Genomic DNA, 70955 nt, shown 5'->3' with positions numbered 1-70955 from the left:
TTGAGCCCCATGGGGCTGCGCCCCATGAGGCTGGGCCCCCCGCGCCCCCTTCGGGGCTTCACGGGGCTGCGCCCCTTGTGGCGCCCCCTTTTGAGCCCCATGGGGCTGCGCCCCATGAGGCTAGGCCCCCCGGGCCCCCACGGGGCTGCGCCCCTTGTGGCGCCCCCTTTTGAGCCCCATGGGGCTGCGCCCCATGAGGCTGGGCCCCCCGGGCCCCCTTCGGGGCCCCACGGGGCTGCGCCCCTTGTGGCGCCCCCTTTTGAGCCCCATGGGGCTGCGCCCCATGAGGCTGGGCCCCCCGGGCCCCCTTCGGGGCCCCACGGGGCTGCGCCCCTTGTGGCGCCCCCTTTTGAGCCTCATGGGGCTGCGCCCCATGAGGCTGGGCCCCCCGGGCCCCCTTCGGGGTCCCACGGGGCTGCGCCCCTTGTGGCGCCCCCTTTTGAGCCCCATGGGGCTGCGCCCCATGAGGCTCGGCCCCCCGGGCCCCCTTCGGGGCTCCACGGGGCTGTGCCCCTGTTGGCGCCCCATGAGGCTGGGGCCCCACGGGGCTGTGCCCCTTGTGGCGCCCCCTTTTGAGCCCCATGGGGCTGCGCCCCATGAGGCTGGGCCTCCCGGGCCCCCTTCGGGGCCCCACGGGGCTGCGCCCCTTGTGGCGCCCCCTTTTGAGCCCCATGGGGCTGCGCCCCATGAGGCTGGGGCCCCACGGGGCTGCGCCCCCCGGGCCCCCTTCGGGGCTGCGCCCCTTGTGGCGCCCCTGGCGGGGCCCCATGAAGCTACTCGCCTTGCGCCCCCGCGGGGGTGAATCCATTGAAACGAAAAAAAAAATCGGCGCCCATGGATCGAAAAAAAAAAAAAATCGAATCACGTGTTCGATGACGTCACCGATCTACGGACGACGAAGACGACGACGAAGACGACGACGACGACCAAGGATATTTACATACATACAAAGTCTCTTTCCAAATTATAGATTAGATAATACATTATATTTTTTTCAGAGCCGGGACTAGACATTTTGATATCTGATTCAAAAGGAAAAATTTACGCCAACATGTAAATATAATTTCAATAAGTATTTCTTAAGAAAAAATAAGATATTACACATATAATACTTAAAGCTTAGTCTTGGTATGGTCCACTGGCCAGGTATGTTCTCATTCAGTAAAATATTTCACTATATTTATTTTTGAAAGTTGAAAATTTTAAATTACATATATGTATCTATCTTCTTGATATTTTATGTTTCTAATATTTATGGTATTATAAAGTAATAAAAAAACTTTGAACACAATCCGAAAGCCGGAAATAGAACTTTTGTTTTGTGTAAGTTTCCTTACATTTTCACTCGATTTGTTTGGAAAATGCTTTCATAGCCGGTATGTGTGAACGTGTATGTTTCATTATCGAATTTTGTTTTTTATACATATAATGTTCTTCAAATATGTACATATGTTACGGTGAAAGCATATTTCAAGTGAAAATATATTTTCACCAATTCCAGCAGTGAAAATGTATCAAACAATGAATTTACAACGTTTAACTCTTTAAATTTAACCCTAACAATCCAATCTTAAATGAATAGGGCCAACCCTTACTTAATCTTAATCCTTAAATAATACCAACCCTAAAAATCTAATCTAATGAATAAAACCAACCCTTAAAATGTAACTGGTTATGATTTCACTGAAACGTCAGTGAAAATATATTTTCACTAGAAATATAATTTCACTGTGACACATACATACATACATGGGTTCGTCTCATCTAAATTTTTTACTATAATTTTCATAATTCAATTTATTTGCTAGAATTCATGCGTTTATTTATTCATTTTAATTTATGATATGTATGGTATAAAATTTGTGAAAATATTATGTAAAAAAAATTGAAATAAACGGAAATATACACTTATTACTGCCATCTAGTAATATTTAAAATAGTTAAATTTTATCCAAGACCTATACCTCAAAATAGTACAATTTTAATATCATAGATGGCACTTTTCTGAAATGAAAGTAAGTATTTTTTTATGGATGTCGTTAATTAGTAAAAGAAGAATCCTAAACAAAATAAATCATTTATTTAAAAAAAAAAAAAGATACGAGAAAATTTTTTGTTTAATTAAACAAATATTTAGTACAATCATGGCCGTATAAAATATTGTTATGAATTTTATCTGTCAGGCTGCTTGCTTTGACATTTCATCTTGAAGTGAATTGCTGTATTTTCGCTGACTGTGCATTGGCTAGCAATCAGGTTACTGTCTTTGTTTATTTACATAAAAATCTATAATACATGTACCTATTTTGTTGACACTTATCTTGCATTTTTATTTTTGCCTTTGCAAATGAATCTTTCATTCAATTTTGAGGTTAAGTTTTCAAATCGAATATCCAAACAGCACCTTATATGAATGAACTTGTTATATGCAGATAAATCGGACTAAATTAATATGACAATTGTTTTAGATTTCCAAAACACTCGGATTACAAAATGGCTGACACTATTGAAGACCAGTCGGAATATGTGAAAACTTTGATAAACAGAGGCGCTCCTTTAAAGCAGACATCCAAATTAAAAATCAAATACACAAATTCCATCTTTCAAACTTATGCATTCTGTGCCGAACTGAAAGATGCCAACATCGGCATACACACATTGAAAATGAAAGATTCCCTTTTGCTGTGGATAGGAAAAGCGACCCAACCAGAATTTTCCGACTTGTCTTTGGCAATGACATCAAGTTTTGAGCAAAATACGACGGCGGCTAAAATACTGGGACCTTCACTGGATTCAACGTCTGTTAATTTGTCAAATAGACTTACAAAGAAACTCGGCAAACAGGTGTATGTTAGCTGCAACATTCAATTGGATATGATCTCACTGCCGTATATTGAAAAATGTATTATTGAAGAATTTAATAGAAATCAAGATGCATTTTAATTCAAATGGAATAAATTAAGTTTATTTTAAATTGAAAAAATTAATAGTTTTCTGAAACTTTTTTTTTCTATTTTTCTTGTCATTTAGTAGTAAATTATTTAATAAAATGCATTATTTTAAATTATACGTGTTTGTATTACTTCCTCTTATTTTAAATTAGTTGAATCAGTTTCGTGATGTGTCACATTTTGTTTTGAAGCAAAATTGATAAAGTAGCTATTTCTTAAGGTAACGGGGCAAAAATTTAGTTTTTATTCATTTATACCGTTTGACCACAATTTGTAATGATTTCGCGGATTATGCAAACGCAAAAACAAATATTTTTACAAGCTATTCAAGTATAGTTGGTTTGGTTTTTTAATTTAAGTTAATTTTGTAACTCAATAATTATTATATGTATGTGCATATTACATTATATTATGTATTATATTATTTATTTATTTTAAAAAGCACAAACAAACAGTATTACAATATTTAGTATCAAGTCAATGTATTTATATGTACATAACAATGACACTAAATAAGCAGAAATAATATTTAACGACAATATAATTCAAAAACAAAGAAGAAAAGATTGGAATACTGGAATATATGGAATACTTAGAATTACAAAAAAAATATTTAAAACAAGACAGGGTACAATAAAACCAATATGAGAGGGGAATAGTGTTAAAATTAGAGCAGGATCTACATATATAAAAAGGAATTACAGGAATAGTTGATAGAACAAGGATTAATGTGAAATAGTGAAGGTTTGCGGAGGGATCTGATTGGATCTTGCTTAATGAATAAGGACTATCAATTATATAATTCAAAAGCTTAAACAAAAACATTATAAGACATATGTAATAATGTTAATTTCATTCGATTATAGTAAATATATAGTTAAATAATATGATACATAGGAAATGACGATGAAAGTCACAAATTGATTTTCCGACATATCTTTTTACCACTTGTAAAATATGTGCACGTATAGACGAGAACGTTAAAAGTGAAATTTAAACTAGTTGTTTCACTTTCGTATAAAACGCCCGTTATTATTGTGTAAGTGCATTGCGTGGTTGCAATGCAGCAAGATCAAGTTTAAATCAGCGATTCTCAATTTCAAACGTATGTACGATTAAGTATAATATATTAAATTATAAATTTTTGAAATTGATTATAGCTATTTTATTATTTTATAATTTCTACTTTATTTATTTAAAATTAAATTTAGATCCAGTGGCGTCGCCTCGGGTGGTGTTACCTAACAAATATTTTTTATTAATTATTTATATTTTTTAATTGTTATGACTATGTTATGATTGCGTCTCCATCTGACTGAATCAGTTCTTCTTACCTTTAGGAACATACACTGATTTCTCAGGAATTCGAACAAAAGCCAATTATGGCTCATATTTGATGCTATATAGAGCTGCACCAGACAGATTTCACGGTGGCTGTATATATACAGAAAGCTGTATATATACAGAAATTGCAATGAGGCGTGTAGTCGCTCGAGGACCGTCATACACCGAATATGTCGAATTAGCGTTTTTCAATTTGAACAAATTGGTGTCACCCGGCGTAGACCGCCCTCCCCGCACGGGTCTAGCGACGCTTCTGTTAGACCATAGTGTATTTGCCCCAAAGCACCACTATGGCCGGAAACATGTAAACAAAAATCATTTAAAAAATAAAAGTAATACAATGATATTAATAAGAAAAATGAAACCCAGTACATTTATCCAATTACATGTAGATGGAGTATTGTTTTAATTTCAGTAATTTTAGCCTTGTGTTTATTTTATTTTATGTTAAATTATTTTTCTACATCGACAAAATATCATGATTCACACGATATTTTTAAATTAGACTTTTTATATGATCTTATTTATGAACTTGAGAAACTGTGTAAATGTAAAACTATCAGCAGCGAGAGGAGATTTACAGTTGCGGAAAACTTTCAACTAGTTTCTTTAACCAATACATATCTGACCCGACAGTTACTTACGTATATTAATTCCCTTTACCTAATTATATTTTAACAAATTTGTTGAATAAACATAGTATTAGAGTGGGAATCACTTCGAAAATTTGTAGATCTATTTAAACAGTGCCGGTTTTAGGGGGGGGGAGGGGCTGCGTAGGGCGGCGCCCAAGGGCGCTGAGTATGTTAGGACGCCACTCCATGCAACGATGGCGCTTTCAAATTTAAAATTAGAGCGCCAAAGACCCTAATTTTTTTTAGATTAGAGTGCCAAAGGCGAAACTTAAATTGAAATCTCAAAATAATTTGTCACAATTTTCTAGGGGCGCTTAGAAAAAATTACCCGAGGGCGCCATAGGGTGTAAGGCCGGGCACTGTATTTGAAGTTCTATGGTATGATTGAATTCCTTTTATTTATTTTTTAGATGCATTTTTTCTAAAGGTCACGATTCGTAGTTAATAAGAAATATTCACACGACGCGTTCGCAATATTTAGAACATATAAACGTTAACATGCTAACTTACACGCTCAATTAGCAATTCGCAAGCGATATATAATACATATATGTATAAAATTAAAATGAATTATAGCAGTAGGTACCAGCTGGATTTTTTATAGCAAAAAATAAAATATATTAGACGGTAATGTAGCTATTTATGATAAATTGTGTAATGTCACGGCATTGCATTGGAGTTCAACACTCAAAACATGTTGGAAAACTGTCCCAATGAATGATATTTTTTTAACGGGATTTTTTCTCCGATTCTGTGATCAAACGTGTGGCAAATAGGAAATTGGAGAACGTTTACGAAAGAGAAAGGTAATTTTTTTCATTAAAAAAATGCTGAAAAGTGTCTTTCTTTATATTGTACATAGGTATACCTTTTTACTATTGGATTTAATAGAATTCATAGCTGTGTTTATTTGTATGATCAATTATATTGTATTACATTAGGTTTTTGGATATAAATTTAAATTAAATTTGTATAATGGAATATGTATATTTTGAATTTATTTTTTTAGTTGAAAAACATTCACGTACGACAATAAAACGATTAATTTACAATTTGTTAGTTCAGAGTATAGTATTTCGATGCGTTCACGGAAATTGCCCACTACCTTGGAAGAGTCTGTGTAATTTTACACTATTATTCGTGTTATAGATATAGGAAAATCCTTGGTTTTAACGAGCACGTACTCTAAAACAGCATCACCAGTGGTATTTTTTTTTCTTCATTATTATCATCTCCATATACGCTTTTTTCAATATTCAAATTGGCATTTGTGAACGATCACGTTTTGGCGTCTTTTAAAAGGTAAGTCGACGTTTCGCAGTTGTTTGGAATATTTTTGCGAGAAAATTAAAATGAAAATGATTATTTGCGACGCATTATTTGCGTGTCTCGTACAACGAATCATTACAGTTACAACATTTGTTTGCGGTTGTTTTGGTTTTGCTCTTTCGGACTACATAATTGCAATGGGCTAACGCCCATCGAATCCGATTCGAAATACTGGAATTTGCGGCTAATTTTTGTGTCAGATTTGTATGAAATCCGAGCGTAAGTAACGATTCTGTGTTACAAAACAAGTCCAAAAAAACTGACGGAAGTCGGACGAATTTTTAAAATTATAATGAGCAATTTTAACTCGAATTTGGATATCGATGAGCTCTGAAAGGGCTTCACAATTTTTTTAATCAATATCCAACGCACCCATCGAAATATTGTATTATTTTTTTTAATAAAACAAGAAAAGTTGCATTTTTACGGTTCTATTGTTCCTGACGTGCCGTTCACGCCTCAATTCTCAAAATTAATGGTTAATTGCATTGTTACGAAATAGTTCCGATTTCTTCGGATTATTAGACGTATTTTTGGGTCGTGGGTATATCTCGGACAAAAACGTGCACTCTCATTTCCCCGCTGCCACACTTTTTCGCAGACATTCTATTATATTATCCCATTGTCGGTTTTCCGCCCTCACAAAAACATATAACGACTTCCGATCCGATTGCACAAACTTTGTCGCGGCATTCATAGGGTTAGAACTAGCTTTTTGTCACGAAACCGTGAATGATGACCGGCTGAACCTCTGTCGGCTATCCATCATCATCATCACAACGAGCTCGTGACGCTGCTGGACACGATCTTGCGCTTCCTATGTACAAAGCTCATAATATCCAAACGAGATCTCTAAGTATACGTACATACATACATACATGGTGCGATCAATGAATTTTTCAAGTGTAACGGTCATTTTTTTCCATATTGCGACAGACGATGATTGTCCTCTAAAATTTTCACACGTATATGTACATACATATGTATATGCATGTGAAAGGCGCACAGATTAATCACTTTTTACAATACACATTGAAAGAACCAATGTTGTTTGGATGAAGTAAGTGGTCTTGTATTCAATAAGGGTGAAACTGTGTGTTTCACCAATCTTATATACATACATAGTATAATAATGATTTTTAATGGATTTCCTTGGCAAGGCATTCGCAACAGATACAATTATGATAATATGCGTCATGGATGGTTACATCTTTACCCATTAAGCAATAAATCTTCAATGATCGTTGAATGACGTACTCATCAGATATTTACATTTTTATTGACTCACATTATATTATATAATAATCGTAGCGCACGATTGTGTTCTTGTGTCGTTTTTTCTTTCATATGAACAGCAGGAACAATTCAAATTATTTATTGATTTTCCTTGGTTTTTTTTCGCGATATAATTATAAGTTCATTAAATTGTGTGCATTGCGCAATTATTCGTAAACAAGTTACCGTAATTTGTGTGACATATGACAATTTCACAGGTTTATGTAAGACGTCAACGGTGTTTTTTTAACGGAAAAGTATCATTACTCTGATTTTCAATTGGGTGCCGACATCGTAATGCGTGTTTTTTTTATATTTTTTACTCTTTGTTTTATTTCATACACGGTAAATTTTTTTCACGTATAAAATAGCAGGTAGCATAGGTTCTAAAATTTGAAAAGCGTGACGAATATTATGTATTATCACGAAATAAACAACGGCTTGTTAACATTTGTACGATCTCTTTTTTTTAGTTTGTTTTTAATCATGAAATCAATGGACTTTCAGAAGTTTTTTGAAATTTTCAATTGTGGTTATGTGAGACGCACTTACGATGATACATTTCATATTATGTTGTGCTCTTATGTACATACTTATGTACATATGTATATATATTTTTGAGCTTTTTTTTAGATTATGTTTACACTAAAATTTAAATAAAATAATACTACAAATACCAAAAAAAAAAGTAAAATAGAAAATGATCAATAGATCAGTAATTATTATAATAAACCTAAGATGTATTATGATTTGTGAACGTAAAAATTTATAAACAATAACTACATATACATGTTAACTACTAAGTATGTAAATATTTCCTAATGATTTTAGAAGTAAATGAATAAGCCTTTTTATGTGTTTTACTTAGTTTTTTACGGTAAGAGAAAATAGGTATTTACCATCTAACTTACTGTCAAATTCATACGATTATTTCAAAATGAATCAGTGGTTTCAAAATGTCTGTCAAATCAACTGATAGCGGGCGAAACATTCAAATTAGTGTCGGAAAATGTTTTTTTATGATCAGTAGCAAAATAAAATGTCGCAAAATTTCCGTGCGATTTTCCTCGCCCGGGAAAAACTCGCGTTCAGCCACTGTGGATTTGAGTAATTACGAAACGCTGGAAAATTATGCAATTGTCTCTTATTTTTTTCAATATTTAGATTGGCCTCGATGACTTTTATCGGTGAACTTCCAGCGACAAGCGATATATATATATATATATATATATATATATATATATATATATATATATATATATATATATATATATATATATATAATATATATATATATATATATATATATATATATATATATATATATATATATATATATATATATATATATATATATATATATATATATATATATATATATATATATATATTTATATGTATATTATATAATATCGTATAATATGTATCCATATATGTATTTTTAATTTAACTTAATGAGATTTATAAATTTGATCAAAAGTTTTTGTATTCTCGGTACGTTTTTTGGGGCGCCTCTGTGCTAATTTATGATCTTCTACGTATACAAACATGTTTAATGAAGTGACTGCATCGGGGCAATAAAAAATGGTAATAAATAGACACTAGAATAGAAGGAAAATTAATACATTGTTTTCAAATGTGTATTTTTATTTTTTTGGACATTCGCCATACATTGATTCATGATACTCGTACCACCGTGACTAAATTATATTTTATCCTGTTTCAATAAAATCATAAACACAAGTTAATGATTGAATTAAAAATATTTAATATTTTTATGTGATAATCTCACAATCAATTAAAATTTTTAAATTATTGGTTGGATGTGAGAAATTATGAAGCTTTCTTTTTAATTGCAAAGAAAAAAACGTCGCGTATTCCTTTCCTTTTTTCCTTTTTTCTTTAAATAAACAAAAGAAATTTGGTATTTTTTTTAATTGTTCATAAGTAGGTATATACTATATTTGAATTTTATTGTTCAATAGTGTTTTTTCATATTATGTAAACTTACATTTGATATTGATATATAATTATTTCAACTATTTAATTTCTTATTCAAGAATGATGTTTAAAGCTAATGTACTGTACTTATCATGCATCGTAATACATCAGCTAAACCTTGAGATGTACGTTGAAATTAATAAATGAAAAAACCATGGGAAAAAAACAGATAATTACAATTCGGTTATATCTTGAACAAACTGTCTCTTGAAACAATTGTTTAAAATTAACTAAACGTGTTAAGGTTATTAATTTGGCCATAGTATCTGCGTCGTAATTAAAATATTTATGCATATGTACATACATACATACATATATCCTTATAAGGTAAGAGAGGAGGGATTTTCCCTTATACATATGTTTGTTAGTAGCGAGTTTTTATTTTTTAATATACATATAAATGTGCATATGTCATAGATTTTTGGGATAATATTTTAGGTTAGGGTTAGGTTAGGCTAGGTTAAGTTAGGGTTGGCCCTATTCATTTAAGATTAGATTGTTAGGGTCGGTATTTATTTTTGTAAAATTTTATTTTTGTTATTGGCAACCCATTTGACGTTTGGTGAAAACCGAATCTGTCGTATGAGCTATTTTAGAAAGGGGCATTATTTTTATTTGCCGGGCCGATAAATGGTACCCTAGATTTTTAAGCTAATACACATCTTTAAAATATTTAAAAAAATCGTTTTAAAATCAAGTGTTACTATATTTTTTAATAGTTAATGTTTATCTCGTAAAATAAGTATTTCTAAAAACATTTTCGTATATGTACGTATATATACAAACTCGACGATGAAATACACCGAAACGGTTGGGAAAACGAGTCTTGAGATATTGCAAGTTGGTGGAACGAGGTAGAGCCGATTATTCATAAAAAAGAAAAATTTTAAAAATTCAAATTGATGTTTAAATTGTTGAATAAAGCTATGTACATAGTAAATACTTATCTCAACTACGTACATAACTATGACAGTAATTGAAGTTACTTGTTCCCTATGAACTTTGTTGAATGCAAATGTATTGATAACAAACAACTGGCAAGATTAAATTTCGAACTTGAATACCTCTTTGATATTGTATCACAATATTAGTTATTATTATTATCAAAATAGATCAAGGTAACTTACATATCAAATCAATTTACAGGTACAGGTCATTTTCATCACCGACACAAATATTAAAGAACCTTACAGGTATTTGATATTGAATGTGAATTTGAACCATTGTATGTACATATGTATGTATATTTGCTCGAGTCAATAACCACTTTGGTTGTTTTGACTTTTGAATCAATAATTAATGATATGGCTCGATCTTCTCCAGACTGAGTGACGCCTCTTCCGAGGACCATTCAACCTTCACCTGACCATTTGACGATCAGAGGTGAAGGTCTCAATTGTTTACGAAAACAACCCGACTATTCCCCCACCACCCACGCTCTACTGAGACTTTATAAATTGACCGGCTGCATCTGGGAGCCTTCATTGTCGAGTTGGAAAAGTGATCGCGACCAGGCAGCCAGGGGTGTCCAATCGTATCGCTCCGGGGCCCTCACTCTATTGTTTGTGTTCAGAAACAGAGGAGACCAATTGTTGTGACACGCATCATGGCTCTCTTAGGGAAATTGGTGAGTTATTCCGAAGAAAATCATTATGGTACATATATGGCCCATCAGCTATGTCACTTTCCCAACTAATTCCCAACTAATAAAATGTATATTCCTATCATAAAAATACGAATCATATTTTGCTGTTATTCAACTGTGATATAAAATAATTATTTGAATTTTTTTAGTAACTATCGTTTAAATTATTAAGTATCGTTTAAAGTTTAAAGCGATGGAAATTTTTCAAATATTATAATTTCATGAATATGTATATGGATTGAGTAATTATTTTTATTGAGAATACTACATATATTAATACAAATTATACATCGGATCCTCTAAATCACTAAACAATTAAAATGTGCATTTGTAGTTTTTATGTAGTAAAATTTGTGTCAGTTCTTATCTAGTGTTAGTTACAACATTATGTTATATTAGTTTAATAATGTTATAATGTTTAATAATATTTCTTGTGCGGGTGACAATATTGAAAAAAACTTTTTATGAATATAGTATTCTATAGTCAACGCTAAAGAACTGAAAACTATAAAACAATAATTTATCTATATTATAAATAACCTATTAACCTATAATATAAAATGTTAAAATTTTAGTAATTAATAAATAAAAATTCTCTTATAATAATTATAATCACAATTTATATATTTAATTAGTTTTCGTTGAAAATTAATAAAAAATATGCATATAAATATATAATATGCGCATATACATATGTATGTATGTAGTTATTATTGTAAAATTCAAGTTTTTTCGCATGTGTACATATGTATATGTATGTATGTATATACGAAAATTTACTTTATTTATTATTAAAACTAATATGAAGCCGGTAGAGAATCGGAAAAGCGAGCTAAATACACATTTACTTAACTGTTAAATTAAGTTTACGTAACCGTAGCAGCAAAAAGTTGTTAATCATATTTCAAATCGTGGTTGATATTTTCCGTAAACATGTTAGAATCCAAAAAAGCAAAACTAGAAACGAGTGCGCAATTGATCAGGAAAAGATTTCACTCGGGCGAATGTCCCGTTTGAGATGCTGCAACTACTCAGCTTCCGGTGCGAAACTGAATCAATATCAAGTTCTAGTTTAATCGATTCACTATGGGAAAACGATTATGATTTTTTTTTTCTAAGCTGGCACTCGAATGAAAGTTGATTCGGAAAATTCAGTCCGTTACGCGTCGCCACTGAGACGAATTACATCAAATTATTAAATTGAACTAAACATATTATCATTATTATCACTACGCACGAGCATAGATCAAATTAGAAATTACATTAGGTAGTGTAATACGTCGTAACGTTTAGAACGAGCGCATAACTGATACACGATCTAAACTTTTGTTCATTGTTATCTTGCATAATTGGTCAAATTTTCTGTAATTCAATAGTTAAATCACATAACATTCTATTGTTATCATTTTAAAATAAAATAAATTTTGATATTTACCTTTCTCTATCAACTCCTCTCAAATTGTCTTAATATTAAATGTCATTGTATGAATTTTATTTCAATAGATGTACACAGGGCCGCTAACAGGGGGGGGGAAGCTAGGGTTAAAATTCCAGGGCCCGGACTACTTGAGGGGCCCCGTATTGGGACGTTAAACTGATCGATATTGATATTTTATATTATTTTACATAAAAATACATATAATGCTTATTGTTTATCATTTTTAGATATGCGCATTCTTTGTGTCCATGTGAAATCGTACCTGTTATATCATATTTTCTTATTCGATTATTTAACATATTTTTTTAATAGTCTGACAGATTTTTCGCATATTAAAATATGTAGGTAAAAGCTGAGTTTACGGATGAGGCGGACCTTCTCGGCTCGCTTGCCGCTGGTAGTGGACCTTTGGCTTTTACCTAATAATACATTTATAAGATTTTTTTTTGGTTTGTCATAGGGTATGGAATTATTTTTCCAGGGCCCGGGATTCCTCTCGGCGGCTTTGTATTATTTAACAACGAAAGCAGATACCCGAAATTATTGACTTTCAATAAAATCAATGATAGTTTTGTAATAAAAGCTGTACTTTCTCCATTGTTGAGCAAAGCGAATGCCAATAAAAGAAACATAACAAGAGCGAAAATAAAAAAATACGGATTTCCTCTCAAAATAAATAAATGTTCGTTACGATCGTGACGTCCGGATGCAATTTATTGACGCTGCTTGTTAAGTTTATTTTTTATTTTCGAAAAAGAAAATAATGCAACTCTTGTTGTTCTGTCATCAAATAAGTTCAAAATAGCAAGCCGTGTCTGGGCTTTCAATTAAATTTCAATAATATAAAAGTGACGAAACGATAAAAAAATGATTGCATACGATATAATAAATAAATGGCATGTGTCACGCAATGTTACCGTATATATTGTGTGTATGTATTTTCCGAGAACTATAATACCATGACGGTGAAGCGGTTTTAAAGTTGGGTAACGGTTTTTTCTCTATTTATAGGTTACTAGCTGTATTACCCGGCTTCGCTCAGTGTTTATAATATAAACCGCTTAAACATGACTAAGCTAATTTAATTAAAAAAAAAAAAAAATTAAAAAAAAATTTAAAAATTAAAAAAAAAAAATAAAAAAAAAATCAAAAAAAAAAATTAAAAAAAAAAATAAAAAAAAAATAAAAAAAAAATTAAAAAAAAATTTTTTAAAAAATCAAAAAAAAAAATCAAAATTTTTTTTTGCCTTCTAGGGCTTCGCCCTCGGCGCCCCCCTGAGCCTTTGCCTTCTAGGGCTTCGCCCCTCCACGCCCCATGAGCAATTGCCGTTTAGGGCTTCGCCCCCCTTAGTTAATGCCTTTTAGGGCTTCGCCCCTCCGCACCCCCATGATTAAATGCCGTCTAGGGCTTCGCCCCCCTTAGTTAATGCCTTTTAGGGCTTCGCCCCCCGCGCCCCCAAGATTAATTGCCGTTTAGGGCTTCGCCCCCCTTAGTTAATGCCTTTTAGGGCTTCGCCCCTCCGCGCCCCCATGATTAAATGCCGTCTAAGGCTTCGCCCCCATGATCAGTTGCCTTTTAGGGCTTCGCCCCCCGCGCCCCCAAGATTAATTGCCGTTTAGGGCTTCGCCCCCTTTAGTTAATGCCTTTTAGGGCTTCGCCCCTCCGCACCCCCATGATTAAATGCCGTCTAGGGCTTCGCCCCCCTTAGTTAATGCCTTTTAGGGCTTCGCCCCCCGCGCCCCCAAGATTAATTGCCGTTTAGGGCTTCGCCCCCCTTAGTTAATGCCTTTTAGGGCTTCGCCCCTCCGCGCCCCCATGATTAAATGCCGTCTAAGGCTTCGCCCCCATGATCAGTTGCCTTTTAGGGCTTCGCCCCCCGCGCCCCCAAGATTAATTGCCGTTTAGGGCTTCGCCCCCCTTAGTTAATGCCTTTTAGGGCTTCGCCCCTCCGCACCCCCATGATTAAATGCCGTCTAGGGCTTCGCCCCCCTTAGTTAATGCCTTTTAGGGCTTCGCCCCCCGCGCCCCCAAGATTAATTGCCGTTTAGGGCTTCGCCCCCCTTAGTTAATGCCTTTTAGGGCTTCGCCCCTCCGCGCCCCCATGATTAAATGCCGTCTAAGGCTTCGCTCCCATGATCAGTTGCCTTTTAGGGCTTCGCCCCCCGCGCCCCCAAGATTAATTGCCGTTTAGGGCTTCGCCCCCCTTAGTTAATGCCTTTTAGGGCTTCGCCCCTCCGCGCCCCCATGATTAAATGCCGTCTAAGGCTTCGCTCCCATGATCAGTTGCCTTTTAGGGCTTCGCCCCCCGCGCCCCCAAGATTAATTGCCGTTTAGGGCTTCGCCCCCCTTAGTTAATGCCTTTTAGGGCTTCGCCCCTCCGCGCCCCCATGATTAAATGCCGTCTAAGGCTTCGCCCCCATGATCAGTTGCCTTTTAGGGCTTCGCCCCCCGCGCCCCCAAGATTAATTGCCGTTTAGGGCTTCGCCCCCCTTAGTTAATGCCTTTTAGGGCTTCGCCCCTCCGCGCCCCCATGATTAAATGCCGTCTAAGGCTTCGCCCCCATGATCAGTTGCCTTTTAGGGCTTCGCCCCTCCGCGCCCCCATGATTAATTGCCGTCTAGGGCTTCGCCCCCATGATTAATTGCCGTCTAGGGCTTCGCCCCCCTTAGTTAATGCCTATTAGGGCTTGCGCCCCATGAGGCTGGGCCCCCCGGGCCCCCTTCGGGGCCCCACGGGGCTGCGCCCCTTGTGGCGCCCCCTTTTGAGCCCCATGGGGCTGCGCCCCATGAGGCTGGGCCCCACGGGGCTGCGCCCCTTGTGGCGCCCCCTTTTGAGCCCCATGGGGCTGCGCCCCATGAGGCTGGGCCCCCCGGGCGCCCCCTTTTGAGCCCCATGGGGCTGCGCCCCATGAGGCTGGGCCCCCCGGGCCCCCTTCGGGGCCCCACGGGGCTGCGCCCCTTGTGGCGCCCCCTTTTGAGCCTCATGGGGCTGCGCCCCATGAGGCTGGGGCCCCACGGGGCTGCGCCCCTTGTGGCGCCCCCTTTTGAGCCCCATGGGGCTGCGCCCCATGAGGCTGGGCCCCCCGCGCCCCCTTCGGGGCTTCACGGGGCTGCGCCCCTTGTGGCACCCCCTTTTGAGCCCCATGGGGCTGCGCCCCATGAGGCTGGGCCCCCCGCGCCCCCTTCGGGGCTTCACGGGGCTGCGCCCCTTGTGGCACCCCCTTTTGAGCCCCATGGGGCTGCGCCCCATGAGGCTGGGGCCCCACGGGGCTGCGCCCCTTGTGGCGCCCCCTTTTGAGCCCCATGGGGCTGCGCCCCATGAGGCTGGGCCCCCCGGGCCCCCTTCGGGGCCCCACGGGGCTGCGCCCCTTGTGGCGCCCCCTTTTGAGCCCCATGGGGCTGCGCCCCATGAGGCTGGGCCCCCCGGGCCCCCTTCGGGGCCCCACGGGGCTGCGCCCCTTGTGGCGCCCCCTTTTGAACCTCATGGGGCTGCGCCCCATGAGGCTGGGCCCCACGGGGCTGCGCCCCTTGTGGCGCCCCCTTTTGAGCCCCATGAGGCTGGGCCCCCCGCGCCCCCTTCGGGGCTTCACGGGGCTGCGCCCCTTGTGGCACCCCCTTTTGAGCCCCATGGGGCTGCGCCCCATGAGGCTGGGCCCCCCGGGCCCCCTTCGGGGCCCCACGGGGCTGCGCCCCTTGTGGCGCCCCCTTTTGAGCCCCACGGGGCTGCGCCCCTTGTGGCGCCCCTGGCGGGGCCCCATGAAGCTACTCGCCTTGCGCCCCCGCGGGGGTGTATCCATTGAAACGAAAAAAAAAATCGGCGCCCATGGATCGAAAAAAAAAAAAAATCGAATCACGTGTTCGATGACGTCACCGATCTACGGACGAAGACGACGAAGACGACGAAGACGACGACGACGACGACCAAGGATATTTACATACAAAGTCTCTTTCCAAATTATAGATTAGATATAGACTGCGGTTACTATTATTTTTTTTATTGTTTGTTTTTGAACATTCAATGATTGAAGCGACAGTTCAGTGCTTTTCAATGAGACTATTTTCTTAAATCATTTTATTAAACATTGAATTCACTTTTTCAATGAGAAAATTAAGCATGTCGATATTGTGGAAAAAATGAATAGATAATGTAAATAAATAATTCTCATCCAAAGTTGTCATTTATAAACACTAGGTTTTAAAAAGTATTCAGACACGTGAAAATTTTAAATGTCAAAACCTTTGAGATGGCAAAACACCAAGTATTAAAAAGGGAAAGCCTATGGAAAACCACGTTGGATTGTTGCTATAATTCCTGTTTCCTCTAATTTAAAAATATTGTAGCCCAGGTAAGCTATCGTCAGTCCGGAAAAAAAATGTCACAAGTAAAAAAAAACGATTTTTGAGTTATCGACACATTCTTTTAATTTTTTTTTATTTAATAACTCAATATGCCAACACCCATGCGATGATATGTCATCGGGTACAACACTAGTACTGTAATAATAATAATATAATATTTTTTATATCAGACGATAGGTAGAACAGTCCAATCCCTGTCGTCTATACAAACAATATATTGATAATACAAATGATGAAATAAACATAATAATTAATCTTGTAGTAGCTTGTATAGTTCTCCAGTATAGAGAGTAGTACAAAAGAACAGAAATAATTATTGTCTCTTCACTTCTAAGATACTGGAATGATAGATAGAACCGTCTTGCTAGCATATTTGATCTTACATAGTGGCGGCTCGTGGATAATATATCTGGGGGTGCTGCGGTTGATTAAAAATAAAAATAAATGTTTATTTGGATTATATTTCACTATTAACATCAAAATGATCAAAATTAAACATTATATGTATTTTATTTCATTATAAAATTGATTCTTCTGTCTTTTTTCCTTGCAAAAAGGTCTATCACCTTTTCGTTAAATTTTTCACTGTTCATTATCATTTTTTTTCAATTAGACAGCATAGACAATGCCGTCAATCTTTCCTGAACCATTGTGTTTCTTATATATGTATGTATGTCTTTAATCTATTTATTGATGAAAAACACCGTTTTGGCTCAGAGGTAGTTAAAGTTGTAAGCAGAATTTGAATAAGTTTTGTTATTTCCACACGAACTTTGCAGAAATTGATTGCAAAAATAAGTTTAAAAAATATTAATAAATCATTAATACTATGCATTTATTTCCTTGAGTAAAACACTTCTAATTCAGTTTAAAGTTTTTCTTTATCTAGCATTGGATATGATTCAACGGTTAGTAGTAGATCTTCCATTGGCATTTTCTTTCAGTACTTTTCAAAATTTTCTTTATTAAATAATTTCACAGCTTTTAATTGATTAGAAAAAGTATATCTTTCTTTATATCCTTAATAATAACATCGCACATATTTTTGGCTTTCTATAATATGTGCGATAATATATGCATATAATATATGCATCACATATTTTTGGCTTCTATTCGCATTTGTATAATGATATATTATATAAGAATCTCGTATTTGTATAATGACATTAGTAAAACTTTTTAAGTTTTCTTTAATTGAAAATGCATCGATATTACTAGATTGCATTTGGTTATAAATAATTTCTACATGCGGCATTAACTTGTGAAAAAGTTCTGACTAAAATAAAAAATTGTATTCAGTAAATTGGTAAAATCTGTTATTGTTTCATCAGTATTTTTGGAAGAATATTTAAGTTCTTGTAAACATTGGCTCAGCTTCTCTTGATTTTGATACCATCTTAAATACTTAAAGTGACGTGTAGAACGAAGTGTAGAAACATAGAAAGTGTAAAAGGTGTAGAAGGAAAGACAAAAGGTGCAGAAGAAATGACGAAAAGTGACGAGCGTATCGAGCGCAACAAGAAATGTGTATAGTGTATAGTAACTGTTGGGAGTGCAGTACGGACCAAGCTTCTGGCTGCCCCCGCGCCCCTCCTTCGCCCAATCGGCATATTCCATCGAAAACCGTACTGCACAAAATCATAAACGATGCCTAACTTTCTGTGATAAGATAATTATATTTGTGTTTCAAAATACTATACCAAGTTATGAGGATCGTGGGAAATAAAAAATCGTAAAGCTGTTGGGATAACGTTATAGCTTCATGTTTAAACGCGAGATCTACTATATACGCATTATTAAAAAATCGTTCGATGTGAATTTTGAGCTGTAATTTGGGTAAAATGCTCATTATTTCACATTTTTAGCAATGTTTTTCGAAATTTTTTGAAGGTATTATTGCGTTTTTATTTTGGTTTTTGGCGCTCCTCCCTCCAGCGCCCCAGGCGACCGCCTGTACTGCCTGTCTTTCGGGCCGGCCCTGCTTGGACTGTATCATATACATTTATAATATAATATATTATAAATGTATATGATACAGTCCAAAGTATAAAGATGTCTTTTGAACAGTTGGAAAATCACTCATTATAATTCAACTGACAAAGTGAAGGTTGTGTTTTTAACGGTTAAACGCTTGATTGAATAATGGCACTCGCCAATTTTTAATGTTACCGAGATGTAAAATTGGAAAGGTAATAAAAACTTCTATTACCTCAACACCAATATTGCATAAAAACATAATACAAATTGTAAAAAATATTTAATATGCTAGGTCCTGATTAAATTTTCTTCATACAATACATTATCCATTAATGCCTTATATATGTAATACATATATACATATTATGTATGTATTATATGTATATACATATTATGTATGTATTATATGTAGATAAAGTAAAATAATTAAAAACAAAATGTTTTGAAAAAACTTTTAAGGCCAAATTTCAATTATTTTTTTAAATTTGAAAAACTCTGATCTTCAAATTAGTTTAGCAGCAATTTTACTGTAGATTTTTCTAATTATACGGTAAAAGTGAGATTTTTCGAAAGTAAAAGTGGTGCAAGTCATCTGTAACGAATAACACGATCGATTCTGAATTATAAAATTTAAAAATAGTGAAACTTAAATTTGCATCATGAAAGTTCCTTAATATAATATTTTATTTTGTTAAATATGATATATTTTGTATTTTCAGACATTTTTATGTGCCACCACTTTGATCACAGCGCAAATCCTTTACGATCATCAAGCCAACGACAGTGGCCTTAATCCGGCTTTCGATTATGCAAAAATAGCAAAACTCCTTCAAGCCCCCTTGTTCAGGAATGACCCTCCAACGGCATCAGCTGAAACAATTTCCAGTTATTTGCCTCAAAATTATGATATTGTGGAACCTAAGCAAATCAACGACGATCTAAAGGGTACTGATTATTTGCCGTTGGTTCTTCAACCGCCAAAACCAGAAGCAGAAAATGTGTATGTGCTTCTTAGCAAACCAGTAGAACCAGAGTTGAAAACGTATCAAGCCCAACCATCTATTCAATTTCAATCGGTGAGTAAAATGTATTAAGGTATATTACTTGCGAAAAATTCATATGAAAACTTTTTAATATGACATTATGAATACGAAAAATGAGTTACTACATATGTATGTACATATATGTATATGTATGTACATACATTTAAATTGCGTAGGTTTATTGTGAAATTTAAATTATAATGGTATTTTAAAAGAATTATATAATTTTTTATTGTATTTTTCACAGCCATACGAGTTGACTAATCCTTATTCCAAACAATTGGATCTCCCATTACCAAATAAACCACAGAAGAATGAGGATTATCCTCCAGTGCCATCGACAGAGTTGCAACTACCAATTTTCGAGCCTTTCAATCAACAATTCAATCCGAACTTACATCAATACACTCCACAACAACAGTTCGTTCCGCAACAACAGTTAACTCAGCAACAACAATACTCGTCACCAAATGGGTTTACTAAATCTTTGGATGCCCCTTATCCAACATTGTCACAGACTTTGGAGTTGCCGAAAACTGAATCGATCAAATCACAAAACTTTCCAACAGGTGTGTTCCCTAAAAAGTATGATTCAAAAGTGCACGATTACAAACCAAAAAAATTTGGAAAGAATATTCCGGTAATAGAAATTGTCGGCGATGAAGTCATAGATGTGTCCAATGTTAAAAAGAGCTCAAAGTCCCAAAGATTCGTAGTTGCACCAGTTGCCCAGGAAGCTGACAATGATAACGTAAATAAGCAAAGGCAAAAATTTGAAGAAGTTCAAAAGAAATTGAAATTAAAGAAAGAAAATGAACCCAATAAACAGGTAATACATACATACATACATATTGTACAATTTAATTAAATATTAAAATAAAACTTGTTTTCTATTGAAATTCAATGAGATATTGAAGACATTATTTATGTATTTTAAAGTTCCGAGCATTGTGACTTTACAGGAATTCCTAATGCGCCACAATGGTCAAAAAATATAACACAAAAAAACAAAATAATAATTAAACATAAATTAATACATAACGAAAATAATATCAATTATATTTGACCCTTAAATTTTTTATAATTATATGTAATTTTAGCAACGGTTTATTGATGCAACAATAGCCAGAGCTTCAGGTGGAAAGGGAGAACAAGAAGCATCGGAAACAGGCTTCAATAGCTTTCGACATACTGGTGGTAAGTTTCAGGAACACACATTTACATATTATTATTATAATGAAAATAAATATATATATATATATATACACGCACACACACATATATATATATATATATATATATATATATATATATATATATATATATATATATATATATATATATATGTATATATATATATATATATATATATATATATATATATAAATATATAAATATTTTCCTTCTCAGCACATTTCGCAGCACCAGCTCATCACAATCCAATTGTAGGATTGGGAGACGCGGCTCACGATGTAGGTGGTGACAGAACTGAATTTCAAATGTATGGACAACATGGCCCACATAGTTATAAATTCGGATATGACACAGGAAAAGGGTAACCTACAACTTACAATGTAAAATATAATATAATAAAATATAATTTTTGACCATTGTGGCGCATTAGGAATTCCTGTAATACCACAATGGTCTGAACTTTAAAATAAATAAATAAATAATACAAATTTACATATATAATAATACTGTTTGATAAATAAATTTTTAACTTATTTATATAGAAAAAACCGACAGTTCAGATTTGAAGAACGCGATAATGATGGATATGTAAAGGGGCATTATGGTTTTTATGATAAACATGGCAAGCTACAGGTTGTGAATTACGATGCTCATCCTCATCATGGATTCCACGCTGAGGGTTCCTTTGGAAAAGTGTAATCCTAATGTTAAAATAATAGGTGATGTGAATGAATGAAAATACATATTAATTGTTACAACGAAAATAAAAAACTATATATGAAAAGAATATGCTGTAAAATATACATATGTATATGGAATAACGTATGACAAATTGAAACCAAGTCAATACGAGACAAATTTCAAATTATTTATCAAAGAACTTGGACGATTTTTGGATTCAATATTGTGTAGCAGTACAGACTAATACTGACCTAACTTAACTTTTAATCTACCGAATTATTTCTTTTTACAAGCTTTTGTTATATGTGTTACAACTCGAGTTTTGTGAAATGTCTTTAGGCAGTTTATAAAATATCGATTGAAGTGAATGTGTTGTAAATTATTCATACTGTGTATTGAATAATAAAAATAAATTAATTGTTGAAATATATACTTATATAAATATTTTAATTGAAAGTTTTATTTGTCGAAAAAAACCAAAAGCTGTTTAAAATGTACATAGTTTAATTTATTACACTAATAACCATATTTACAGGAAACATGTAAGTAACAATCAAAAGTACAATCGAATTACAAACATTAAATAACAACTAAAATTTAAAAACTAGTACAAAAATAAATATTCCGCACTTCTAAATAAAAAAATAACATGTTTTGAACATTGTGTAACGAAAAATGAAGCGTTAATATAGTACTTTTGAAAATAAAAATATTTAAGTATAATTTACTACTTGGGAGTAATTTATGTAATAATATTCTGATTTGTAATTAGTTATCGAAATTAAATACATATTCTTAATGCAAACATAAAACTGCAATAAAATGTATATTGAAAAACCTCATAGTTTAAGTGATTTTTAAAAATAATTATTACATAACAGGAACACTTATTTCAAGTATTGTCGCTAGTGACAACTCAATTTAAATTTTGATATAAGCAAAGGAACATCATTGAATGCATGCACATTGTGAATACATTTGTGTTAGCACTCATTATTTTCCCAACTATCCCAATATTCAGGACTAGACATTTCTATTATTCTTGAGATACACCGATCGAAAGCAAATATTTCTTCTTCACCAGTAAAAATACTGGCTTTAGCATTTTCCTGCATGAAAAAAAAACACGTTCTGAGAATTTCTAAATAAAATTGTATCATATTATAAATAATTGAAATATACTCACAGAATTTTTAGTAATTCCTAAATCATCCATAAGCATTCTTTGATGATCATTAATATCGTCATTACTTGATTGTGCAACAAATAGTTCCGAAACAGGAACATTTGACGACATTACTAACTAAAATTATAATAATATTATACATACATATATACAATTTTCAATTATAGCGATTACATATATGTATATAAAACCCATAATAATGTAACATACTCTAGTCTTGCTATCATATAAGTTGTCTATGAGAGTAATAAAACGTCGGCCTGATGGTAATTTAGATGTTATTTGATGAATATCTCTAATGATTATAGTGTGAAAAGATCTAGCCAGCATCAAATAGTCACTTGAACCTAAAGGCTTTAAAAACAAATACATATATACATTGATTAGTATTTTATTAGAACATGTGTCAGTAAAAATTTGAATATTTTTATATACCCTTTCACAAAGTTCAGAAAATGTAGTATCTAAAACCTGTCCACAGCTTTTATTGAACTTAACATTTCTCCCCATGATATTAATTGTACGTGGACGAATTATATCATTTTCCATGGAAACAAGGAATTTAAAAAGTGTATCCACAGGGTTATTATTTATATTGTCTTCGTTGACTCTATAAAAAAAAAATAATAAAATCAATTTCATTAATAACAGAAATTTTTCAATGATATGGGATCTACAATATATTTAGCTACTTTATATAGTTTTTATAACAAATGAACTTACACAAAATAAGTGCCACCAATTTTATTATCACCCGTACGTCTACGATAATCTATTCCAGAATTTAAGGAAATTACTTCACAATGATCTTTAAGTACTTGTATAAAAGGTACAAAATTTGATCTTTGCAAACCATTTTTGTATAGATCATCGGGAGCTCTGTTGCTGGTTGCAACAATTACGCACCCAATATCAAATAGTTCAGTGAACAATCTTTTAAGTATCATGGCATCTCCGATATCAGTAACCTAAAAAAATAAATGTCAATATCTTTCCACGGATATCAAACGATTTCAATGTGTTCAAAACAATACTTGAAATTCATCAAAACAAAGAAGACAGCATTCTTCCAAAATAGTTTCAGCTACAGGAGGAATAGGATCAAACGCTTGTGGCTTTTTTTTACGATCTTCTCTAGTTATGGTTTTCTTGAGGTTGTGGATGCGCGAGTGGACATCTAACATGAAAGCATTAAAGTGTACCCTTTTCTTTTCGTTAATCTGGACAAAACAAAAACAACAAAAACGTACAAATATTAAGAGTTGCGATAATTAGGGGTCCATTTACGACTATGGTGATTATATAAAATGACTGAATATAGAACACATTTATTTTTAGCTTTAGTTTTCAAACTCAATGTCATGACCCAAATTGTAGTATCGTAATCACGATATTATATTTTTTAAATGAAAACAAACGCACATATTGAAATATTTTTGATAAGTTCCTGCGATAAGATTGAAAAATCAATAATATAAAACTTTGAAATATTGAAAATAGCCTTACCGGAACAGTATCGAAAAACAAATCCATCAACATAGTTTTTCCGCCGCCTACGCTTCCATAGATATACATGCCTTTAGGTGCGATAATTTTGGGTTTGTTTGAAGAGAAAAAGCTAAAGAAAGTTTTGGTAGGTTTGGGAACGGTGTATGATCCGAGATCATCATATAATCTCTGCAGGCTGGCAATGACTGTATCTTGATGAGAGTCGGGTAATATGGAGCCCATTTCAAGTCTATGTTTGTAGAGTTGTAGGGGTCCGGGGGGAGTGTGAGGGGAAGAGGAAGGGGAATGAGAGGCCACTCGGAGCGCGAGTCGCGCCACTCGCCCTCCGGAAACCATACTCAATCTTTTTCTCTTTTCTCACACATTACATAAGCGTCACCGCACGTCACGCGCCGATCGCGACTGTCACTTTGACATTTGCATTCACTCTCGATGCTTTCATGGCCCTAACAATATTTTCGAACAACGGTGAAACGGTTCGGTGATTACTGGTCACAAAGTCACTAAAATCTCTATAACGGAACATCTGGCAGCTGAAAAGTCCATCATACTAACAATAACTATCATACTAACGAGAACTTGAGTGCCAAAGATTGTGTATTCGCAATTTTCATGGCAAAAATTGTCTTTGTGACCACGGCAAAGTGACGAATAGTCCAATTACCCGGTGAAACTAGTCAAATGTGATCCAGTCACAGGACAACTGGTCGCTCTAGATCGGTCACACCCTAAAATCGGTCAATCAGTTTTCTCCTGACCGATTTTAGGGTGTGACCAGTTTTAGTGTGACGGGTGATCACGTGTGACCGATCTAGAGCGACCGGTCGTCCTGTGACTGGTTCACATATGACTAGTAGTCCGTTTACCCGGTGAAATACCAGATTGAAGCTCTCGGTTCGGTGATTATTCCGCAAAAAGCGTTCTCGCGCACGTCACTAAAATCTCGATCATGGAAAATCTGGCACTCAAAAACACGTGAAACAGGGGGCCCTTTAAATACACCTAGAGATGTGTAAACCCCCCGGTTTATTCTCCGCGAATTTTGGGCGACGGAAGTTTTGGGAAAATTGAAAAAAATGTATATCAATCAGATTTTCAAATCGACACATTTTTAGATACTCGCATAGAGTATAGACTCTAGACCAGCGGTTTCCAAACTTTATGCTACTACGCCTCCCTAAAATAATTTTTTTTCCGCGCCTCCCTACCTTTAATTTTTTAATACTTATAATAATAAACCTGTATTTAAAAAAAATACTGAACACTACAATAAACCGAATAATAAAAAAGTTTTGCTTTAACATAAATTTATACGAACACGTATATTTATTTTTATATTAAATTACAAATTAAACTACATCTAACACATCAAAATTTAATGCGAAGGATGTTGTTGTTTATTGGCACAAAATTTATGAAATCTTAAGGACAATATGGAGAGTGCCACTCGAAACTCCTTTTCGACTATGAAACCTGGCTCGATATTTGGTTTTCATTGCAGCTAGTGCCGAAAAGCCCGTTTCGCATAAATAAGACGTTACAAACGGTAGAAACACTTGCGTTGCTTTGCAATACAAAAAATCATACTCTCCACTAAGATTTATCCAAAATTTAATTATGGTTTTATTTTGAAACTTTTCTTTTAGTGAGCTATCTCATGATAATTCTATCAATTTTTCTTTTTCGATGGTTGTCAGCTCGAATTTGTCTTCTTCATTGTAGTTAAATGGATTCTGTATCCACAAAAACTTTGAGAAATCAAGGTCTTTGAATTAATTGTAAAAATGCAGCACTAAACCATCCAATTGGTCAATAAAAAGATTTTTCTTGCTTCAATATTGGCTGTAGTCCAGAAATCTTTGGAAAGTGCAAATATATCCAACTCATTCTTTTGTAAATTTGATTTCCATAACTTCAACTTTTTTAAAGGAATTAAATGTATACATAAAAATGAAAGAAAAATAAAAATAAACATTCGTGCATTGAATTTTTACTGTTAACCTACAATATGAAGTTTTATTTATTTGTAGATATTATGGTATGAAAATTATTTTATTATTAGAAAGTTTTGGTGCCTCCCCTGGCAATAGTCCGCGCCTCCCCTGGGAGGCGCGCCTCCCAGTTTGGAAACCGCTGCTCTAGACAGATATGAGTAAAGCCCGGACCCAGAAGGTGCCAGGTATTGTTCAAATGTTGTAAATGCATTGTTAAAGGTTTGCCGAACCTTTTTTACAACAATGGAACAATGAGCGGCACCTTGGCTATCCTACCTCTAGATATGAGTCTGGCGCATTTTTCTTAATTTGTAAAAAAATCTGTATTTTGCATTTAACTAGGTGAGTAGTCGTAAAGACGCGCGAATGAATTTTGAGTGCAATACGAATCGGCTTAATTTATTCACATAATTAAAAAAAAAGATCGAAAGATCAAAAACAAATGGTGCATGGTAAACGGTACATAGGTATATACATATACATAATCTTGAGTAAAGCCCGGACCCTGAGGGGGCCGTTTATTGTTCAAATGTTGTAAATGCATTGTTAAAGGTTTGCTGAACCTTTTTTACAACAATTGAACAATAAACAGGACGCTTCCGGTCCTACCTCTAATCTTGAGGTTGCAAATGGGCCCGCGTACTTATTCTTTATAATTATTTTCTTTGCAAAGGGAAATCTTCCGCGAAACAAATAATATTTTATAATATTGTGAGATGCATAAATACCAGTTAAGCTCTCTTAAAGTAACCTTTATTTCGAGCGGAGCACCGAACTCTGGTTATGAGGCTGAAAATTTATATACAAGCCTTTCAGTCTTAAAAGTACACACAATATAATTAAAATACCCCAAACGACAGTTTTACTTTAAAGAGAGTTTGAAAATAATTCCAGGAAAATTGAATATTTTGACCACTTAAAAATAGTTATTTTTGAAAATAAAAATATCGTTTGGATTTGAACACTGTATCTTTAAACTCTAAAAAAAATATAAAACGGATACACTAATTGATTTGGAATACTAAAAAAATATAATTTTCACTCATGGTTTATTTAAAAAAAATGGATTTGTAGTTTGTGTAGAGCTCGCAGTGATTTCGAGCCCAGCTCGACATACGAGTGGAAAGGGTTATTTTACAAAACCCATTATTTTTTTTACTAGCCTCTTCTTATTTTACTGTTACTTTGTAAAAAATTAGCATGCTCGGTTTTAGTTTTCGGAATATTCGGGCAGTCTGTAATGAATTAAGCATAAATGTATGTACATACATATGTTTAGCCGAGATGAGTCATCTAAAGAAAAAAATTGTAATGTGAAAATAAAGGAACAGGAAAGCAAAAGGCAAAGATTAAAAGTTTTTTTTATTTAATACGCATGTATTCGTCGAATTCATTGAAATGATTCACATAAAATAATATGAAAATATTTTTTTGTTACTACAGGTACTTATGAATAAGCTTTTAATCATACATATGACTGTAGTATTCTTGATATACTTGAATGTATGTCTCTTTTTCTGTAGGTGTCATCATGGCTATCGTATCATCAGAGATATTTGTAATCGGTATTGATTTACCATTTACCATGACAATCGGTGCATTGTCATCAGAATCAGAATCGCCACTGTCAATTTCGTCTGAAAAATTGTTATTAATTTCGTATCATTATATGTAACTATACATGAAACTATTTCGTATGTAAGTAACGCAAGTTTACCAATAGCTGCAATATCATCTTTTTGTTTAAATGGATCTTTCACTTCATCGTCGCTTGAATCCGAACTATCTTGTCCTAAAGAGCCCTTGATGGCATTTGCAGCGTTATTGCCTAATACACAAAAAAAAAATATATAGATTAAATTGAATTTTTTTATGAATTAAGTACATATTGTATTTACTAACCAGTGTTTTGTTTTTCATGCGCAAGTAAGACAGACATAATATCATCATTTTTGTCTTTAGTATTAGATTTTTGACTTGTAGCATTCGATGCAGCTTTTTCTAATATAGCATCTGCAGAGTGATTGCTATCATTCTGAAAATAGTTTAATAAAGAATGTTCAAACTCAATGTTTTAATATTAATTCAAAAGAAAAAATATAATTCAGTACCTGAGCATCATTTGTAACAATTGTACTTTCAACCAACCAAACAGGTCTTTCTTTACGTTGTGATTCTTGAAGTGCATTTCCAGCTGTTCCACTTCCTGCAATGTTAATATCGACACGCGTTTCTTCGGCAGCAAAGCCACTGCGACGGGTAGCTTCACCAGACCATATTTCGTTTCCAGTAGCCTGAGCATACCCAGGTTGTTTGTGCATGAGGCTACAAAAATATTTAATTTACAAAATATCGACAAATGTTTATTAAAAGTATAAGGGAATTTTAAATATGCATACCCTCGAATTGTATTAATATCAACAGGTTCGGGTTCCAATATTTCAGGTGCCAATTTAATGCCTTCGACTTCTCGCAGCAATATGTACAATGGTTCAAGTTGTTCATTAAACTTGGCTAGTAAAAGTCGCGAATCCTTCTTTGGAAGTGCAGATTGATCTTCTTCAACAATCTGATTACAAAATGTGCAATGGAATTCTTGCGACATAAAGTCGAAAAGTTGATCTGCCTAAAAATATAATTGAAATGATAAAAAAAACCAGACACTGATTTTTAGTTACAGTGATTCAAATATTTATTTAAGAGTTCAAAATATTTATTCAGTATGCATACAGATATGTATAATACTAACCTCTAAATCAGTGAATGTTTTACCACAACTTAAGCATTTGAAACTTGCTCTGCTGGTTGCGTCTCTTTCTTCAGTTTCCATTCGTTTTCTCATGAGATCTAATTTGTATTTTACAACGTTTACAAATGTCTTATAGTTGATGAAATAATAATTGACTTTTTGTGCTTTGCCATCAGGACCTACATGAGCCGATTTGGAAAATTAATAACTTTATATAACACCAGAAATTCAGCCAAAATTGTCAAATATACATAGTGTCTTACCAGTTTCCATTTTAAGTCTAACTTGAATAAATTTATCGTTTTTTAGAGTTGCTATTCTAGCTCTGAGCATTTTACGTTCAAATTTAAGTAATTCACATATATCATCTTCTTTCATACCTGGGAAACAAACGTCATTGCCATTATATAACACTGTATGAATTTTCTTATGATACTTCGTATATACATGTGTAGATAAAGTAAAAATGAACTTACATGGATTTCTTACAAGCATATCAACTATGAGTGCATCATCAATGGAGTAGAATCCTCGAACGACTAGTCGAGCCAGTTGCTTGAGACTACTCGGCACTTCAGTGACGACTCTTTCCTCAGCCATCGCAACGAAAATTCAGAATGTTCGAAGTTACTGCAAAATGTGAAATTAAACTAAGTCACCTAAAAATAGAGATTCTATTTTAATTTGAATTTATAGTATAAAAATATCGGGACAATGAAAAACAGTTTATCATGTAAAATATTAAATATATTATAAAAAAAATACTTTTAGACACCTATACATTTTGACAAATAACAAATATTACATTATAGGGTTAATTAATTTACATATCTGTAAAAATGCACACCACTCTAGTAGTTATTGCCATGAAATGATATATCTCAAGTATATGTTTTTTTCACAAATAAATGTATGTAATTTGTTACACATACATATCACAGACTGCGCAAAAGTGATGATTTTTGTAATGAAATAAAATCAACATTATATACTTTTATACGTCAGAGTATATTTCTGAGCAGTTCTGGACATGTTGCAATATTTTACACATTACAAGTTGATATCAAAGGAATACAAAATTTAAATGAACTCTAATTGACATTAATTATATTAAATTTTAAAGAAAGAACTTACAATTATTTCCAACCAATACATTTTAAAAATGTAAGCAAATAATACAAATAATAAAAATATAGCGTTACGTATTGGACTACAAATACGCTGAAAAATGACGTCATATAAAGTGATTTGTCAATTTGGCAAATGACACAGAAAATACAATCTTATGATTGTATGCATATAATGTGTAGAAATTTTTTCTCATAATTTACAGTACATAAATTTAAAAACCTTATCGATAACTTTATAGAACAATTATATATTACATATAATTAATATTTTATTAAACATCACTTAAATGCAACTTAAGTGTTTGAAAAATGCATTACCAAATAATCAAAGTCTCGATGATGTAACAAAACCGTTTCAATTTCTCTATTTATTAGTGAAGTCTATTTAATTAATTCACTTTATTTTTGTAAAATAATACTATCAAGTGCTGTAGACATGTCGTTTGTAAATCTTTCTAAAAACTATTTCTAATATTCATCAATTTTAATAAGCGTCACACAATGCGTCCTTATATTTGGCAACTTTTCAATTGGTGCTGTGTCAATACGTTGTGCTCTTACAAATTTATAATAGGACAAAAAATATACACAAACTTATAGCTATAATAAAATGTAACATATATTTTGTAATATCTTTCAGATGTATGTATAATTATGTGAACATTCAAATGTGTGAGACCAGTAATTTTTCCAACATAAAGACAATTCATGTATCAACATCACTTATGACTAGGGTTGCCACCTCAGACCCGTGTCTCATATTCTGTTTTATTTATATTATTATATTTCCCATATTCATATAAATTATCGTATATAATAATTGTCTAGTTCGTGCGTGCGTACGAAGTGTTCGCTGTTAACACCATGTTCTGTCCCTCTTTCTCCCCTCGGAATCGTACATATACCGTGGAAAGAGACGGAGCTTGGTGAGTGTTTACGAAGTACTCACTCATTATGCTCAAGTCTCTTTCTCCCCTTGGAATCGTATATCGTGAAAAGAGAAGCGGCATAGCACTTCGTTCACATGATCGGCTGATGAAAACTAAATTTTTTTTTTTTAAATTAATTAAATGTTGAATTATTAATTCCGTTGATCCGATGATTTCTCCGGATTTACCACTGTGATAATAATAACAATAAAACCCGGAGCCCGGATACAACTAGCTCAAACCCAGAAACTTTGTGTCAAAACCGTAGAGGTGGCAACCCTAGTTATGAAGTATAAAATAAAATATGTACTACATCATTGCAATGTGAATTTGAGAATTAATGAGACCAGAGTTTAGTACTAAATGTATAACTGAATCATGTTTTTTTTTGGTAATTTTGGTAAGCACTTTGCATTATATATACGCAACTATCATCACCTGATGTTAAACCATAATATACTTAAATCAAGACATGGATAAAAAGGCAGTTTACTGTTTTATATTCCAGATATTGGAAATTAATTCAATCATGAGAAGAACTGTACGTTCTTTGAAGAAATGCTCCAAATTTTAATGGCAAATGTTGAGTATTATTTTTTGTAATATGAATCATTCAGTGTATGTCGATATTATCAAAAATGAGAATTCGCTGTACATATGTAAATTAAAAAATAAACTCGGGGTTGTATTCATTAACCTTAGCTAAAAAAAAAGCAATGACTAAAAAAAATTTCTAATGTAATTTTTTTTGTAGAATACAGCAATTTGAATTTTTAAACTCAATTAAAAATTACATATCTATCGATAATATTAGTTAAAAAACAGATACTTAGGATACTTGAGTGTTACTTTTCTTGCCAGGGTGTGAAATACAATAGGATTATTGATTTGGGATAGTCAATAATCTATATCGTATGTAACAGTTTGGTATTTTTAAAATACATAAAACATTCAAATAACTTTTATACACTCAATATTACGCTAATGGTAACAAATGTCTTTTTTCAAAAATATACAAAAAAACAAAACAAAAAATCATAAGTACAATAACAACCTTGGGTTTAATAAAAGGAAAATATTGCCCACATACACAATATGACGGTTCATTTCTCAGTCTTCTTACTTACTGTCTTTTTGTTAAAAAATACTTATAAAATCTACATTAATATGTAAATGTATATACACTGTACATTAAACTTGGAATATGATGGTTATACAAATGCGATACAATCACTGTTGTGTCAAATATGAAATGATACTTTTTATTTAACATATTATACATGTATGTATATATCAAACCCTCAGTTATATGCAATTACAACAAGGTTTAAATTAGATGTATGTTTATATATAAAATAAACAGATAATAAAACATTGAAAGATGTATCTGAGGACCACTATGTATTAGGAATGTCACATATGTACATGTATATGTATTTTTGCAGTGATCACTGTGAAGTATCAACTGTAAAAAAATTTACTTGACTAGGTTTGAATGTATGTAAAAATAATAATAATAATAATAATATATATATATATATATATATATATATATATATATATATATATATATATATATATATATATATATATATATATATATGCTAAGTAAAATGAATATATTGTTTTAGGAAACTTAAATAAAGCTGACAATACAAAGATGCTCATGATTATATTTGGTCCACAAAACTTAATTTAAAAGAATAATCGCAACGGCGACACAGAACATGACTTGAGTGTAGATATAATTCCACTTAAAGTAAATAAATAATAATATAAAAACCACAACTTCCGTTTAATACTTTTACCATTCAATTATTACAAATAAATGTGCAATAACTTTAGGTATAATATATAAAAAGTCCTTGACATATCAGATCTGTACATTTAAAATCATTACAAAAATAAATACATATATGTACTTAGACAACTAAACAATAAGTTATATGTAAGTATAGAGATACATTTATGTAAACGTTTGAAATGCATTTTAAGACAATACATTAATTATAGCATAATTTACAACCATTGGAATATAACACTAAAGGTGGAAAGGAAAAGCATACGTTGCATAAATAACGAACAAATTTTCAACACTTGGATTCAGTTACAATTCAGCGTTGACTACTTGAAAAGGAAACCCGAGGTGTCCATTGAATTTCGTGTTGCAATTTGTCTAAACACTGTTGGATTTCCCTAAAGTTAGGTCTGTTGGCCGGCTGGTGGTTCCAGCACTGGCGCATGAGATCGTAAACACACCTCGGCGTATTATCGGGGCAAGCCAGCATATTGCCGTCTTTCAAGAAGCGCACCACTTCTTCATGGGTCATTCCGAAGTATGGTTGGAGAGCGAAAGAGAAGATCTCCCACAGACACACGCCGTAAGCCCAAACGTCCGACTCAAGAGTGTACTTGTTATATAATATACTTTCTAAGGGCATCCATCTCACCGGTATAGCATCATGCTCGTCGCCTTTGTAATAATCTTGCAAGTATATTTTGTGCGATAGTCCAAAGTCGGCGATTTTCACCACCATCTCGTCGTTTATTAGGCAGTTTCTAGTTGCAAGATCACGATGAACGAACTTGCGATCCGACAAGTATACCATTCCACTAGCTATCTGTCGAGCGATGTTTAATAAATCACTGTGCGATAGTGGCATGCTTTTTAGTAATTTCGAATCTTCTCTAGGTTCGAGAACCGGAGCAGTATAGTCGGCAGTGCTGCTTGCCCTTAAAAACTCGTTCAAATCTCCTTTGCCCATGAATTCAAATAGCAAACACATTGGTTTACCTATAGCGCAGACTCCCAGTAATTTAACAATGTTCGGATGATCGAACTCGGCTAAGAGGCAAGCTTCCCGCTCAAAGTCCACCTGCAAATCTTGTGACGCCTCGTCTTTAAGCATTTTCACAGCGACTAGTGTAAATTCTTCATCAGCTATCAGTCCAGGTGCTTTCGCTTGAAAGACCCGACCGAAAGCACCTTGTCCGAGGTCCCGTATGTAGATAATATTGTTTCTGGGAAACTCTAACTTTTCTAATTTAGGATTTAGTTGAGCACCCGTACTATGGTAAGCAAGATTGCTGGGCAGCTTATCGAGATCGATATTGACGTCGGTGCGTCGCACCACAGACCCCGTCACCGAGTATCTATTTTTGGTCAGGTAGTGACACGCTAGTGCAATGCACAACACGAATAGGAATACTAACAGCACAGACGAAGACACGGTGAAGATGAATAGAGGCGTGAAGAAAGTCTCCATTTGGATTTTATGCGAATCATTTGAGAAATGAGGATCGGAAGTGTTATCGCACATAGGTATATCGCAATGTTGCCAACGAACGGCGGGGTCTGTGGTGTAGCACCACGGTGCAGTTTCTTCACCTCCGGCATTCCTGCAGTAGTTGATGGCGTTTTGCAATTCCGGGAAGACTGGAGGAGGCCGCTCGTGCTGGTGCGGCTGCTGAGCGCTCCACGGCTGGCAAGCGAGGCCGGCCGAAGTCACGTTAACCGTACCCTGATAATACCGCCCGCTACCTTTGCGACAATCTGTGGTGACTAGATCCAAACGCATAGTCGTGAGTCCTATGTGAGTACACGTGGGAGCATCAGGAGGCGGTTGATATTTGGGCAATTTGTCGCAGTCGGGCAATTCGAAATGTCCTTTGGATTTAAAGAAGACCCCCCTCTGTTTGTTGTCCTCGATGAGAGCCCAGTCGTTGTAGCAGAATTGCATGCGCACTGCGATGCAGTCTTCGTAGCATAGAGGTAAGGCTTGGGCCAGGCCATCCCGGACGACACACTTGGGGAAGGCGTAGGCGCAGAGCAGCTTCTCGGCCGGTTGCCGACACTCGGAATGCAGTCCGGACACCATCTCGTGGAAGAGCCCTTCTGTGATCTTTTCGTTTCTCCAGCCCGAGTCTTCGTGTTCGACGCTGTACCAGATGGTGCCGTTGACGTACGGCCTGCAGATTTTGCCCCCGTAGCCAGAGCAGTAGCCGTTGGGGTCTTCGGCGCTCACGCCTGCCCACAGGAGCCACATGGCGGCGAGGCGCCGCCCCAGGGCGCTCATGTCATCTCGGGGCGGCCACCGCTCACCGCTCACCGCTCACTGCTCACTGCTCACTGCTCAATCGCCGGTGCCCATATCGATCGCACGGCTGCCATTACCAATGGCAATGGCAGCAACATGCAACACGCACACGCGACACGCGACACGCGACACGCGACACGCGACACGCAACACCCAGCCTTTACCTCAACGACTGACGAATGCTTTTTTCCGCGAAATCGTTATCGTTATCAACGAATCCAATGTCTGTTCAATCACCAATCAAAATTCACCATTTTCATTTCACTAGGGGGAGGTGGGGTAATATCAGAGAAATGTAATATTAATACAAGTGGCTTTAGGTGTTATATTGGGTAAACGGACTACTAGTCATATGTAAACCAGTCACGGGACAACCGGTCGCTCTAGATCGGTCACACGTGATCACCCATCACACTAAAACTGGTCACACCCTAAAATCGGTCAACCAGTTTTCTCGTGACCAGTTTTAGTGTGACGGGTGATCACGTGTGACCGATCTAGAGCGACCGGTTGTCCCGTGACTGGTTTACATATGACTAGTAGTCCGTTTACCCAATATAACAACTAAAGCCATCGCATCGGTAACAATTACTGAATACATACAAGTGAACGCTGAATTTTCCATATTTTTTATTCTTATTGAAAATATTAAATTTTAAATATTTATATTCTACTAACACTACATATTAAAACGTTAAAAAAATCGGGATTCACTTGTGGAATAGGTAGTAAGAGGTAGGTCAGTTAGTGGGTAGAGTGGATGTTTTTTGATCGCCTCCCCCCCCCCCCTATTTCGACACCTCTTTAATCAAAATTAAAATATTTTACATTTGTACAATTTGAATGTTGTATTTTGATACGCAGCCGTAACAATATGACATCATTTTGCCACTCCGTTGATTACTCACGTTCACTTATATTCAAAAAGAATACCAATAAGAGCCAACTACGACCAAATGTTTGACCACTGATGTTGAACGCAGTATTCGACGCTTTCAGTCATGCAACATTAGAGCTGCAGCTCTATTAGCTTGTTAGTGGCTTTGGATACACAAAAAACATGGGTCTACGTGACGAGCCAGAATGTTAAATTACAGAAAACACAAATATCGGAAGGCAAAGATCGAAAATCGAAAGATAAAAAAAAAGGGTGCATGGTAAACGGTACATACTCACTTAATTTGCGCGAGCAGGGTACAACAGGAACAAGAGGAACAGGCTTTTCCTCCCGTATTCTGCGCGCGCACATTAATACGGGAGGAAAAGCCTGTTCCTCTTGTTCCTGTAGTATCCTGCTCGCGCAAATTAAGTGAGTATGTACCGTTTACCATGCACCCTTTTTTTTGATCTTTTGACTTAAGATCTTTCGATTTTCGATCTTTGCCTTCCGATATCTGCATTTTCTGTAATTTAACATTCTGGTTCGTCACGGAGACAGAAAAAACATATATTTAAAGTAGACATATATACAACAAAATGGTCGGATATACATCGTATGTTCCGTTACACAGGGTAGAAGTGAACCTCGCGAGTTTAAAATGAAACGCGATTATATCTCATTTTAAAGCTATTTGCAGTACAGAGAAAGATAAGTTATTCTTATTGGTCTGCTGAGATGTTCTGACAAAAGTTCTTTCATAGCGAGACTTGATCAATAAGAATCTGGATTTAGAGTTTGCCCACTGAAATGAAATATGTATAAGACTATAGAGAGGGAGGGGGAGCGCCGATAAATAAAAAGTGAAGGGGTTTACAAGTTTGTACGTAAATTCAACAACGTAACTGGCTGAGAAGTGAATTTCGAGGCATTGCATTCGTCGATGGCCGTGATTATGTGTGTTGACACCGATCGCGTCTATGCGAAATGTGAAGAGCGCGATGTTTTCATCTTATGAATGCAGTCGCCACCGATGAATGAATACATAATTGTAAATGTAGGGTCCAGTGAGGGAGGTGAGGTAGGTGGGGGGGGGGGGGGAGGGGAGGGGTAGGGTGACAGCAGTGATCTGTATTACGACTAGCGGTAGTACTCTACTAGAGAGGGAGGGCTAGTAGCTCACCTGAGCGCGGGTGCGGGTGCGGCGGGTGCGAGTGTCCGCGCCACGGAGGCCGAGGGCAGAGCAGCACGATGTCCGGGGCAGTGTCGAGGGTCAAAATCCTCGTAGCCGGAGACTCAGGTATCCACCGTCGCCGTCACCGTCACCGTCACCGTCACCGTCACCGTCATCAGCCGTCACAAAACCGCCACTGTACCGCTAACGCGAACGTACCGCTAACGCTAGCTGGCACTCGCCGTACGTAGGGCCGCCAACATAACCTCATCGCCACGCTCCCCCACCCCCGACCATTGTTTTGACAGTTGAATGCGGATTGTGTGTCAACGTTCGCGATGCGTCCGATTTTGCCTCGGTATATCCTCTGTTGTGACACGCTTATTTACGCACTGATAAGGCTACGTCGGTTTTCTTCAAACATTATCAAATGAATTCGTGTTGTGCCCGTTGATTTCAACGGGTGGTTTCGGAAAGGAATTGATGGACGAATTAAAATAAAGTTACATCATATATATATGTATATATATATATATATATATATATATATATATATATATATATATATATATATATATATATATATATATATATATATATAATGTCGATATTCTGTCTGTGTGTATCTGCGATAACGCTCGCCGTACTATAATAGTCATTTCGATTCGACATATATATGTACGTCACAGCTAAAGCACTGCCAACAAAATGTATGAATATAATAACGAAAGAAAAAAACTTAATACATATATACTGTTTGCTACCAATGTTTCCTCTAGGCAAGTCTCTGAGCACTTAGCGCCATCTATTGAAAATTTATTTCATTAATTATTTTTTCTATTGGTATTTTATATTATATATGTATATGTTGTTACGTAGGTAGTTTTTACCATTTTTTTTCATATTAAACAATTTAATATAAATATTAAATTAAATATCTTTGAAAGGTATTTGAAAAAAATTCGACCGCGTGCGGATCGAACATACGACCGACGCATTTCTTTTATTTTTTTAGCTTAATATGCCTACCCATGCGATGACATTTCATCGGGTACAACACTAGTGCTATATATAAACTAGTGCTGTGCCCGTTGATTTCAACGGGTGGTTTCAAAAAGGAATTGAAACACGAATAAAAACGAGTTCGAATTTTCGCATGATCACAAAACTTCATCTATTGTTACTACGTACATAGATAAAGTAATAAAGTTAAAGAAATTGAAACGACTGGTTTCGGAAAGAAATTGATGCACAATTTAGAAATTACGAAGTGATTACAAATTACGTTTTGTGCATCGCCAACGCGATGTATACGCGCATGCGCAGAAGGCTTTGCGCCTGTCGCAGATATAGTACCTGCAAATAGCATATAAGTAGCAGATATAGTACCTGTAAATAGCCACAACCAAAAATAATTGGTTCCCCATACTGCGCCCGTCATCCGTCACATATTTATATACATATTTACCGACACATGCGTTGCAACACCACAATATTGCATGCAATTCCCGTTCCCGTTCTCGTTCCTTTTCCCGTTCCCATTTGTCGGGAAAACGCAGGCAGCGAACACGTTGGTCGCGACGCGAAAACATTTGAAATTTTAGCGTTGCAATGCCACTCATTCCCGTTTTTCCCGTTTACGTTCCTGTTTTTGGCCGATTTTTTTCACAGTAAGCTTCCTGGACATGCATACAATACATCCTGAAAGTTCCATCGTACAATAACGCATGCAATTCCCGTTCCCGTTTCCGTTTCTCGATGCGTTTCGATAAGTGAATATTTCAGTTTCAAATTAGTCTTCAAAATAAGGCTTCGCTCGGTATTTGTAATATAAACCGCTTACACATGAATAATCTAATAGTAAAAAAAAAATTTAAAAATTATTATATTATTTCTCGAGAAACGGAAACAGGATATAAATAAATATTATTTCTCGAGAAACGGAAACAGGATATAAATAAATATTATTTCTCGAGAAATGAGAATTCTCAATTTGGCATTTTTATCGAGAAATTCTCGAGAAGGAACACTAATTGCATTTACGTTTACATAATATGAAGTTTAGAAACGATAAAAATTGGTAAATAAATTACCATTAACACTAAAATGTCAGTTAGTTTTTTTTTGCTTCCAGATCTATAAATAAAGCTTTGAGTTTTTTTTTAAATTTAAGAATAAAATATTTTTTCTAAAATCCTTAAATCTTTTAACGCAAACTATATAATAGGCGAAACATTTCTGTTGTGTTTCGCCTACTGCTCAAAAGTCACATTTGCTTACCTTCTGTCTGTACATATGAAATGCAAAATGTTAAAAATTATTATTAATTTGTTTTTTGCATTAGTCAATTAACTTTATTCGTGTCTTCCCTCATCTTAACGTTCACATGAATTTATCCATTTTTTCAAATTGCAACGGACTAGTATAAAAACCCTCCAGATGCTCTAACGATGAATATTCTCGGTTTGGAGAATATTCCCGAGAATATTCTCCAAAAGATTATTACTTAGAATTTTACAACACTATATGTATATTGTGAAGCCAAATCTCTAGCCATCTAATATGTGAATGACTTTGACAAATCATTGCCTAATCAGGTGCTTGATTTCAGTTCGTGCTTAAAAGAAAATAAACCTTGTAAAAATAAAGAAGATCGATAGTGTTCATAATTTGCCAAAGCTCTTCATTTGTAATTTTTATACTTTAAATTCGTCATTTCAATCATCTTGTTCCTCACGCTTCCGGTAACTGTAGCCACTACGCAGCGCTCGTTCACAAGTTGAAACTTGCTAAAAATTACTTAAGGTCAAATATGTCACAGCATCGAATAAAAGGATTAGCAATGATTTGTATTACATTTTAACAAAATAGTCGTGTTTGCCAATGCGAAGTCCAGAAAAAAAAGTTTTTCTACTTACAAATGGTATGAATAATTAATTTGGAAAGTTATTTTGCTGTAAGGAAATAATATGAATATATGGGGGTGCCTGAAATTCTCGCTACGCCACTTAAACTTGTATTCTGAACCAATAAAGAGACTTTTTTCAAACTCAAACGTGTTTCCATCGGCCGGGACACCGGTCAACAAATCTTCCCTGACTACAATAGCTTTTTTTTCAAATAGTGTTAAATACAGTTATTTTGCATATTTTGCAAGTTTTGAAATGTATACTTCTATGCATGCAATTATGCTTTTTCACTGAAACCATATCATATATGTGTACCATTGAAAATAGGTCATTCAACAAGGACTTCAGGATCTCTCTTTTTTATCCTTTCTCAACAATATTCCATTACCAATAATTCAAAACCAATATATGTACATATAACACATTACTGGAAAATAGAAAATTAATGACATAGGAGTTTAACAACAGTTTTCTGAAGACCTTTTGAATCCTATTGGATTCATCTACAATGTAAATTCTACATTGTAGTACACTTTGTATGTATATATATTTATGTTCAAATGTTTTAGGAGTTGGAAAGACAGCTTTGGCTGATAGAATATCATCAATTGGAATGAAATTTTTCACATGGACAATCGGGTGTTCTGTGTCGGTTAAATTGCACACGTATAAACAAGGAACTCCTGAACAAAATACATATTTCATAGAACTGTATGACATTGGTGGGTCAAATCATCATAAAGAATCGAGATCAGTTTTCTATCAGTCAACCCACGGTATATATGTATATAAAATATGTTCATTAATATTAAAACTTTAATAACTTTCGAGTTTTAAAGGTATGAAGTTGGTAAATTACACATGTTTCAGGGATTATACTCGTTCACGATTTGACCAATCGCAAAAGTCAGTTAAATTTACAAAGATGGCTCGCGGAAATTTTGTCAACTGATGGTGACGGTTTATTACCGAGTTCCAGTTTAGACTCTGAACAATTTGTCGGAACGACGCAGGTTTGATATTATATAATATAGTTTTTTTTTTAATTTCAGTTATATCAATAACAATTTTTTTCATTTATAGATTCCAATATTTGTGGTCGGCACTAAATGGGATTTAATAGATGATAATTTACGGAAACGTTTAAAGCGAACGCCTTGTAGTATCGCTGAGCAATGTGGGGGTGACGAAATATATGTAAGCCTTAATAATATGAGGTAACTATCTTAAATACATACTTATGATAAGCATGAAATCACTTGAACGCTATGAAATTTTTGCAATTATACCTATAAATATGTACTTTATAAATTTTTTTCTATTATTTTATAGTGCATTTGCACCTGGATCCACGAATGCTGTGAAATTGAGTAGATTTTTTGATAAGGTAAGTGAATTATTGTATCTCGTTTCAATTTAAAGTGATCATTGATTATAGATTTATATTTTATTTCAGGTCATAGAACGACATCACTATTCTAGAGATATATCTAGTCCTTTTTCTGATAAAAAAAAGACAATTTTATATTCACCTCCATTTACCACACCTCCAAGTGCTTATTCTCCACCATCATATACAAAGTTTTATCATAAAGATTAATTTTTATTTATTTTTATAATTATATACATATTGGTATCTATGGAATACATTGAATAAAAGCATATGTATTAAATTACAGGTGTAGTAAATTTTCTTTTACAGAGCCCATACTCGAACGTAATCAACTTGGAGGGACCGAGTTTCTCCACCATCCCCAAGATTCCATGTTGGCAACCAAGTTCCACGTTTTTCATAGAAATCTTTCATTGCCTGAATGATAATTTTGTTTGAGTTTGATTATTTCACTAATGAACATATTTTACAGGTGTATTTTAATAATTGTATAATTTTACCGTGGGAGAATTGTTATTCCATGGTTTGCCACCAGGATTCGATGCGTTATCTGGGAAGTAGTTTGTACCACCGACAGCCAAATTCATGATAAAATAGAACTGAAAATACAATTATTAGTTCAAACTTTCAATTAAGTTTTGAAATAAATTTTATTTGCTTCAACATATTAAAAAATAATACCTCTTGATCGAAAGGTGCCATTTTACTTCCGAATCTCCAAGGATTTTCAGTACCCGGAGCCAACCCGTTGAAATTACCATGTTGCCAAAAACCACCTGCAGGTGGTGTCATTCTTCCGATCTCAACATTATCAATTGAAAATTTCAAGTAGTCTGTAAACGATAGTAAAAATTTGTAAAAGTCTGTAGACGTTAAAAAAATAACAAAATTTAACTCTTTATTATATAACCTGGAGTCCATTCCATTTGATATTTTTTGAAAACTGTGTCATATCCTGCTGCAAGCTGTTTTTGATAATGAGCTTTTGCCCAACCGTTAAGTCCAGGGTATGGTCCATAATGCAAAGTGCTGCCGACTTGATGGGTTCCAATATTGACTCCGTTTAATACAAGATTTCTATTACCTCGTGATTCTACCAAGTCAATTTCTCCCGATGATGGCCATGTTCCATATTCATTATTAGCCGGCAACATCCATATTGCTGAAAAAATATTATCATTCATTAGTCAAATAGAAGTTTTTATTCAGCAGAATTTTTATGAGATAATTATACAGGTTCAACTTAAAAATATCAAGTATTATTGAAAACAATAAAAAAATAATTACCTGGCCACAGCCAATCTCCAGCTGGCATTTTTGCTGAAATTTCGACTCGGCCATATTTAAATCTGAAAGAGTTTACTGAACGTAGTCTGGCGCTTTTGGTTGGATTGATAATATTTGTAGGAGTTCCAGCTCTTTCGCAACCCCAAAACGCAGGATTTGTACATCTGACATAATATAATTATAATTTACGATAATGATTTAAAAGTATTTGTAATTATAATAAGATTTTATTATAATTTTTATTGTAAAATTATGAATCATATTGTATTACTCGTCAGCCGGTGCTCCACCATGACAACTTAAGGTGCCTGATGTTAAGAATCCCTCTCCAGTTTGATCCGCTAATAGAGTGGGTCTGATGTAAAGATGTCCGTTCTTGGTGTAACTATTAGTTCTGTTATTCGTGTACCATTGAAACTCCCAGTTCTGTGAAAGTGTAATAATTAAGTATAAATTTTTATATTTCATTTATTTTGTGGTATACATATTGCTGTGTGTATATTATTTAATATATCTTACACCTCATCCGGACAGTGTGTTCTCGTGTTGCCATTTGGAAAAGTCAAGTTTGTTGAAGTTATCTTCAAAAATGAGATCCCCTGGGCAAATTTTTCCTGCTGGTTTATGGAGACCACTCGCCGTCGTGATACTTGCTTGGGTGCATTGTGAATTTACTGAATATACAGTAAATAACAATACGAACAACGATAAAATCTTCATTTTGATTCTGCAATAATGAAATTAATTTTAAAAGCTTTTACTTAGTATGACAGTTAATATGATCAAATTATCAAAATTAATATGCAAATCATTGGACTAATTACTAATAATTATAATTACCTCCAGTCGAGAGTCCGTCTGATTTGATATCTTGTATCACTTTACAGCTTTATATACTACACTGGGCTACAAGCATAACAAAAACGATAGTGCCTTAATGAATATTAATTACTTTTTTGTAAACTACGAATACGTAGAAAATAATATGAAATATTCGCGCAACTAACTCAAATATGATATTTTGAATTCATGGTGCATTTCCAAAGACCATATGATAATATTATTTGCATAAAAATGTACTATTGCATTTTTATGCCTTATTGAATTGAGAAGATATTTTCATGTGCACAATAGATGGTTAAAGTGAATAATTTACCTCTTATTGTTTTTCCTATTGCGGGGCTGGTACCTCTAAGAGCTATTTATTTATTTATTCAAATATTGGCGGTGTGTCTATCAATTCTGGTCTTAAATAAATCTGTCCAGATTATCTTCACTTCATCCTATGTTGTCTATTCAGTACGTACATACTTGCAGACTTTTTAAAATTTAGAATTTTTTTTATCCTAATTATTGTCATTCATTGTAATTATTAAAGTGATAACGTATTATATCTTGTATTATATATGTTTTCAATATTCTTTTACAGCTTATAAATAATGATAACTATAAGTCATATAGTTGACTGGGCAATTGCTTTATATTTTTCAAGGAATTATTATGATTTAAAAAAATTATATTATTTTTTAAACAAGAAGGGAATGATATATTGATTCTAATTATTAGTACTAAATCAATGGACATCTAATTCTCGCTTTAATGAAGAAAAAAGTGCAACATGTTTAGGTTGATAGTGGTAGAGTCGGTAAATTTTGAAGCGATATCAAAACCCTGGTGATAACGCATATAAAACAATAACGTTTGGGAATATAAATAAGATCAAATTAAATAACACATAATTTCAATAACACCTAGTACTTTATTATAATATGTATGTGTAATATATGTATTATGACGTTAGAAACTATGTTACAGAATTGTATCTCCAATCTGATATATACTACATATATTGATGATCAGCATGATATGTTTCATTGTGTAATGCGATTTTGATAGCGATTAAATATAAAGAAATACTATAATTACAATACTTGATATAATAATTTGTTTTATTAAAAATTTTATAACACAATGGAAATTAGATAATTTGTTGATTTCATGGCGATTACATATTGTAGCTTTACATTATGTACTTATTTATAGACAGGATCTTTTGCATTCATACATATATAGGTATACTGAGATGCTAAATTTTATAAACATTCTCTTCATAGGGCCCAGACTTTAACATAATTCACGCGAAGTGATGCAGGACTACTTTTTTGTTCCAAATTCCATGTATCTAGCCATTTATCACGTTCTGCATAAAAGTCTCTCATTGCCTGTATTGAAAAGTAAAATTTCTTTTAAAATTACATTTTAACATTGGTTTTACATATATCAAGTTTTCCTTATTACCGTAGGTGATTTATTAGACCAAGGCTTAGGGTGAGGATTGGTAGCATCATCTGGGAAAAAGTTTATACCACCAATGGCCAGGTTGATAATCAAATAAAACTAAAAATATAAAAAATTCTAATAATCCATTACTATGACAGATGTGCATATATTTTGACAAGAGTAAACTGCCATTTCCGGTTGACGGACGCTTACCAAGTTTTATAAATAACTTGGTATTACACTTAAACTTCTAGATATGAAATTTCAGTTCAATAAACCAAAAGCTTCAGTTCAATAAACCAAGATGCTTACCAAATTATAAATAACTTGGTATTAAGTTTAAACTTCTACATATAGATATGAAATTTCAGTTCAATGTACCAAAAGGTTTCTGAGAAAAACATAAAAAACCTCGATTCTCTAGAGTAAAAGTACTACTTCCGGCTTAGGAAAAGATATTGTGGTCTAAAATTTATAATTTCTATTACCGATTTAATTAGCCGTTTGGGAGATAATTGAATTCAAAAACTTAAATAAAAGAGGACACCTATAAGGGGAGGTAACATTTCTGGTCAACTTAAAAATTTACGTTGATCGATATCGATAAAAATTTCAGTAACAGATACTATGTTTCAGTTCAATAGGAACTGTGGTGTTCAAAAAATACACAAACATACGCAAAGACACACAAACAGTTTTTCTAGATCAGCGCTTCCCAATATTTTTGTACCCTAGAGCACATTCTAAAAATCGGTATTACGGCGAGCACCACCTATTTTTTTCAAAACAAATTTATAGTTGTAGATAGGTAATAAATACAGATGAAAATAAAATTAAAATAAAAAAGTTCTGTCGCGGTCGAATAGTGGTGACGCACACAAATCAGTCGGTAATTGGATTATTAGTCACATTGCGATCTCCCAAAAGACAATTTTTGCCATGAAAATCGCGAATACGGAATATTTGGCACTCGAGTTCTCGTTACTATAATGGACTTTTCGGCTGCTAGTTGTTCCGTTATAGAGATTTTAGTGACTTTTGGTCGAGCGCTTTGTGACCAATAATCATCGAACCGACCGATCGATCGAGTTCGAATTTTCACAAAACTTCAGCTATTGTTACTACGTACATATTTAGATAAGGTAATTTATGTCCTTATTATTTTTATTTATTATAATTATTCACTATTTGAGATCAGTAACATGAAATACCTCTTCATCGAATGGTGCCATCTTTGTTCCGAATCTCCATGGATTTTCAACATTTGGTGCTATGGTTTCAAAATTACCAAGTTTCCAAAATCCTCCTGATTTTGGTGGTGTCACTTTGCCAATTTCCTCACCATCAATGGAAAACTTTAAGTAATCTGTAACGAAGTCCTTACATATTAGATATGGTAATATGTAAATATTTTTCTAATTTAACAAAAGGATACCTGGAGTCCAATCTAGTTGATATTTCTTAAACGCTGTATCATATCCACCTGGAAAATGTTGTTTGAAATGCGATTTTTCCCATCCATCAAGATTAGCATATGGGCCGAAATGTAAAGTAGAACTCATTTGTTCTGTTCCAATATTTACTCCATCTAATGTAAGTTTTTTATTTCCCCGTGATTCTGCGATATCAATTTCTCCAGAAGCTGGCCATGAACCGTAAGCATTATCAACTGGCATTAACCACAATGCTGAAAATTCATGACATCTTATTATTTATTGTAAGTAAGCAATTTACAAGTTTATTATAGATTAAACGATTACATTACATATTATTAGTTGCAATAATTTCAAGAATAGTATTCTGCTCTTCAATGCAAAAATATGAAATATAATTTTTCATACATATGTAAATATGTATACCATTGCTGGCCATGGAAATTTTCTCGTTTTTATCGCACAGCCTCACGTGTGTGCGAGTAGGATACAAGGGGACAAGATGACATCATACCGAGTCCCCTTGTATCCTGGCCTCGCACACGTAAGTGAGGCTGTGCGATAAAAAAAGGAGATTTCCACGACACGCCACTGGTACATACATATGTACATACATTATATTTCTAATCTCTAAATATAATAATAAAATCAAATTTAATGATTTTGTATGTACATACATAATCGTTTCCATTCAAAGACATATTATTATGTCATTGAATCGAAACGAATTATTTGATAAATATCTCTATAAATTAAAAAAAAATATTACTTTAATTTATTTCTTTTAGTTTCATGTACATACATACTATATATAAAAACCGACTGTCGATAAATATATTTGTATATTTGTATGTGACGGACGATCAACCATCAACCAGTATGGGGAACCAATTTTTAAAATTTTTCTTTTCATATTTTTCATTTTTTTAATTTTTATCATTTTTTTCAGTTTTTTTCATATTTTTCTTTTTTTTTCATATTTTAAATTTTTTTTTCATATTTTTCATTTTTCGGGCTGGGGGCGTTGGGGGCGCTAAGGGCGAAGGCCCCGGGGTGCCAGAGGCATCGGGGACGCTGGGGGCGCCGGAGGCGTCGGCGGCGCTGGGGCGAAGGCCCCGGGGTGCCGGAGGCATCGGGGGCGCTGGAGGCAAAGGCGTCGGGGCGTTGGCGATGCACAAAACATAATTCGTAATCACTTCGTAATTTCTAATTCGATGTCATTCGTGCATCAATTTCTTTTCGGAACCAGTCGTTTCAATATCCTTAACTTTATTTTTATTCGTGTTTCAATTCCTTTTCGAAACCAACGGGCACAACACTAGTACATATATTATAATAATAATAATAATAATATAATAATAATAATAATAATAATAATAATAATATATTATTATAATATTATAATGTTCAACACATATAATATTCTCGTAGTCGAATTTCTGTTTCGTTTGGGCTGGAATAAAGATAAATGTAAATCAGTGTATTTTACATACCTGGCCAAAGCCAATCTCCTGCTGGCATTTTAGCTGAAAATTCTACTTTTCCATATTTAAACCTGAATGAGTCGATTGTTCGCAATCGAGCGCTCTTGATAGGATTCAATATATTATTGGGAGTGCCGACACGTTCACAACCGTAATATGAAGGATTTGTACACCTAAATAGATTTATTGATTTCAATTTTGGATTTGTTAGTAACTTATAATTTTATATAAACTAACCTATCGGCCGGAGCTCCACCTTCTATATTCAAGGTACCGGATGATAAGAACTCTTCACCAAACTGATCTGCCAATAGTGAAGGTTTGATGACGAGATGTCCACTTTGTACATAGCTGTTCGTTCTGTTATTATTGTACCATTGAAATTCCCAATTCTATTGAAAATAATATGCGATAATAGATTTGTAATTTACATTTAAATTAATTTGATTGAGATTTCTTACACCTCCTCCAGAGAGAGTATTTTCGTGTTGCCATTTTCTTACGTCAAATGAATCAAAAGACTCCTCAAATATGAGGTTTCCTGAACATATTTTATTTGTTGGTGCATAAGTCCCACTCACAGTAGTTACAGTAGGATCACATTTTGGCTTAGTATCAGAATTTTGAGCTAAAGTTAATGATGGTATTAAGAAAAATAGCGAAACTATTTTCATTTTAAATGTAAAGCTACTCGCTGGAGAATAAAATGATTTCAATGTGTTTTGAGAGATAAACACTACCTAGCGATACCACAGGTCATGAGTAACTGAGCGTCAAGTTTTTTCTTATACAATTCAAATTGTTGATAGTCACGAATTAACCAGTTTTTATATGGTAGAATGATATTTAATATTTGTATCTTACTGCATATTGTACTGCTTTAATTTATTTATTCTTAACAATATATGAACATACACACACACACACACACACACAAACACACATTTATATATATATATATATATATATATATATATATATATATATATATATATATATATATATATATAAATATATAGATTTTAATTTTTACATTTATTAAAAGTATGTTTTTTACTTTATTTTATTAGAGTTTCTTATAAACAAGGTGTAAATACGAAAATATGGTTTTAGTGATATTTTCAATAATAATGAGTTTAAGTTTATAATTAGTTTAATTAATCACAATATCGCCATTATCTCGGCTTTTTTAAAAGCTTGCATATGTTTCTCTCCATATACATATGTATGTATGATGATCAGAAAAAATGAGCACAAAATATTATTTACATATATTAATATTTTGAAATATGTAATTGAATATTTTTATAATAATACGAATAGCAGAGTACGAATTACTATTAAAAAAATTAAGATCTTCGAAGTTGGAAAAGACATGATATTCTTGTAATTTATAAACAGGATTATTTGTGTATTATTCTGTATTAAATTCCAACGCATTTTATAATGTACCTTATACATATTTGTTCATGACGAATTTGGTGTAAAATTTTTAAATTATTAATATGCTGTGCATAAATTATAGTTATAAGTAATATGCTGTCACAAAAGAGCTACACTGTTTTATAAAGGTTCCTTATGTACATACATATGTACTTATGTACATAGTTACAACACTCACTATTCACTGCCTCAACCTGATAGCGAATCACGTTGACGTTTTTTCAACGTACCATTTTAATTGTATTACTGATTTTTAATTTTAAAATTTGTTTATTTGTTTTTTCTTAATTTTTTTACAATTTTTATTGATCATATTTAAATTTTTTTTTATTAATGTATTTTTTATTTTCACGTGAATTATTTTTTTGTTTGAATGTTTGGCCACAGTGTTGTTTTGGTCAACTGCAAAGACACGTGGCAAAAAAATCTTTTAAAATAAAATAAACGCGACTTCACCATTGAAGATATCATGAAATTTTTACGTAAAATATTAATATTGTCTTAAAACTTCACAAAAGAAATTAACAAGTACAAGTACTCTTTTCATTAATAAATGAATGTTTTTTGAAATTTATTCTCTCATTGTTTTTCAATATCAATCTAGTTAAAATAATTATTCCACGATTATATACGAAAGAATGTATAGGTATAATGGAAGAAATCACTTACTGAACTTATAGTTGAATAGTATTTATTGAGTTTTTAATAACTTTTTTTTCTAAGTAATACATTCAGAAAAATTATTGCTTATGGATTAGATAGATAATAAAAAGCTAAAGAAGATATTACAAAAAAAGCGTTTTACAGGTTGTCGGGACAATTAAATTCCCTGTATTCAGGTAATTATTGTTAAAAAACTACAGCAAAGTATTTGAGAATATTTTTTGAACCTCGCAGCACTAAAGCATACGTATATTTGGGAAAAGTAAAAGAAAATGTTTTTTGATGAAGGTACAGATTGCTATAAAACTGGTGTGGACCCAAAAATAAATATGAAGTTTTAATTGGATGTTATCGATAAAACCACCTTATTGTAAAGAAGTTCAAAAAAACGATAAATAAATGAAAATGAATTCTTTAATCAATATTCTTTTCTAAAACATTTTTTTACTAAACAAATAGAAAATGACCAAACAAAGTGGATAAAAATACCATTCAATGATAAATGAATAAATTTTTTCTTCATTGTCGAGGTAGAACAAAAAAAAAAAAATGGCTTATTTAAATTTTGTAGCTATTCATTCGCATTGCCTGTGTACAATGCAAATAAAATAATGTAATAAAAGGAAACAAAAAGATTACAACAAATAAAAAAGGTTCATTAAAATATATTTGATTTAAAGCATGTGTCATTTTATTTGTAACATGTGAAAATATCTTCCCGCTGTATTTGTGTTTTCTAATTCTGGCCACATAGACGATATGTTCATTAAAATGGTATAAACAGTACAATGTGAGGATTGTTAAAATTAGTATAGAACTCGAATCGATTCGAACTGAAAGAGTTAAAAATATATTATTCATTATTATCTACTGATAATTTAGCATAGGTCACGAACTTATGTACATATCTATGTAAGTGTCTTCATATTGGAAATTTTAATGATATCATGTGCAATCCAATATTTTCTTAAAATTTTACGATAACGTTGGTTACTACACTACATATGTGTCAACTAGATACGCCAATATTATTAATAACGCGAGTAAAGCCGATTTTTTCTTCCTTATACGTTTATTTATTAAATTGATTTTTGTGTGTATGAAATTTATACACATACACTATGAATGTATGTACTTATTTTTTATTTATACCTATTTCATGACCAATAATTCGATAAATTAGGTTACTTGTCAATTTTAGTGATTTTTACTTAGTTTTCCAGATCCAGAACGAATACCAAACCCATACCAAAGTAATTATTATGGCCAGAAGGGTTTTAACTTTTCCATATTCATAAAAGTCAAATTACAAAAAATATCTAATATGTAGCAATAGAAAAGTTTAAAACTTTGTGGGAAGCTTTATAAATGGCAATAGGTAGAGTTCAAATTCAGGTTTTATTTAACGACTTAATAATAATAGAAAAAAATGCATGGTTTTATAATTGGAGTATATAAATAATATTCTAATAGAAATATCATAATTCGAGCATTAGATGACTCGGGTTTTCTATGTAAAATTTCCATTTGTTTGAAAATTTCGCCATCGTAACACCGTCAACGACTCTGTGATCGGCTGACCAGCTCACACAGACTATATGTGCTTTGACCACATTTCCATCTTTATCAAAACGAGGTAAGATCTAAAAAATAAATATGAGAAATTAGCACAATTACTAATATACAGATATAAATAAAAATGTACAGTATTTTATATACATACCTGAATTTTACCGAGCGCACCGATTGATACTTGCGGTGATAATATAACTGGTTTTGTATAAGTTCCACCAATCTAAACCCATACCATAAAAATTTTGGTCAATACACATACTTATATTGTTTTCACCTCACCATGGCGTATTTTAAAAATTCTATTTATCAGATTTTAAATGAATAGGAATTATTTTTATACTAACCACGCCTATGTTAGAAAGTGAGAATGTTCCTCCAGTTAGATCATTTGGTTTTAATGCTCCTTCTTGTCCATCTCTTTGAAGTCTATTTAAATCATTGCCTATTTCTAATATGCTTTTCTGTTGAACGTTCTATAAAATAATAAAAATGTAAATTACTTAACAAAAACGAAAAAAAACTTTGTTTGGTTTCTATATACACACATATGTATGTATATGAATGTATTGTTAATATATTCCCACATAATTTTATTAATTGGAATTTTTTCCCCAGTTAATTATTAAATTAAATGTTTATAATACCCGTACATACATATGTATAGGTTATGTATATGGTTACCATATCATTGTTTTTTTATGAATTTGAAATTTATTAATGAAAAATTAACAAAAGGCATTTTAATTTTAATTTATTATATGGTTTTATTTAACTTCACTACTTTTGTATGCAGACAAGGATTCATGCAATCATTTTGTAATCCATATTCACTGAGCCAATTCTCTAGAAATTTTTCCAAGACAATATAAAGTTTTATCAAAATTTGAGAAAATTCCTCCCAAATAACACATGTACAAGTATTTGAATTGTTAGTGAGAGTTGATAGAAGCTATTAATATGTTGCAAAACGGCATCTGTTTACTTGGTTACTATACCGATTAATCAATGTTTAGTGCTTGAATATATCGTGTTTTCCAATAGTTGAGAGAAGAAAAATAGACTAGAGCCTCTTATGGGGGTTATAATGAGACAGTGTACTACATTTTTATGTCGGGAAAACAAACAAATATTCATTTTTATATTGTAGTAGATTTCAGATAAAAATATAAATTAAAATTAGCGTGACGATACAAAAATATAGTATCAAAGATATCGACCGCAGTCCAGCCCTGTCGTCTCACATTGCGCCTTTTGGTGGGGGAGGGTCGTGAGGTGGAACTTGAAATATGAATTCAACCTCTATATTTAGAGTCCAGATTAAAGGTCAAACGTCAATCTGTTCTTTTGGAGTGAGACGCAAATTGGTTTAAAAACGGAAATCTCTTTGTTCGAGATCGATCTTTTCATTTCGCACACATCTTTACAATATACCCGTCTGAATATTTTGATCGATTGAAATTGATTGGGGGGAGTTGTGGGATATTTTCGTTACATAATTGAAGGGTTACGCGCTGAAGAGATCAGTACTAACTTTGATATTGGGTACGACTAGACCACCAGGAGTGTCCATCGCCACGCCGATGTTGTGAGCGGCCTTGTACGTGATATTTTCGCAATTTTCATCAACGCTACTGTTCAAAATTGGAAAATTGTTCAAGGCCAGTGAAGCGGCCTTTATGAAGAAAGGCATAAAGGTCAAATTGACTCCCGCTTCCGCTGCGGCCTTTTTGGTCTCGCTTCGTATAATCACTAAGGGTGTTACATCTATTTCGTCGCTGTATACAAAGTGCGGAATTTTCTGGAATTTATACAAAGAAAAAGGTCAACAGTCACTGTAGATATATTCAATGTTAAGAATATGATTTACGTTCAATTACCAATGAAGTTGACATCGTTTTAACCATAATTTTCGTATACCCAGTGATTGGCAATGTTTTATCTTGTCCTATTGATTTCAAATGTGGTGTTTGCGCGACATATAGAGTGTTTCGCTTTTCGGCTTTTTTCATTTTGTTTACATCGTTGGAGTCCTCTGATGATATATTCAAAAATTTTAATACATCTTCTTTGAGTACTCTACCTCCTCTCCCTGTTGAGTTCACGGTACTCAAATCTATCTGTAATAATAAGAAAAAAAAACATCACAAAATATATAAATAGTATTTTTACTTTAAGATAAGGTTTTAAGGTCTAAATCAGCGATGCAAAAACTGACAGGTGGGTCAATTATCTATTTCCTAACTGTTTGCACGAAAGTGTTAAATAATAATGATATTCAGATAGAGCCAGATTTAGATGAAGAAAAACTCTAGGCTATTTCACTCGTGAGGGTCCTCCAAGCTGTGGGTAAACAATAATTCTGGATTTTTTTGTGGAGGGGGAGAACTTATTTTAGAATTTTGAAAATACAATATTCCGCCTTTTTGAAATTTTAAATAACTACTATAAAAAGGCATGCTCCGCAGACAATTTCTTTTTAATTGTTTGCAATATTCATAATTTTTTTTTAAAGAAATTTCGTCTTTTTATAAAATATTATAATTTATTTATTTATTTAATTTATTATTTTAAAATAATAACAACAATAAAATGACCAGTGTGACCTGACAGGTTGCCCCAAAGCGTCATAATATAATTTTGATAACCATTCTAAAATCATATATATATATATATATATATATATATATATATATATATATATATATATATATATATATATATATATATATATATATATATTTCAATGTGGAATATATAGCTAGTATAGATTCGTTATTAAATTTTGACATAGATATTTTTCATATTCAATGAAACATTTGGTGTTGAAGCACATATGTACATCATTTTGGGCCGCAACACATATGTATGTACATATGTACATATGCATACATAAAATGTAGATATCATTTAGGGCCGTGGGCTATGTATCACTGGTCTAAATGTTAATGATTCTCATTACTTATGTCTAGATTCTCAGAATGTTTTTGGTGATTTGAATTACATATTTACCTTATTTTGCATGGCTATACGTCTGACAGCTGGAGTTGCAAGAACTTTTGACCTTTTGGAAACATCATTTTCCTCTTCAACAGTGTTTGAATCTACATATAATACAATGTGAAAATATTATAAAACTAAAATGAAAGTTACACTTATTTAAATTTAATTGTATATTGTTCTATTTTGACTATTGGAAATTAGTGAAAAAGCTAGATAGTTTCAAATATTAGGTTATTTCAAATGTTTTATTATGTTTAAAATTGATTTCCTAATTTAAGAAAAAGATTTTATGGATGTCGAAATGGTGGATATAATCACGTTAACCATTCGTAGCCCATATTCGAAAAAAGAAGGGATAAAGAAGGTGAAGAAGATATGTATGTAGTTTAATATATTTTTTTTATCAGAATAATCTACCTAAATGAAAAATGTCTATTTATAATTTTAAATTGTTACATTCGAAATCTGTGTCTAAATGAAGATAATAGAAATGAAGCAAACAATTTAAATGTTTTCATTTAAATTGATAGTTTGTTACGAGCTGTAGTCATGTCTCAATACCAGGTTTCCGACTTTGGTTGTCGTTTTTTTTCTCTTTGGTGTCAGTTTGTAGTGATTCTTCATCTTCGACGTCAATATCGACCAAAGGTTCGCCGACGAAAGCCACTCCATCGATTTTGTGGTAAAGTTTGGTAATTTTACCGTCATATCTACTGGTAATCGTGGCAGAGGCTTTGTCGCTCTGAACTTCACATATATTATCGAATTGTTCTACTTTATCCCCGACTTTGACGAACCTGATAACATTTTCGATTTAAAAAAAAAGAAACTACATGTAAGAAAATTATAGAATTTGAATCAACTCACCACTCTTTGACACTGACTTCTCGTATACCCTCGCCGATGTCGGAAAGGTAAAAAGGTATAATTTTATCCAAAGGCAGTGATGTTTGAAAAGATCTGCTGGGGTTGAATGCGCTTAATCTCGAAGATTTTACATTACGTTTAAATAAATACTGGTTAAAACAGCGACACTGATTTTCATTTTTCTACAACGAAAAAATTTTTTTTTATTGTAAATAGTTAAATATAATAAAATAATTATTAATTAATATTATTTGAATGATGATATGAATTTTTTAATACTCTATGTATCAAATCGTGGCATACAGTGATGGTCTATTTTTCAACCTCGTAAAACTTATACATACATATGTATGTATGTATAGTAGATTTATGAAATGCACTCTTATGCATTTAATATCAGTTCATTTATTAATTTAGTCGCTTTTTAACGACTTATTTGTAAGCTTAGTTGTGTTAGAATATTATTTTTTTATCAAGTGCTATTTTGTTATAATCTTATTTTTTTATAATGTGAATGTCAAAAACAAATCAAGACTGTCATAAATAAATTCGCTTTACACGTTACAGTGATAAGATAACGACGAACGTATTATTTAAACAGCAATATACAAAATCGAAATTAATGGAAGTCGTCATGCAAAATACGCGTATAGTACGAGTAGTTAAGTCATGACGATGATAACATTGATACCTCGAAGCAATTAATTGCGACATACATAATACTAGGGAGCTACTTTGCTGTTCTTCTGGCAATGCAATTCAAATATATGTATTATTTATTCATAGAATACTCATTTTGACAAGCAATTGCATTTGATTAGTATGGCCTTTACCATAAATGCCTATTGTTGTGCGTTGACCTTTTGCTCTTATTTCCTTCGATAAAATGCTACGTATTACGTACTGAATTTTCTGTTGGTATAGTTTTGCTATGAGTATTGAAAAGTTTAACAGTTTTTAAAATTTGACTTCTTATTTTAACATTAAAATTATGTATTTTAAATGAAGAGCTTGGCTCGACATGTGGTACATTCGTGGCGTAACACCTGTTGTTATGTCATTAGTAAATATTCGACATTTGGCATGATAAATTTGACCGAATGAATTTATGACTATGCCTTTTTTTCAATTAATATTTTCGATCAAAATAATTACCATTCATTGTAAAACTTTTACATTATGATAGTGTGCGGCGTAATAATTATTTATTTGATACTTACTATGGTAGATGATTTCAAGTAGATATATCTAGTGGTTACATTTGCCTTCAATCTTCCGTTTCTTAGCAGTGTTGCCATGTTGTTTGTAATCAGTATGAAATTGTCGTATAATGATTCTGAGATAAAAGTTGCACTTTTTACTGCACTTTCGACTACTATGATTCCGAAATTATTTGTTAAAACTAACAACTATACTGTGAGCTCTTGCCATGTTTTCGGCTTTGCGTATGTTTGACGTATACGTTGGAATTGATAACAGCGATAAGTCGTTCTAAACTAGAGGTTGTCAAACTGTAATATATTAATGAAATATTTTGACTAAAAAAAGACATTGGATGGTATAGCTGATAGGATAAAATGAAAATCGTAATGATTTTAATTCTTGTATTCAATGAATATTGTATATATGAAACAAATCATAATAATAATAACATTAATAATAATAATGGATAATATTTGTTAGACAATTGTAACAGTAAAAATCACAGTAAATGTTTTTTTTTTATAAATTTATGTTACATGCATATTATAATTTATAAAATAATAATTAAAGTTTTAGATAAGTATAAAAATGAAATGTTTAGCAATAAAATGTAATAAAATAATGACCGTCAAATAATTGTGTATTATACATATGTATGTAATTACGCGTAAGTTAAATTTTGTATTTGGAACTACATTATAAAAATGATTAATTATAATAATTGTAACATTTATCACAGCAATCATCCTCAACATAAGAATTATGCGTTGGGTAAAATAAGAAATAAATTTATTTTAATTAAAAATAGGTTTTATATGTAAATCTGAGGATTGCGAAACACTAATTCATAAGTCTAAATTCATTTTATATTACTTTTTCGTTTTAATTATTATCTATTGTGGAGTTGCTTGAGAGTTCAGGTACAACTCGTTTTGTATTTTGTCGAGGGAAGTTTAAGAACGTTAAAAAAATAATATTAATAATTTTATTCGCAATATATAGTGTAATATTAATTTATATATAAATATATTATAAAAAAAATTGGAATATAAAAATTGGCTGACATGATGCTCTCCCGTTTGTATCAAAATAATTTACAATTATTTTAACGACGTTAGCTTTAAGTTAATGTTACAATAAAATTAATAAGGCGTTTAGGGTTTTTGTTTTGCAAATGCTTTTTTAAATATATTTTAATAATCTTCAATATACATATATATATAATGCTTTTTTAGTAATTTTATATTTAAAGATTAGCATTTAGATTTTATTATTCTTGACTTAAACTGGGTGAAATTAATAAAAAAAAAAATTTATAAACTGAAAGATCTATCATTATACATATGTATGTATTTTGTGTATACAATTGAATTAATCAAAAATAAAAATGGGTTGTTTTTCGATATAAGACATAATTTCTAATAGAGATTGATTTACTACTCACACCACACTATTACTTTTATTAAACACAGCAGATTTTTCTTTTAGAAGTAGACATTTTCACTTTGACGCCCAGATATGTATTTTTTTTTTATGTATACGCATTATTCTTTTCCACTTAATTTAACAAAACGCAGTTCTTCGCTCGAATATTTAACACGTGTATTTTATTTATTCATTTGGCGTCTGGGCTTAGGCGCCGTTAAAACATAAATCGTCCATAGCGTTTTCTACGTTATAATTAATATTTGATGTGATTAATAGTCGACGACACTGAAACGTAGCAAAAATTTCGTGACTTAATAATAAGTACGATAAAAATAAAATATAAATAAAAAAATTATCGAACTACTACCACATCGACGGTGGGTGACCCTATACAATTATTACGATTTTTTTTATTCTATCAGTAACGTACGTTTCAGATACACTGAATTGTTTGCATACAATTCAGAGTACAGACAGGCAATGCAAAGTCAATGCTACATTTCACGTTCCAAATAAGACACCGATACATCAATGCACATTCTATTTGGGTATTAAAAATTTAAGAAATGTCACAACATCGAAAAAGTTTCCGTTAACCATCTACATACATACATACACATTTATTTCACATATGCACACACAAACACACACACACACACACACACACATATATATTTCGAAGACGATGGTCACTATAATAGTTATATTTTAAATATTCCGATGAAATATCATAAGACAGGTTGATCTGAAATATTAAATAGGTATATATGTACATAGATACATAGATAGTAAGGTATATAATTTTTGTACGACTCGAGCATACACACATATGCATATACATATACAATTAAAATACATATGTATGTATATGTATGTATGTATGTACGTGCATAGAGTTTGATTGAAAAGGACTGACGCGGTCGTGTGAGCGCGTAGCTCATAATGTTGAATCAGAATCAACCTTTCTCAATCTAGCTCTACTTATAGTAAGCATTGAACTTGGAACACGTTTATGGTATGCACTTATGATCTAATAATGTTTACATTCGCTTAGAAAACATGTACATATATAAAAAAAGAATGTCTTTCAAAAGCCTTAAACGATATTATAATGATTGAGCTGAGGAACAATAATTACTTTCGTCCTCATGTTTATTTTACTGTGCAAAATACATATTTTAAATACACATTTTTTTAATAATTATGAAATATTAATTAACATTATTCTTATCGTTTTAGAACCAAAGTTTAATTTTGTAATAATATTCATATTACATATAAACGTTGCAGTCAGAAATATTAATCTTAAACTGTTTGCGATTTGACAATGCACTAACTAGCAGCTCGTCGGTGATCAAAAGCTAATTTCATAGTATGTCTGTTTGTGGTGCAACTTTATAAATATATGCATATATGTAAAGACAATAATATCCGTTTTTTTAATTACGATTCAAAATATTACAACATACCCTTAACCCGTTTATACTCTTTATTTTATTTATTCAAAAATTTTGGTTTATTAGTGCAAAAATAATGCTGTGTTTCGAAATATTAATAATTAGTAGCGTTCATATTAAATAATTTATCCATTATGGTGATGGATAATTATGAAATTATGCATCGAATAATGGGATCTTAATTTCATCATCGTTTCCAAGCCGTTATATTTTCGGCCGCAAATGGATGTTGAAACTGCCATCATTTGTGTGCAATCACATTGTCTTTTGCCTAATATTACATAGAAAATAATAAAAAATTAAATTATCATATACGTTCATTCATACATAAAGTTTTTATAAGTATAAATATATTTTAAGCAATAATATTAGGACAAAAAGCATGAAAGACATACATACATACTTATAAACAAATAAGCTGTAAAGTGTTCAAAATATGACATTGATCACAAATTCTACGGTGCTTTATTTATACAAAAATAAAGAAAATACGCAATATATCAATTGAAAAGCGTACGCAGATTTTCAATACAGATAAAAGTTCGATATAGGCAATGTGACGCATATTTGCGTCAAAATTCATAATGCACTCGAAAGTGAAGGTGTTAAAAATCTGGTAATTACTTGTACATTGTACATACATACATAGTAAAAACAAAGCGTATATAAATTCACATCGATTTCTCACTATCTAAACAACTTTCATAAAACGTTCCACCAAATTTAAAACAATCATTTTCGTGTTTTTTATTTACTAGATCACATATCTATATTTATGTATATATATATATATATATATATATATATATATATATATATATATATATATATATATATATATATATATATATATATATATATACATACATATATATGTATATGGGTAAATGTAATTTTTTCCGTATTAAATACACAAATGATGTAGTTTTTTTATATTTGGCAGTAATGTATTTGGTGGACTTAAATTCTAGCTGTTTCACGAGTAAGTGTTCATAATGTTATTAAATTTTTATACATAAATTTCATCAGGTTCACGCTTATCAAATTTTATTAATGCAAACTATTGATCACATTAAAAATACATATAAATATATTACATTATAAATACATATTTTTGTGTGTATGTATATATCACATTTTACGCCTTTTATCAGTCGCACGAGTCTATTATATAATACAATGAATAATTAAATTATTATTATGTATAATTGAATAACAATGTTTATATTATTACAATATTATAACTATAAGTTAAGTACGTACATCGTTTTTCACCGAAGAGAGTTTTCAGCACTTTTAACTTTTTTAAATGAATGTTTGTTTCATTTTTTTTTTATTTGCGTAGAAACAGTAACGAATCGAAAAAACACTTATGTATACATGTATCTACAATGTTTTTTGTTAATCATGAAATCAAAATTTATTATTTTATTGCGGTCTTTTCACTAATCAATATTAAATAAATATATACACAAGGTATCCTGAAATCGTTGTATTTATGTTGTTGTAATGCGTATTTGCTATTAAAAATAATAATACTTTTACATAAAGACTAAATTTAATTTTCATAGTAATTTTTGGCCCATATGGAAATTCTCGTCCTCTCAATGGTTCAGTCCTCCAGTGCTGGCATTTTTTTAATGTTTGAAAACTTTATGTTAATGTCACATATAATAATCTTGCTATTATATTTGAATGGTTAAATAGCGTAATCGTATCATTAAGAAAAAAATAATTCATATGTTGTCGTTGAATAAAAACCGAAATTTTGTTTTTATTTAATTAATTCAAATTAACATTTGAATGGATGCGGTGCATCCGCTCTAAAATCGCCAGACAAATTGAATGACAGATTAACGGACGGCTGCTTTAAACGCAATTCTCATCTTCTCGAATGATAGATTGCACATCAGATGACGGGTAACCTTTCGATGTGCACAGATGCAATTATTAAAATGGTAATTATTAAAATTGAGTTGGATCTTTTAGGCGAGTTTAATAAGGCAAGATTCGATAAGTTCCGAATCTTGCCTTATTAAACTCGCCAGAAAGATCCAACTCAATTTTAATAATTGCATCTGTGCACATCGAAAGGTTACTCGTCATCTGATGTGCAATCTATCATTCGAGAAAACGAGAATTTCGTTTAAAGCTGGCGTTCTGTTAATTTGGCGATTTTAGAGCGGATGCACCAAACCCCATTTGAATGGGTTTCTACTTATCTTCATGTTATTTATTTCTTAAAATTAACTACATATATTGCAGTAGGCATTCATGCACCAGAACAAAAATATTTTATATTTATGGTTTAGTATTGGTTTAGTAGATTTAGTAGACCTTGTTTTCCTCAAAATGGATTTATTGGTTTTTGGAATTGAATGCTTAGTTACACGAAGAACTAAAAAGTATTAGCATGGGCGATTAGAAAAACCGATAGCTCTCAGATTCCCAATTTGGATACAAAATAGGCCAGGAAAACAAAAGAAAGACCGCGACCGAAGATACCATGTGTACGTTGCGTAACGGAAAATCTTCGATATAAATACATATGTATGTATGTACCTATACACATGAATGTAACACAACAAAAACAACAACAACACAAGGAGAACGACGCAAGGTGACTGCGATATGAGAATTCGTATGTTATCAGGCTATTTGGAGTGGTTTCATGAGTGGTGCTTGGGCGAGATAGCGGTGAGGGGTACCTCCTCCGGGGGCAGGGGGCGCCGGCGCGACACGGGGGTGCTGCGCCCCCCTTCCTCACGTCACAAGGGCGATGACTCGTGGGGCTCCGCGAACTTGACCTCGCGGTTTTTGCGAAACGAGGCGGTTTTGCGAAGAGCGCGTTTCGGCGGTGGCGACAGCAATGGTGTCGTCATCGTCGGAAACGGCAAACTGGATGATGATGCCTGCGCCGTAAGCAGGGCGTGGGTTGAGGGCAATCTTGGTGCTGGAGCTGGAGCTCGACTTGCGAACGGAGACTGTGGAGGGAACTGGCTAGCCACTGGTTTCCATTGCTGTTGAGGCGCCCTTGCTGGAGAGTACTCTGCAACCCCAACATCACCACCTAAATGCACATACACATACACTATGCATGAGTACACATCAAAATGTACAAAATTCAGCTTTCGTTTTTATCAGGTGACTGGTGTTGTGCCCGTTGAAATTTCAACGGGTACACATTCGGAAATAAATTGATACATGATTTAAAATAAAGTTACAATACGCACAGTAATATCTAATTGGAATTGGCACTTAAACAGAAATCGGGAATTGGAACTGAAACATGGATCAGAATCCGGAACTCAAAATGCAGTCCATATCCGAAACAAAATTTGACGCGGATCGCTTGAGAGTGAGAAACAGGTTGAAGTTCAGTGCTTGCGGTTAGCTTTGATCGTAACGGGAACGGGTGAGGGGTAGTGAGTATTTGATGTTTCTACCAAAAAATCTGAATGTCGCTGATTGCAAAAATTATGATAGAGTGCGGCTTCTATAAATGGCTTCGCTCGGTATTTGTAATATAAACCGCTTAAACATGACTAATCTAATAGTAAGAATTTTCTTAAAAAAAAAAAATTATAATTTTTTATTTTATTTTTAATATTTTTTAAAATTTTAATTTTTAATTTTTTTTATAGCCCCGCCCCCCAGGGCCTCCGTCACCCTGGGGCCTTCACCCCCCTCACCCCCGACGCCTCCAGCGGCCTGGGGGCTTCACCACCAGGGCCTTCGTCACCCTGGGGGCTTCGTCCCCCTCGCCCCCGACGCCTCTAGCACTCTGGGGCCTCTCGCCCCCAGGGCCTCCGATGCCCAGGGCGCCTAGAGCGCCCTTCGCCTCCGCGCCCCCGTCCGAGACGTCCGGTGGTTCCTACGCAAATGTGAAAGTACTCGACGCTCCCCCCTCCCCACTACCACGCATCCCGGCGTCTCGATTCCCATATTGCGCCCGTCGTCCGTCACAAACTTATAAACATACATACATACATATTTAGCGACAGTCGGTTTTTATATATACATATTATTACTAGCTGAACCCGGTATGCGCTGCAATGCCTCAATAACGCATGCAATTCCCGTTCCCGTTTCAAGTGATGGTTAGAGCTTAATTAACGTCTCTTCAAAGCCGTGTCGTCATAAACCAATGCCACAATAACGCATGCAATTCCCGTTCCCGTTCCCATTCCCGTTCCCATTTGTCGGAAAAACGCAGGCAGCGAATACATTTGAAATTATTCAATTATTTGTTTATTTTACCCTAACAACGCATGTCGCGACGCGAAAACATTTGAAATTATTGCGTTGCAATGCCACTCATTCCCGTTTTTCCCGTTTCCGTTCCCGTTTTTGGCCGATTTTTTTTCACAGTAATCCTTTTTTCACTTCCCGGACATGCATACAATAAATCCTGAAAGTTCCATTGTTCCATCGTACAATAACGCATTTAATTCCCGTTCCCGTTCCCGTGAATGTTTCAGTTTCATATTAATACTTAATAATGAAATGAAATTATAATAAAGTATAGGAACGCATAGGTGACAGACAGACAAACTTAGAAATTTAAAAAAATATTGGCCTGGATGACAGAGATGTCAGATTGCTACGAAATATTTATTGGAACCAGACTGCGGTAGTGCGCGTCGATGATCAATTCACTGATGAGATTCCTATATGTACCTATAGAGTGGGACGTCAGGCAAGGATGCATCCTATGACATACTTTTTTTAACACCTACACCGAATCCATCTTCCACGATGCTCTTCAAGAAGCAGAGGGTATCAAAGTAGGCGACGAGACAATCACCAATATGTATAAGATATGCTGATGACACGGCACTAGTCGCTGAAAATTTAGCAGACCTGCACAGATCTCTAGACCGTGTACATCAAGAAAGCAATCGAAGAGGTCTGCGCATAAATATGTATAAAGAAGACAAAATTTATGATAGTAGATAGAATGCAAACAGACACCGGTGATCTAACGTTGGATGGAGAGGTGTTAGAAAGAGTCAAAAGATTAAAATACATGGGTACCTGGTTAAATGAAGAGATGGACCCATATGAAGATCTAAGTATCCGCATCGAGATGGCTAGAATAGCGTTTATCAAAACGAAGGCGGCGTTTACAAACAAGTATCTCAATCTTCGTACGCGTTTGAGATTCACAAAGACCTACGTCTGGACAGTGTTACTACAGGGATGGACTCTGAAGACCAGGATGATCACTCGCATCGAAGCTTTTGAGATGTGGACCCCGTGGATCCCGTGGACCAAAAATATATCAAATGAAGCTATCCTCAGCATGATAGGGAGAGGCAGGGAACTTGTTTCGGTCATCAAGCGGAGAAAGATGGAGTACCTCGGACACATGATACGGGGTCCAAAATACGAATTTATCTGTTTGATAGCCATGGTAAAAATAGAAGGTAAAAAATGAATTAGCAGGAATAAGTTGTTTTGGATTAAAAACATGCGCATATGGACCGATATGAGCGCCGAAGAACTATTCCGAGCCGCTGTATCATATTTTATATACATATAACATATTTATTAAGTCAAACGAAAACGAACACGAAAACAAAATATATTTCCCCATGAAAGCAAAGATAAAGAAATACAAAATGAAGAATACTGCTTTTTTAAAATAACTTTCTTTTTTAATATTTTAGATAAAGCCATCATAGCTTTAAAATATCGTTTTGACTTGTTGACGCAACATGTCAAAAATTTTGAAATTCTTTTAAATTTGAATAAATCTAAGGATATGAATACGGAAATTTAAAAAGTGTATGGATTTGGAAATGATTTTGACATCATAAGAAGGACCAGATATGTATATCGAGGAACGATTTGTTTTACGAAATGAAATATTACTTATATTCATTATTGAATATAAATTAATGTCTTTTTTGCCGAATCTATTCATAGCTATCCGTATTTTACTAACTTTACCCGTTTCTGCGCCGAGCGCGGAAAGGAGCTTTTCTAAAACTCAAGTTAATAAAAAATAATTTAAGATCACGAATGACTCAAGAGGTTTATCTATGATTTCCATTGAACAAGACCTTTTAAAACAACTCGATATAGAAGAATTAATTACAAATTTCGCATCAGCAAAAGCCCGAATAAATTTTATTTGAAGTTCTAATTTTGATTTAAAATTTCATTGTCATATATTTTATTATGTTGTAAGTTTAAAATTTAAAATAAAATGGAACGAAAGAAAGTTTCTAAATTCAATTTTATGTATGTTTTATAATAAGTTCCTTTAGAAAATTTTATTTTATTTATTTTTATTAATATCATATTATATGTATGTATGTATATTAGAAATAAAACATGCCTATTTTGATTAAAAAAATGTAATTTTAATTAAAAGTTGTTAATATATTTTTCTTCAACATGTACTTTCTATAAAATTTATTGGTTAAAAAAAAATTAAGGGGGGGCGCGCTAAAAACCAATCTGCCTAAGGGCGCCATATACCTATGGGCCGGCCCTGCTTGTACATTATTATCAACATAGCGACAGTTAGATTTTTTTTAGTTAAAAAAGGGAGGGGGGGGGGTTTGTCTACTTGGAGTTATACATACCATTTCATGAATTGATATGGTAACGAAGTAAATACATATATATCGCATCGTTCCAAGTTAGAACTTCCAGCATACATATGAACACAATGAATAATTAACTACTCGTAAATTATTCTTGATCGAGACACAGTCGTATTTAATATCTTGTAAATTTCATGACGCACTTTTGGTCAATTAGTGAGGCGAAAATTGCTTTGAGCTAACGCACTCTCTTTCGAATTTAACACGAACGCCGTGTGTCGAGAGAGACGTGTAAGTATGTATGTATTGTATCATATTATATTGTATGTATGTATATACATATCTACATAATATATAGAGCTGGCATACTAAATAATTTCCAGGCACTTGAGGTAGTACGAACCAATTTATTGTGAAGGTTATATGCCCAGATGGAAAATGTCGCACACATGGAAACAATCGACACGAAAAAGTGAAAACATTCAAAAGAGGTACTTCGAACATTGCTTACTTTCAGTTGCGGAATTCCCTTTCCTTTCTCGATCTCTCCACACCAGAGATCTCATTTTTCCTTGAGTACCTATGTCCACAGCATCTGCAGACAGCGAGCGGAGCATAATTTTAGTTTCAACTGCACCATTCGGATCGTTCGCAGCTAGGGCTTGCTGCTCGTTCAGTGAATACAATTTGTGGGTTATATCTTTCCCTGAGAAAAAAAAAATTAAAAGGTAAATATGTATATAAAATAAGCAGCAGAATTGTATGTCCAATGGTGCTTGCGCTTTACCTATTATGCTATCGAGGACGATTTTGAGCATCGGTCTGTACCGAAGAACCCGCTCTAATCTCATCCTTGGCCAGCACAGACAAATGCTACTTTCCTCAGCTATCACCGTGACTTGAAATACATCGTCAGATTGCTCCCTATTAGCCTCCCACTCTGGAGAATCGATGAACTGGTGAGGCTGGATCACATGTAGGTAGGTCTGCTCGCATGAAACCTTTAACCTTTCCAATCAAAATAGCGTTGATATAAATTTTATTTTTTTATTTTAATCATATGGCATGTTCAAATGAACTTACTTTCCTTTGAGCAGAATTGAAAGTCTTTCATCGGCTGGGGTGATGCTTTCGATGGCGTAAGGTTCTCCCGGTTCTAGACGAAGTAAGCGACCCTCTCTCGCCAATTCTTTAAAATGTTTTTTGCTCACTTTCAACGGCTTGAACAGTCTCAGGTACAACTCGGTTAACTCCAATGAGAGAGCTGGTGGAAGAAATCTGAAATTTTTATCGTTATGTTGAGTTTCTGTTACATATGGATATTTTCTTATTAATTTATAATTCAGGAGCTTCTCTGACAAAATTCGAATGTGACCAACACACGACTTTATCCATGTATTTGAGGAATATAAGAAGGATAAAAACAAAATTCGATAATTAAACATACATACACGTTCACACATACCGGTTATGAGAGCATTTTCGATATAAATTTAGAATAAAATAAAAATATATAAATTGAGTCCAAATGTAGGGAAACTTACACAAGACAAAAGTTCTACTTCCGGTATCCGGTATCACTAATAATATTATACACAATAAATATCAAGAAATAAAAATAATTTAAAAGGTCAAAATAAAATAGAGAATATTATTTAAAAAAAAATTACTACTTCCTGTTGACGAATTCTGACCAAAACCTTATCATCTCTAAGTTAGTACATAAATTAAACAAATATGAATTTTCAGCTTGATATGTTCAGGGGTGTGGAGAAAAATCGTGTGGCGACAACATTTTTGATTTTTCTAACGGGAAAAAATCCCACGCGTGGTTAATTAAATTCAATGTTTTTTTTTGTTTTCATAACATTGAAACAAAGGATTATACTTGAATTTTCTTGCGAAAAACATACATGTTTAAAGGGTCGAGGATACAACAGGAACAAGAGGAACAGGCTTTTCCTGCCGTATTCTGCGCGCGCACATTAAACAAGGATGTATGACAAAAAGAGAGATAATTTCACCGCATGCCACTGATATATATTATATATACCATGCACCCTTTTTTATCTTTCGTCTTAAGATCTTTCGATTTTCGATCTTTGCCATCCGATATTTGCGTTTTCGGGCTTTTCACTTTGGGTCCCGTGAGGTAGACCCTGTTATTACGTATGTACATAGATAAAGTAAAAAAAAAAGAGTTGAGAGATACGCTCACCTGATGATCAGTAGTATGGTGTGTATGGAATTGACGACGACCAGCACAATATTCCATGCTAGCACGTCGGGCGCACATAGTTCGGTGCCCGCCCAAGCAGCCAACAGCAGGAAGCCGATGGCGGCAAGTGCGCGCATGAACAATATGCTCTGCTTGAAACTCTTCGGGATGAGGAACGCGACCGCGAAGCAGATGTTGGCTGCTTGGAAGAGGTCTTGTTGTGCATCCACCCACTTGGCACAGAACCAGAACCCGTACGGCACGCTGGTGTTGGTCGCATTCAGCAGTTCGAAATCGCTGAAGTTGTAGGGTGTGGTGAGGTTGGTGGAGTTACCGCCGAGGTAGGAGCCATTCCACGCTGCTAGAGGCTCGTCGCCCTCCGACCAGTAGCTGGGCAGATACTCTCCGGTGGTATTGTCCGCATAAAGCGTGCTGGCGTCTGTCGGCGTCGTCGGCGTCGTCGTCGTGGCGTTCGCTGGTAACGACCGGCCGTGGCCCATGATCGTGCGACGCCTCACACCATCGCTTGGTGTGGGGGACGACGCCCCTGAACCGCTTCTGCTGCTAATCACACTGCCACTGCCACTGACACTGCCACTGCTGATGATGACGGTTTCCGTCGCTGTCGTCGGCTCGCTGCTCTCGAGCCTCGACGACAACGTGCTTGTGTTAAACGACTGAACGAATTGTTGAAAGGAGGTCTTCGACTTTATCATTAGAGTCTCCATTACAACATCTGCTTGCACTTAGGGCTGGGCTTGTAAATCTGCAACAAAGCGGTATGAAAATAATTACAAACTACGTAAAATTAATCAAACCAAACTCAGCCCTTTGAATGCTGACCAACGCCGATCAGCGTTTTGCCAATTGCGTATTATGCGCCTGAAATACGCCGATAGGCGTTGTTTTTTTATTGTGTAAAAAATAAACAAGAATACTACCCGCTAAGCCTTTCTAGGTAGCATTGAACATGGGTCGTGTAATACATGTCAATGTTTATAAAGACTGGTTTACACCGGAATTTCTGAATGTATAACCATGCCAGAATTTATCGATGGAAATCCCTAACTGCTGAGTATTTTAGATTGTAACTTGGCATTTCGATTGTGAGCATTACATTTTAACAACAATGAAGAAGGTGAAACTGGTTTTGGAAGAATACATTAATTAATTAATAGACTTAGTTTGTTTATTTTATATTGTTGCAAGATATATTAGAGAGTCTAAACACACCTTTACAAAACTCAAAATCCTCGGCGGTAGTTAAATAGGGTAGTGATCTAGGGTTTGTTTGGATTAGTTACAATTTTTATATCTGCTTTCTATTGGATTTCTAAATAATTCTATCATATAAAAATGATTGTATTTCATGAAATTTGTTTTTGCAAGTGTAATTATTATATATAGTATTTGCATGGTAAGGAATGTGAAGACAGGATACACGCAATATGTATATCTGTTTTGGAAAGAAATTTTATGGAAAAAAAAAATTTGCGGAGACAATTATAATATGCTCAAAGTTTATATTTATCTACTATCTTGTCAAGTCATAAATATAAACTTTGAGTCGCTGATTTAATTAAGTCGCTGAATTACAAGACACTGCAGAACTCGAAATTAACGAGACATCTATGAATTTAAACTTGTACATACATTTTTACTGTACATAAATCATACTCAAATAGTGGTGACATAGTATGTAGGTAGGATGGTTTTTAGCCAATTTAATGGAGGAACCGTTTCAACAATGAAACCAGATAAATTGTCAAACTTTGATAGGAAAAGATCGACCTGGAGTCACAAATATCCAAGTCTGACCAGCAGCATTACAGAAAATATACTACTTTCATTCCAAGTCAACTCACGGGATCGAACCAGGCGACCTTTCGATGCTAGGTAACCACCAAGCTATACTGCTGACTTTTTTATTTTTATTTTTATACATACATATGTACCAGTGGCGTGCGCTGAAATTCTCTCTTTTTGTCGTGCAGCCTTACTCAATGTGCACGAGCAGGATACAAGAGGAACAGGCTGTTCCTCTTGTATCCTGTTCGTGCACATTAAGTAAGGCTGTACGACAAAAAGAGAGAGAATTTCAGCGCACGCCACTGATATGTACATACATATATGTACTATTATTTCATATTTGTACATATATGTCTGTATACATATATTATACAATAACCATACACTTTTTTTCCTCCTGCGTTAAGATCATACATATCTACATTCGTATAT

The 70955-nt window shown here is 33.9% G+C and overlaps 9 protein-coding genes across 12 annotated transcripts; 2 read left to right on the top strand and 7 right to left on the bottom strand.

The window, feature by feature from the left end:
- The first annotated feature begins 11009 nt into the window (after positions 1–11009).
- LOC143911584 (uncharacterized) lies at positions 11010–22320 on the top strand. The gene is made up of 6 exons (XM_077430578.1): positions 11010–11162; positions 19674–20030; positions 20245–20826; positions 21098–21194; positions 21408–21552; positions 21734–22320. Exons 1-6 carry the CDS (start codon positions 11142–11144, stop codon positions 21888–21890), a joined length of 1359 nt encoding a protein of 452 aa, XP_077286704.1. The 5' UTR covers positions 11010–11141; the 3' UTR covers positions 21891–22320.
- On the bottom strand, positions 22305–25371 carry LOC143911669 (putative ATPase N2B). Its single transcript, XM_077430700.1, has 7 exons — positions 24565–25371; positions 24093–24278; positions 23782–24026; positions 23494–23668; positions 23269–23412; positions 23059–23175; positions 22305–22981 (listed from the first exon to the last, which is right to left on the bottom strand). Exons 1-7 carry the CDS (start codon positions 24901–24903, stop codon positions 22856–22858), a joined length of 1332 nt encoding a protein of 443 aa, XP_077286826.1. The 5' UTR covers positions 24904–25371; the 3' UTR covers positions 22305–22855.
- Positions 25372–27905: 2534 nt separating this feature from the next.
- TfIIEalpha (transcription factor IIEalpha) lies at positions 27906–37935 on the bottom strand. Of its 2 annotated transcripts, XM_077441644.1 has the most exons (9): positions 37527–37935; positions 29787–29940; positions 29574–29690; positions 29311–29489; positions 28961–29187; positions 28673–28886; positions 28464–28596; positions 28279–28389; positions 27906–28198 (listed from the first exon to the last, which is right to left on the bottom strand). In XM_077441644.1, exons 2-9 carry the CDS (start codon positions 29908–29910, stop codon positions 28023–28025), a joined length of 1281 nt encoding a protein of 426 aa, XP_077297770.1. In that variant the 5' UTR covers positions 29911–29940; positions 37527–37935; the 3' UTR covers positions 27906–28022. The 2 variants fall into 2 exon arrangements, with proteins under 2 accessions (XP_077297770.1, XP_077297781.1); XM_077441655.1 differs by lacking the exon at positions 37527–37935 and having other exon boundaries at positions 29787–29955.
- Nrk (Neurospecific receptor kinase) lies at positions 33430–35415 on the bottom strand. The gene has a single exon (XM_077438115.1). It carries the CDS (start codon positions 35413–35415, stop codon positions 33484–33486), a length of 1932 nt encoding a protein of 643 aa, XP_077294241.1. The 3' UTR covers positions 33430–33483.
- LOC143919366 (rab-like protein 3) lies at positions 37410–42509 on the top strand. Its single transcript, XM_077441668.1, has 6 exons — positions 37410–37643; positions 40996–41202; positions 41297–41439; positions 41510–41643; positions 41759–41813; positions 41883–42509. Exons 1-6 carry the CDS (start codon positions 37595–37597, stop codon positions 42024–42026), a joined length of 732 nt encoding a protein of 243 aa, XP_077297794.1. The 5' UTR covers positions 37410–37594; the 3' UTR covers positions 42027–42509.
- Positions 42042–44144, bottom strand: LOC143916849 (beta-1,3-glucan-binding protein-like). Its single transcript, XM_077438101.1, has 11 exons — positions 44114–44144; positions 44059–44069; positions 43947–43964; positions 43810–43833; positions 43628–43759; positions 43378–43532; positions 43107–43237; positions 42730–42981; positions 42501–42652; positions 42320–42418; positions 42042–42236 (listed from the first exon to the last, which is right to left on the bottom strand). The coding sequence occupies exons 1-11, from the start codon at positions 44142–44144 to the stop codon at positions 42123–42125; spliced, it is 1119 nt and encodes a 372-aa protein (XP_077294227.1). The 3' UTR covers positions 42042–42122.
- Positions 44145–44843: 699 nt separating this feature from the next.
- On the bottom strand, positions 44844–49078 carry LOC143915785 (beta-1,3-glucan-binding protein-like). Of its 2 annotated transcripts, none has more exons than XM_077436600.1 (7): positions 48765–49078; positions 48541–48695; positions 48313–48476; positions 46822–47073; positions 46598–46752; positions 45405–45503; positions 44844–45328 (listed from the first exon to the last, which is right to left on the bottom strand). In XM_077436600.1, exons 1-7 carry the CDS (start codon positions 48975–48977, stop codon positions 45215–45217), a joined length of 1152 nt encoding a protein of 383 aa, XP_077292726.1. In that variant the 5' UTR covers positions 48978–49078; the 3' UTR covers positions 44844–45214. The 2 variants fall into 2 exon arrangements, with proteins under 2 accessions (XP_077292726.1, XP_077292734.1); XM_077436608.1 differs by having other exon boundaries at positions 46822–47028; positions 48765–49071.
- A 1017-nt stretch (positions 49079–50095) lies between these two features.
- Dbct (Dihydrolipoamide branched chain transacylase E2) lies at positions 50096–57366 on the bottom strand. Of its 2 annotated transcripts, none has more exons than XM_077436581.1 (9): positions 57072–57366; positions 55852–56033; positions 55546–55781; positions 54994–55085; positions 53862–54101; positions 53516–53782; positions 52329–52457; positions 52133–52204; positions 50096–52052 (listed from the first exon to the last, which is right to left on the bottom strand). In XM_077436581.1, exons 1-9 carry the CDS (start codon positions 57147–57149, stop codon positions 51888–51890), a joined length of 1461 nt encoding a protein of 486 aa, XP_077292707.1. In that variant the 5' UTR covers positions 57150–57366; the 3' UTR covers positions 50096–51887. The 2 variants fall into 2 exon arrangements, with proteins under 2 accessions (XP_077292707.1, XP_077292714.1); XM_077436588.1 differs by having other exon boundaries at positions 55558–55781; positions 57072–57328.
- An 8316-nt stretch (positions 57367–65682) lies between these two features.
- On the bottom strand, positions 65683–69442 carry LOC143916840 (uncharacterized). Its single transcript, XM_077438091.1, has 5 exons — positions 68715–69442; positions 67580–67774; positions 67284–67504; positions 67008–67202; positions 65683–65927 (listed from the first exon to the last, which is right to left on the bottom strand). The coding sequence occupies exons 1-5, from the start codon at positions 69440–69442 to the stop codon at positions 65683–65685; spliced, it is 1584 nt and encodes a 527-aa protein (XP_077294217.1).
- Between the last annotated feature and the right edge of the window lie 1513 nt (positions 69443–70955).

This window comes from Arctopsyche grandis, chromosome 1 (genome assembly GCF_051622035.1).
Source record: "Arctopsyche grandis isolate Sample6627 chromosome 1, ASM5162203v2, whole genome shotgun sequence".
NCBI lineage: Eukaryota > Metazoa > Arthropoda > Insecta > Trichoptera > Hydropsychidae > Arctopsyche > Arctopsyche grandis.
This window is presented reverse-complemented; position numbering and strand designations above follow the sequence as displayed.

Bases quoted from the DNA above. Each gene is read 5' to 3' on its own strand.
- LOC143911584 (XM_077430578.1), top strand. From the start codon at position 11,142: ATGGCTCTCTTAGGGAAATTG. The intron at 20,031-20,244 runs GTGAGTAAAATG...TATTTTTCACAG, and splicing joins CATCTATTCAATTTCAATCG to CCATACGAGTTGACTAATCC. The intron at 21,553-21,733 runs GTAACCTACAAC...TTATTTATATAG, and splicing joins GGATATGACACAGGAAAAGG to AAAAAACCGACAGTTCAGAT.
- LOC143911669 (XM_077430700.1), bottom strand. From the start codon at position 24,903: ATGGTTTCCGGAGGGCGAGTGGCGCGACTCGCGCTCCGAGTGGCCTCT. The intron at 23,669-23,781 runs GTAAGTTCATTT...TTTTTTTTATAG, and splicing joins ATTGGTGGCACTTATTTTGT to AGTCAACGAAGACAATATAA. The intron at 23,413-23,493 runs GTATATAAAAAT...TTGTTTTTAAAG, and splicing joins TTTCTGAACTTTGTGAAAGG to CCTTTAGGTTCAAGTGACTA.
- TfIIEalpha (XM_077441644.1), bottom strand. From the start codon at position 29,910: ATGGCTGAGGAAAGAGTCGTCACTGAAGTGCCGAGTAGTCTCAAGCAA. The intron at 29,188-29,310 runs GTTAGTATTATA...TTATATTTTTAG, and splicing joins AAACATTCACTGATTTAGAG to GCAGATCAACTTTTCGACTT. The intron at 28,887-28,960 runs GTATGCATATTT...ATATTTTTGTAG, and splicing joins GATATTAATACAATTCGAGG to CCTCATGCACAAACAACCTG.
- LOC143916849 (XM_077438101.1), bottom strand. From the start codon at position 44,144: ATGCACCATGAATTCAAAATATCATATTTGA. The intron at 42,982-43,106 runs GTAATTATTTTT...ATATTTTTTCAG, and splicing joins TGGAGATTGGCTGTGGCCAG to CAATATGGATGTTGCCGGCT. The intron at 42,419-42,500 runs GTATTATTTTTT...TTGTATTTTCAG, and splicing joins TGGCACCTTTCGATCAAGAG to TTCTATTTTATCATGAATTT.
- LOC143915785 (XM_077436600.1), bottom strand. From the start codon at position 48,977: ATGAAAATAGTTTCGCTATTTTTCTTAATACCATCATTAACTTTAGCT. The intron at 48,477-48,540 runs GTTAGTTTATAT...AAATCTATTTAG, and splicing joins GGTGGAGCTCCGGCCGATAG to GTGTACAAATCCTTCATATT. The intron at 45,504-46,597 runs GTATTTCATGTT...TTATATTTTTAG, and splicing joins TGGCACCATTCGATGAAGAG to TTTTATTTGATTATCAACCT.
- Dbct (XM_077436581.1), bottom strand. From the start codon at position 57,149: ATGGCAACACTGCTAAGAAACGGAAGATTGAAGGCAAATGTAACCACT. The intron at 55,782-55,851 runs GTGAGTTGATTC...AAATGTTATCAG, and splicing joins GAAGTCAGTGTCAAAGAGTG to GTTCGTCAAAGTCGGGGATA. The intron at 52,205-52,328 runs GTTAGTATAAAA...GTATGGGTTTAG, and splicing joins CACTTTCTAACATAGGCGTG to ATTGGTGGAACTTATACAAA.
- LOC143919366 (XM_077441668.1), top strand. From the start codon at position 37,595: ATGTCCGGGGCAGTGTCGAGGGTCAAAATCCTCGTAGCCGGAGACTCA. The intron at 37,644-40,995 runs GTATCCACCGTC...CAAATGTTTTAG, and splicing joins CCTCGTAGCCGGAGACTCAG to GAGTTGGAAAGACAGCTTTG. The intron at 41,644-41,758 runs GTAACTATCTTA...ATTATTTTATAG, and splicing joins GTAAGCCTTAATAATATGAG to TGCATTTGCACCTGGATCCA.
- LOC143916840 (XM_077438091.1), bottom strand. From the start codon at position 69,442: ATGGAGACTCTAATGATAAAGTCGAAGACCTCCTTTCAACAATTCGTT. The intron at 67,203-67,283 runs GTAAAGCGCAAG...TTTTTTTCTCAG, and splicing joins CGTCCTCGATAGCATAATAG to GGAAAGATATAACCCACAAA. The intron at 65,928-67,007 runs GTAAGCAATGTT...CTTGAGTTTTAG, and splicing joins AGGGAATTCCGCAACTGAAA to AAAAGCTCCTTTCCGCGCTC.
- Nrk (XM_077438115.1), bottom strand. From the start codon at position 35,415: ATGTGGCTCCTGTGGGCAGGCGTGAGCGCCGAAGACCCCAACGGCTAC.